The sequence below is a fragment of the Solanum verrucosum genome, unplaced genomic scaffold (genome assembly GCF_900185275.1).
Source record: "Solanum verrucosum unplaced genomic scaffold, falcon-dt-bn FXZP01000031.1, whole genome shotgun sequence".
Taxonomy (NCBI): Eukaryota; Viridiplantae; Streptophyta; class Magnoliopsida; order Solanales; family Solanaceae; genus Solanum; species Solanum verrucosum.
In genome coordinates, this window is record NW_026020194.1 from 3,108,223 (window position 1) to 3,180,311 (window position 72,089).

At 34.2% G+C, this 72,089-nt stretch overlaps 2 protein-coding genes across 4 annotated transcripts; one reads left to right on the forward strand and one right to left on the reverse strand.

Moving 5' to 3' along the window:
* Positions 1-1,769: 1,769 nt before the first annotated feature.
* Positions 1,770-16,141, forward strand: LOC125829471 (cyclin-dependent kinase C-1-like). 2 transcript variants are annotated; one of them, XM_049508683.1, is made up of 12 exons: positions 1,770-2,111; positions 5,668-5,749; positions 6,490-6,580; positions 6,676-6,705; positions 6,799-6,914; positions 7,010-7,082; positions 7,181-7,301; positions 7,406-7,523; positions 9,037-9,176; positions 9,265-9,322; positions 15,209-15,279; positions 15,512-16,141. In XM_049508683.1, the coding sequence occupies exons 1-12, from the start codon at positions 2,002-2,004 to the stop codon at positions 16,038-16,040; spliced, it is 1,539 nt and encodes a 512-aa protein (XP_049364640.1). In that variant the 5' UTR covers positions 1,770-2,001; the 3' UTR covers positions 16,041-16,141. The 2 variants fall into 2 exon arrangements, with proteins under 2 accessions (XP_049364640.1, XP_049364639.1); XM_049508682.1 differs by having other exon boundaries at positions 1,878-2,111; positions 6,676-6,914.
* Positions 16,142-16,864: 723 nt separating this feature from the next.
* LOC125829496 (ubiquitin carboxyl-terminal hydrolase 3) lies at positions 16,865-28,455 on the reverse strand. Of its 2 annotated transcripts, XM_049508710.1 has the most exons (7): positions 28,177-28,455; positions 23,621-23,737; positions 21,692-21,790; positions 20,615-20,803; positions 20,421-20,507; positions 17,691-17,872; positions 16,865-17,533 (listed from the first exon to the last, which is right to left on the reverse strand). In XM_049508710.1, exons 1-7 carry the CDS (start codon positions 28,291-28,293, stop codon positions 17,128-17,130), a joined length of 1,197 nt encoding a protein of 398 aa, XP_049364667.1. In that variant the 5' UTR covers positions 28,294-28,455; the 3' UTR covers positions 16,865-17,127. The 2 variants fall into 2 exon arrangements, with proteins under 2 accessions (XP_049364667.1, XP_049364668.1); XM_049508711.1 differs by lacking the exon at positions 20,421-20,507.
* Positions 28,456-72,089: the final 43,634 nt, after the last annotated feature.

Genomic DNA, 72,089 nt, shown 5'->3' on the forward strand with positions numbered 1-72,089 from the left:
TTGAAAAAGGGTGGGCGGCGAAAAAGCAAAAATTATGCTATTTGGCTTTATTAGCGTCAGTTGAGGCCTCTCTTTGATCATTCATGTCTTTCGGTGCTTGCCCTTTCTTTATTGAATAAAGGTTTTCATCAAAAATAAATAAATATATGTATTATCGTCAAGTGTTTATATAAAATTATTCAATACATTATATATCATTATACATGCTTATATTTATATCTTATCATACATAACACAATATTTTATGATAATTTTAGTTAGATTTCTCTCTTTAATGGCCTTCTTATTAGTAACCCTGCATAGAATAATTTGAATTAACAATTAATCCGATAATAAATAAATAAGGTGGTTAAGCAAATAAGATAATATTTTAATATTTTTTCTTATATATATTTTCCGCGTATCGCGTGAATACTATACTAATATTATTTAATACTTCAATATTTATGTAATTTACAAATAAAATTATATTAGTGGATCTAGGCGCATACTCGAACACTTCATTTGAACGGTTATTACCCATTATATTATACTATTAAGTTAGTTTAAATACATAATCTGTTCTAATTGTTACTTAATTTTATTATATTATATATCATATCATTAAATACATTATATATAACGATTAGAAAAAAAGATATAGTGAAATGATTAAGTTAGTGTGATCACATTATTATCTTAGTTTGTCTTCTCATTTTGTCTTTACTTATTATTATCACATATCTTACTTTGCTGGTAGGTTTATCCTTCAAATTATTAGTGTGTGACATTATGTAACGACAAATATTTTTCAAATTATTGATGTGTGACATTTTGTAACGACAAAGAACATACATCTTCTTTACATTTTTACAAGGGAAAAGGGTCTGATATACCCCTCAACTTTGTCATTTGGAGCTGATATGCCCCTCGTTATGAAAGTGGCTCATATATGCCCTTACCGTTATACAAACGACTCACATATACCCCTACCGTTACAAAATGAGCTCACATATACCCTTAAATTAACGGAAGTGAAAAAATAGTATTAAATTTATGTTTTTGACTTTTAAATTTTAAAAAAAATCATGTAGAGGTATATATGATCCTTCTAGCGAATTTCAAGGTATATTTTAATCTTTTTTATACATAAATTATTTTTTGACGTCTTTGATTATCATTTTTTGAGTTTCTTATTTTATTTTTTTCTTTCGTTCGTTAGTGTAAAGAGAAAATTTTAAAACTATTTTTTTTGTGGCTATATTATAATTTAAAACTATTTTTTTTACTATATTGTTATTTAGTTTTTGTATTGAAAAAAATTGGGTCATCTATAATAAAGTTTACAAGAAAATTAGTGAAACATAAATAAATTTGACAATCAAAATAATAACTTTAAATTAGTCGTTGAAACAAAAAAAGTCAAAAAAAATTATGTGTGAGGAGGATTAAATATACCCATATGGGTTTATATTTTTTTTAAAATAATAATAATTAAAATATTAAATTAAAATTAATTTTTTCACTTCCGTTAAAGAAAAATGGTATATGTGAGCCATTTATATAGCAATAGGGGCATATATGAGTCACTTTCATAATGAGGAGTATATCAACTCTAATTGATAAAGTTGAGGGGTATATCAGACCCTTTTCCCTTTTTACAATTCTCTGTCCACGAATATTAAAAATTTGAATTGTCTTATCACTTCAAACATTATATTGATCAAAACAATACAATATGATATAAGTCGACAACATTATAATACATTATGAAATAACCTATCACCTTTAAAAGAATTAGCAAAAAAACCCTTGGTAAGTTGTATTGGGCACAAACAAGGCCATTTGTTTAGTGGAAAAACCCACAACTCCATACAAACTACAAAGTAATCCGAAGCCGCCTCCATTGCGTTCCTCTCTTGTGGTTTTTGAATTGAACTTTCTTTCTCTCTCTCTATCAACTCTATACAACCCTACATCAATCGTTCTTCTTCACACAGAGGAAGAGAGATAGGTACAAACATGGCGGTGGCTACTTTTGGTCAGTTGAATCTTGATGAATCGCCACTATGGGGTTCTCGAAGTATCGAATGCTTTGAAAAGCTTGAACAAATCGGTGAAGGAACTTATGGGTCAGTCTTTTTCCTCCCCAGATAGTCAAATTCCTTTTATCCTCTATTTTGCCTCTTATTTGGATAGTTAAGGATGGGTTCCCTTGGTTTAATAACATGAGGGTTACTTTTTTTGCCTCATTGAATCAAGAAAATAGCAGCTTTTGGTACATTTGTGTTGTTGATTTTACTTTTTGTGTTTTGCTGTTGTGCTCTTTCTGGGTAATTGAGAACTTGGGTGTAGGACCCGGGTGGGATTGGGGGATATTTTATTGTAGTTTTGTCTTAGTTTGCTGTAATGCCGGTACTTCATGATCTGATGTTAGGTTTTATTGAGTTTCGGGATAGGCTATGTGAAGCCTTTTTTTTTTTCATTTGAAACTGATACTGTGAGGCCATTGAGAGAAGGGCAAAACCAGAAGATTGCTGTCCTGTTTATTAGACAAGTTTTTTTTTGGTTCTTTTCACATTAATGATTTCACTTATTATCTTTTTATGAATCAAGACAATATTATGCTACTTCTTGGGTAGCCCTTGCCCCTTCGAATGTCTATGTTGGCTATATAGACAAATCCGGTTGGCGGTAGGGGTAAGGTTTGCGTACACCCTACCCATTCTCATACCCCACTTCTGGGATAACACTGGGTATGTTGTTGTTGTAGGCAAGCCGGTGCTCATATTCCAGTTAGTGTAATATTGCAAAGGATTATATTTCCAATGTAAATATGCAAAGAGTTAGTAATTAGTTCTAGTTTTATTGGACCGAAGAAGGAGATGCTTGGAGCACGGATAGGTGGTGCATGTAGAGTTATTTTTTAACTATAGTCTATTAATATCTGATTAAATCAATTCTGAGATTTCAGCCAAAAAGCTCTTTGTAAATTTTGAAAATGCATTTGGAAGCATCAATATTTGAAGGCTGGAAAAGTTTCCATCTCTAGTGAAAAATTAGCTGCTGTTTACATGAAGAACTTTGATCTGCATTCTGGTGATAGTTGATCGCCTCCTGTAACTCCAGTACAAGTTGGTCATTCCTGGGGTTCGGAATCAAGAATGATCTATTTCTTGTGGGAAGCAATAGACTTTTGATACATTACTAAATAGTTTCTAGAGATGTATGTGTGGCCATTGATATATTCTAGAAGGATCTGATGTATGAGTGTACTTTGGAATGTAGAGTAGGCATGAGACTTTTAGTGCACATTCTTGTTGAGCCGGAATCAGCCCTTTAGAAATGTTTTGCCATTATACTTGGTTGTTTCCCATTTTATTGGTTGTGATAACATTTTTTTGATTCTTTTTATTGTTTATGATATTTTACATAAGAGTTTCGAGGATATTGTCAGTTATAACTCGCTCCGGCCCGTTTTATGTGTAGGTGTTTTGTGACATGTAGGTCAAATGTTGCAAAGTACTGGAATCCTCTTTTAAATATGTGGTGGTGAGAGTTCCACTTGTTACACTTTAAATGACTGGTGGTAAGAGCAGTGTTTAGGGGAGCGCAGAGCAGTAAAAAGAGACAAGGTCTCGCTTCACGCTTTAAGCGAAGGGCTCGCTTCATTGAAGTGAAGCACAATTTAAAAGAAAAAAGACCAAAATAAATAGAGACAAATATAAGCAAAAAATTATATTAAAAACTAAAAAAGGTTCCCCTTTAGTTTTCTTGTCACAAAACAGACATAAAATTGTTGTCCTATTGGTCTCACTAACTTTTCCCCCCATATTTTCATGCCAGCTGAAGCGCTGAGCCCTCGCTTCACTTCATAGAAATGATCTACTCTCTCTACACCAGTAATGATAAGTAGAAATAAGTATTCCAATTACGTAACTCACTTTTCTTTTTTGTTTGTCCCAAAAAGAATGACACCTTTCCTTTTTGGAAACTACATCCCCATGTTACCCTTCATGAAGACATAACTTGTTGGGTGGGGGGTGGGGAGACCGCACTCCCATCTTCAATTATCTACACAGCCCTCTGTAATGGTGCCATTTGGTTTAGAAATGTTCTATTTTTTTTTTGGTTTTGACTTTTTCCTGTCTGAATTTGGTTTTGGGAAATTAATGTTGACTTTGTAACAATGAAAAAATAATTGTCTTTGTCGGAAGAACTTGCACTATTTTTGTTTTGAAGAGAACACATATCATTTCAATCCCTAGAAACATTCTTTGAGGCTTTAATATGGATAATAATAATAGATTAGAGTGTAAGACCGAACAACATTAGATTTATACGAATTTAGTTTGTTGAGGCGAGGCGAGGCGAAGCAGACAATTATCACCTTTTTTTCTCTGAGGCGAGGAGCAATCTGAAAAGGGCAGATGAGGCGGCGAGTCAAAGCATAGCTTTTAATGGCAACTTGAGAACTAGGATTTTTTGGTCAAAGTCAGACTACCCCTGCACAGCTTCTCTCTTATTCTTTTTCTGTTTTCCGGTCAGACGAGGTGAGTTGAAGCTAGGGTTCATGTACTTTTTCTATTTTCCTCTTCTTTCTTCTTTCTCCTCTGTTTTCCGGCAGCTTCTTTCTTTCTTTGTTTGTCCACTGTTTCTGCGTTTTTTTTTTGCCAGCTTTTTTCTTCTCAGTTTTAGTTGCATAATAGTTAATAATTTAATTAGTTTTGTTTGATATGTTACTGAATTTTTAGTTATTCATATATACATATTTCTTATTTTAATTTGTTTGTATTTATTGGCGCTTCACTTGACGCCTCATTTTACCCTCCCCAGACCCACTTGTGGGATTACACTGGGTTTGTTGTTGTTGTTCACTCCTCGCCTCAGTGAAGGGGCCTCGTCGCTTTTTGTTGCCTCTCGTGTCCCAAAACACTTGTTGGAGGTTTCCTTTTTTTTTAAATGAAGCCCCCAGTTGAAGGTTTTCCCCGGAATAATCCAAGAGTCAATCCTTGCATACCAACCATAGTTGTTGAATTCTGGTAAACTTTATTAAGTGTTAAGTTGATTTTTCCTGGCCCAGCTCCTGCAAGGCAGTTGTGGGACCTGTTCCTCAACATTTTTGGGCAGGACTGGATAGTGTGACAGTCGATCAGACAATTTTTGGATAGTTGGGGGAAGGCTTCATAGATCTCTTATTATGTAGAGGAGTATCCGTGTGTGTCTGTTGGGTACGATCGATAGGGAGGAACTTTAGGTGTTCTGAGGGCAGAACTCACTCAACTCAAATAATAAAATACGGATGTTTAGGCTTGCTAGCATTGATGAAAATTGCATGATGGATTTTATCGACTCACTGCAGGAGTATTTTTTGTATTGGTGAGCAATTTCTTTTAGTTTGTGTAGGGGGCTTCTCAATTTGTAATGTCCAGCACTAGCTTTGGTGCTTGGCTACTTTTTGTTGATAAAAATCTAACTGACTAATTAAGAACGGGCCAAAGTCACGCAATAAGGATGCAATTGACACTATCACTTGGGATTCACATTGTAACTATTGTAATTGGAGACTGCAGATGACATTGATTCAATTTAGAGATGACTCAGCCAACTTTGCATTTGTTGATATTTCAATAGTATTGCTTCATTGTTTGTATGCTTAGCATGATTGGCTCTGTTGCTCTTTTCCAGGCAAGTGTACATGGCCAGAGATAAACAAACTGGGGAGATTGTTGCTTTGAAAAAGATACGTATGGACAATGAGAAGGAGGGGGTACTGTTCTTTTCCCCAATCATCATGCTGTTTTAGATTTGTACTTGTACCATTTAATTTAAATATTGGAGCTAGGGGTGCGCATCGGTCGGTTCGGTTCGGTTTTAAGGGTTATTGGTTCGGTTTATCGGTTTTCGGTTTGTAAATACTTCAAACCGATAACCAAACCAATAACACATTTCTTATCAGTTTTTGGTTAATCGGTTTATGGTACTTAACGGTTCGGTTTTCGGTTTAACCAATAAGAAAATACTCATATATATTATATACACGATAAGAAAATTTTCAAATAAACCATATGATTTTTCCAGCATTTGGCATGAAAGTACTAATCATAAAAGTAACAATCATTTTTCTTGCAAGTTTAGACACTAGACACATTCGAAGGAAAAAGTGTGAAAGTAACAATCGTTTAACCATTAACAAAAAGTGTGAAAGTAACAATCGTTTAACCATTAACAATAAGACTAGTAAATTTAGTATAGTCTTATTGGGTTATCGGTTTAACCATTAACAAAAATTATAAAACCGGAAACCGAACCAATAACCCAATAAAAAAATTTGCAAAACCGTTTAAAAACCGTTAGCCCAATAACCCAATATCAATAAACCAATAGTGTTTTTTTGGGTTCGGTTTATTGGTAAAATCGGTTTTTGCACACCCCTAATTGGAGCTTATTTTGACTATTGCATTGCTGGGCTAAAATTGATTCCCTGGTACTTCATACTTATTTCTGCAGTTCCCCATAACAGCCATCCGTGAGATTAAAATTCTAAAGAAATTGCAGCATGAAAATGTCATTAAGCTGTTGGAGATAGTAACCTCTCAAGGTACTTTCTTTGTTAATTCTTAGATGCTATAATTTTTGGAACTTTGGGTAAGTTTGAACTTTTATTGTCAGTTCTGACATGAATTTCTCATCTAGGTCCTGAAGAGGATGAGCCAGAGAAGCTAGGTAATCCAGCTAAGAAAATTTTCTTATTGGTAGTGAAGTTCCTTTCCAAATGTTTGCAGAAATTAACATCCATGAATTTCGATTTTCTTACAGGAATAGATAGTAACAAGTACAAGGGAAACATCTACATGGTTTTTGAATACATGGATCATGACTTGACTGGCCTTGCTGATCGACCAGGGTTGAGATTCACAATTCCGCAGATTAAAGTATCGTAAGCCTAACTAGCAGAAAAGATTATGTCTTTTCTTATTGTGATGACTATCTATTCGCTGCTCATTTATTGACAACACTCCTTTTCCAGTGCTACATGAAGCAACTGCTTACTGGTCTTCATTACTGCCATATTAATCAAGTTCTTCACAGAGATATCAAAGGTTACTTTGTACTTGATTCTCTGTATGTAACATGTTGATTGCAAGTGTTCCTGGAAGCTCGTGACACATTTGTTTTTTTTCCATTTTTATGTTAGCAGGCTCTAATCTTCTGATAGATAATGAAGGAAATCTGAAGCTTGCTGATTTTGGTTTAGCCCGCTCATTTTCTGGTGATCATAATGCTAATCTGACAAATCGTGTTATTACTCTGTGGTACAGGTAAATCTAAAGCCTGTTAAAGCATTCTTCTTATTACTTTGCTTGTTTCACTCTGAGGTTTTTCTGCTCTTTCTAGACTAAAAATATACAATAATCTTGGACAGACCTCCGGAATTGTTGCTTGGAGCCACAAAGTATGGACCCGCTGTTGACATGTGGTCCGTTGGTTGTATATTTGCTGAACTTTTATTCGGAAAGCCAATCTTACCTGGGAAAAATGAGGTAATATCCTTTTAAACTTTTTTCTTGCTTCTCTAGGTGCTGTAGGTGTCAGTAGCTTCGCTTTACAAGTATACCTGCTGCTAGTGTTCTAAGGAATCTCTGCTAATGTGCTATTGCCTCTATTTCTTGAGAGTATCTTATACTTATGTTAGATAGGTTGCTATACCATTTCTCTGTATAATATGCTGATAACAATGAAGCTTTTGGATTAGAAAACAACTTATGGGGTGGGGGTATGGAGGACAATCAGGAACCTATGGTCACAAATGGAAGGAAATATGTATATTAAGGTGGGTAATGGAAACAAAACTAAATTTTGGAAAGATGGCTGGATAGACCAAACCCCTCTTAGAGAACTTTTTCCAGATTTGTTTCTCATCTGTGAGAACCCTGATGCTAGAGTGAGTGATTGTTGGACAGAACAGGGATGGGACATTTCTTTAAGAAGACTACTTAATGACTGGGAGGTGGAGAGGGTGGCAGCGCTACTGGAAAAACTAGCTGGAATGATTATAACTACAACAGCAACAGACAAGATCCTGTGGAAACATAGTAAGGATGGAGTCTTCTCAGTCAACAATGCCTACAAAAGAGGACTACTGGGGATGACAGCGCCTCCCCCCCCCAAAATAAAATAAAATAAAATAATTGGAACTACTTTTGGAAGAGTGATATTCCTACAAAAATAAAGTGTTTCACCTGGTTAGTGATAAAGAGAGCATGTTTAACAGAAGAAGTTCTACAAAAGAAAGGCAGACAACTGGTCCCTAGGTGTTTTTTGTGCAACTTGACAGGGAAACAAATAACCATCTCTTCCTGCATTGTAAGTTTACTGCCCAAAATTTGGAACTTGTTTCTCAACATCACAAGCATGAACTGGACAATGCCAGAACATACATCAGATCTGTTGAGCTGCTGGATTAGGAGGGGAGGCAGTAAGAGTCAAAAGAGATGGTGGAAGCTAATACCATCATGTGTATGGTGGTCAGTCTGGAAAGAAAGAAATGGAAGATGTTTTGAAGATAGATCCAATTCCATCCACAAAGTTAAATGGAATTGTATAGTATCTCTACTTTTTTGGTGTAAACAACTTTGTATGGTTGATATAGACCAGATTATAGATTTGATAGGAAATCTGTAATTATCCCATTTTGGAGGTTGCCAGCATACCCTTAATGCTGTAGAATTCAACCTATCAAAAAAAAAAAAAAAAAACTTATTTGAACCTGATCTAACGATTGATTGAATAAAATCTGAAGAGGAAAGATTTTCTTAATTTCTTTCATTTGATCTTGTTAGCTAGGTTCGTGACTAATAATCTCCATTATATGATGACAAGCAAAATTTTACAAGAGCTTAGTCAAACATGCTCTTAGTGTGTTTCTTTTGATGTGTGCTCTCTCTACTATTTTTTTTTCTGTGTTTTTGCTTCTGCTTCATCTTTATGCTCTATTTTTAGTACAATTTTATGATTTCAGTTGGCTTTATCTCTCTTAATCTTTTCTGATTATAGCCTGAACAATTGAACAAAATATTTGAGCTTTGTGGAACCCCTGATGAGATTAACTGGCCTGGTGTATCAAAGATTCCCTGGTACAGCAAGTTCAAGCCAGCAAGGCCAATGAAAAGACGAGTTAGAGAGGTCTTTAGGCAGTTAAGGGTTCTCCATTTGAAATATGAGTAGTTTGAACTACTTGTTTTGTACAATGGCTAACATACTTGATTTTTATTCATTGTGCAGTTTTGATCGCCATGCTTTGGATTTATTAGACAAAATGCTGAATCTTGACCCATCTCAGGTTATTCCCCTTAATGTGGTTTTAGTAACTAAATCTCGAAGTGCAAAGTTTTCCTTTGTTCCATAATCAAAAGTCGTTTGAGTACAAAAAGAAGACAAGGATCAATCTCTCTTTTGCCTCAAGAATATAGGTTTTACTGGCATGTGAACTTATTTATGAAGGCAATATGTACTCTCCTTAGGAGTTCCTTTCTGTCCAAAGGCACTCACTTGGTTCATTAGTGTGTGACTATTCTTAGTATGTAGATTGTTTATTACTGCTGCAATTTGTATTCTTGATTGATTTGCTTTTGTCTGGTATTATCAGAATTTGTAGAGGGACATTGGTTGTATGTTTGTTAGTACCCGTAACGATTATAGTAGAACATAGTAGTAAAACAGTCGCCTTGCTTTAACCAACGTTCTTATTCCCACCCATATGATGTTGATGCATTTTGACCGGACAAAATGTATGAACGTTCCAATTTATGTGGTACCCTTTCCTTTTTAGTTTGTCCCAAAAGGAATGCAACCTTTCTATAATTAGAGACGACTTAACTCTCAAATTTCTCTCTAAACCCTTATTGAAATGATTTATAGCCACATAAATGTCTAAGGTTTGTTTTAGACCACAAATTTCAGAAGTTCTCCTTTTTGTCTTAAAGTTTGTGTCAAGTTAAAGGGTGCCACATAGATTGGGATGGAGGGAGTAAAGCATTTGCTATTATTTGCCACGTCTTAGCGTATATCAAATTATAAAATAATTTGATATACTTTTGGTGCCACATAAAAAGTATAATTGTTGCTAAATATGGAGAACAAAGTCTTTGGTATATTGGTATAGTTCAGACACCCCATGGCTTGTATGGAAGCATGTGTGCAGCTTTAGACCAGGCACGAGCTTTTAGAACCAGTATAGAGATTAAGGTTAGTCACAGCAAGAATACAAGGTTCTGTTTGGAGAGGACCATTATAATTTCACAACCAATATAGGAAGTTGTGTCATATTGTTGGAATTGTGGTAGCTGGTGCATAAACTATAGAAGACTCTACTTTGATTGGGAAGTACCATGAATGATGCTATTGCTAAAAGACTTGGAGCAATTGGCTCTAAATGCAGAAGAAGCTGATTGTACCATATGGAAGAGGCAATAAATGAAATATTCTTTTTAGGTTCATATTACAAGGAGATGATTTTTTTTGGATGAAGATTGTCACAAGCAGATAATAAAGAGTTAGGCAGCCTTTTCAGTTGGCCATGGAAGAAATGGAAATCTAAGGCCTCTTATAAGGTTGCCTGCTTTACACGGTTGGTTTCAGATGATGTGTGCCTCACCCGATGCAATCTATAGGGAAGGGGAATGTTGATTTGTAGCAAATGTTATGTGTAGCACAGTAGCAGGGAGGAGAACTGCATTATATTTTATTGCATTGCACTGTTGCTAGACAGATTTGGAACCTGTTTTTGATCTGTTCAAATGCCTTTTGTAATGCAATACAGTCGTCATCAGAAAACCATTGAATAATTTGAGGAAAATAGTGCCAGCTTGCATACGTTGAGTCTTGTGGGTATGAAAGGAATTACAGATGTTTCGAATGGGAAGATCTTGTACAGAAACTAAAGTGTAGATGTTTATGTTTTTTTGATACATGATATAAAGGATGATGATAGCATGTTACAGTTCATCTATTTACTACAGAATAGAACTTGTGTACATATGGGACTCCTATTTGTTTTTTTTATAGGAGGGTTCCCAACTTTGTAATGTTCTAGCATATCTTAGTGCTAGGCTGTTCATTTTAATATAATCACTACTTACCTACTCAAAACAACTTAGGGCCTATGGGACGAGCTCATCAGGTTTTTATGCAAGAGAAAAGAGAAAAATACTATTCCTTTATAGATTAAGGAAAGATGATTACTGGTTGCAAGATAAGCAGAGGATGGGGGAAAATGGCAAAGACAACTATTATTGACAGATCGGAAGCCAGAAGGTAAATAGTGGCTGAGAATTTGAGAACTTGTGCTTTTGTGTAGAAGGAAATTATTCAATGAGAAAAGATTGGATCAGTTAAAAGGAACTTTCATTTAGTTAAATGGAGTAAAGTCAATGTTAGGAGGTATGAGGACTAGAATTGAAAACCTGAGGTAGCACAATAGGGCCTTGCTCTCGAAGTAGCTATGGTTAAACTATGAAACTGAGGCTTTTTGGAGGAATGTCCTCCACACGAAGTATGAAGAAGATATTTTTTTTTGATGGAATATCACATGGAATATCAATCTTGAGAGACATTTGGGTACTTCACCCTTCTTTTATAGAAAATACGAAATATTGGTTTTGAAGTATAAGTGGGCATTGTTTGAAAATTGCCATTTTGAAATTATAATTGTATTGATCTCCCCTTTTAAGAGCACAATTCCCTAACTCATACTGAATGCTAGCCAATCTGATGCCACAATTCCTTGACTCATACCGATTGCCATCCAATCCGATGCCACATTGGCTTGCTACAAGAATAAGACACTTGGAACTTCGAATTTAGAAGAAATTTTGATGATTGGGAAGTGAGAAGAGTTACTGCTTTACTACTTATCCTACAACCATTCCAAAGTCTCAACTTAAGTGTTTGTCAAAAAAAAAGTCTCAACTTAAGTGAAAATACTTTAGTTCAGTAGATGCATGACGAAGGCTTTGGTAAAGAAATGGATCTTGGGCCTAAACTCAAGCTCAAAAGCTAGCTCAGGAGGTGAGGAATGCCGAAGCCAAGTCTCCCCTTCCTTAGCCGATGCGGGAGACTCAACACCTCTTGCATGCCCAGGCTTGCTAATGGGATTGTGAACAATATAAACGGGGGCCCAACATTAGTGAAACAAAGAATTAGGATGAGTCCGACTCTGATACCGTGTAAAGAAATGAATCTTGAGCCTGACTCTCCAAAACCTAACTCAAAAGGTGAGGATCCCACACCCCTTAGCCGATGTGGGAGACTCAACAGTGTCAAATGTCTTCATTGTTAAACTCTTGATACAAGCCTTTAGCAGAGTCGGTGACCGTGGTCTATGATCTGGATTCAATAGTCTCATTCGAAGTGCCTTGCATATCTTGTTTAATGGACCTGACATGCATGTCTGAGACTTGACAACCATCCGAAAAAGGGACATTTCTTGTGCAGTAGGTGCCACTTTTGCGGGAAGAAGTAGAAAGTATTAACCATCTTTCAATTCATTGTAGAGTGACAATAAAGCCATGACACATACCAAAACACAGTAGGCCTAGAATGGGGAATACCGTGAACCTATGTTGCTCGGACTCTTCTGAAATGTCGATGGGTGCGTGTCGAATACTCCTAGTGCATTTTGGAGAATCTGGCATAGGTACGACAATAATATTGGAGAGTCCAAGCAACATACCCAAGAACTTCCACAGGTTGTTAGAGGCAGAAAGAGGAGAAAGAGGTCACTATGGTGTAATATCACCCCGGCATCCATATGATAGATTGTTTGGAAGGAAACGAACAATTGATGTTTTGAAGACAAAGCTAATTCGGTCCAACAACTCAAGTTTAGCTGTATTTTGTTTTCTCAATGAGGAATTTGTAAATGAAGCAGAATACATAGCCTCTTAGAATCCCTGCTTCTTCTGTTGGGTTTTGCTTGCCTGTAAATATTGCAGCACTTCCTTAGTGCTACTGTTGTAATACAATTATCTTTTCTAAATAAGCTTATAGAAAGAGATCATAGATGGTTTACTATTTCTCAAATGACACAAATTCAAGTGTGATATAGCTTAGCTAGTGGAATATCGATCACATGCATTGGGAGTAGAGGTGTTAAATGGGTGGGTTGAGTTGAAATTGGAGATATTAAAATGGGTTGAAATAGAAATTGGGTTGGGTTCTTACCTGCCCAAGTTTACTTTGGGCTCAAATGGGCTAAAAATTGGGTTGGGTCATGATCCGCCAATTCGATTCGCTTAATCTCAATAGTTTTTACATATTGTTATTTAATTTGTATAACCACAATTTGAATATCAACTCAAGAAAATAAAAAAGAAGAAGCTACAAATGGATAGATAAATAATCCTAGAAGATATAAAATAGATAGTAATTCTTACTTTTTATATATAACATCAATGCAAACAAAGAGTCTTAAAACGGGTTAGAATTGGAGATTAAATTGTGCTCAATTGAGGATTCATTTAAAATGGGTTAATTCTTGAATGAGTTGAGATTGAACCCAATCCAAATTACTTGAGCCCAACCCATAAAATTCTGGGCGGGTTACATATATTTGGGTTCATTTTGACACCCCTAATTGAGAGCTTCTATAGTAATGTGTATTGCCTTGTATACGATGGTTGAAGTTGAATAACGTTACATGGTGTTTTGAGTGCTAGGAACATAGTTGTAGTGAAAGAGTAGTTCTTTACTACTGGTGTGAGACTAGTGACGTTATGTTTTTGTGAATATTGGGATTCTAACACGTAGTCCACTAGATAAAATATTGTAAAAATGTAGATGTTAAAATGGGTGCCCTATTCAACAGGTGGTGCATGTGGCACACATTAAGATAAAAAGAAAGGTTGCTTGATATGGTTGGGCCATGTCGTACACAAACTTGTCTCCATAGATGCACCAATATGACGATTAAGATATGATATAAAAGGATGAGATAACGTTGAGGGAAGGTATCTATAAAACCTACATCTCCGTCATGACCAATGCATACTTAGAAAAGAACAAAACGGGATCAAAAGATTCATAGGGGCACCAACTATTTTGGATTTAGTTGAGCGAAAGCCAAGCCAAGCCAAGCCGCCATCTATAGGCGAAGGGACGAAAGCCCAACGAAGGCCTATGCTACAGTAAGAAAAAAGTTTAGGTTGAAGACCCTAGTGTGGTATGCGCCAATAAGGCCACCAAAGGCCTTAGTGGCACTAGTGTGCCACAGAAGTCATGGGTGATCATTGGTCCCATGCTTGGGGTGGGGATTAAGCGCATCCATTTCATCATCTCAGTCTCTTTATGCGCAAACGATCAAATTGATAGGGAATATCATCATTTGTTAGGTTACATTTACACTAGTTTGGAGCAAGGGTATGCAATAAAGATCGCTGTTGTTGTAAACTGGAAACAACTTTCATCTATCATTTATGCATTTCCCTTCTGACTGTTATGTATCTGTTACTTGTTTTACCTTTATATTCATAATGGATTTAGATAATGCTTTTTCCTGAGCAAACCTGATTGTGGAGATCTATCAGTTTTATTTATCTAGATTACTCAAAAGGACTACAGATTTTTGACAATTTTATTATCTCGTGTAACCCCAATGTGGACATCTCCATTCTTACAAAAGGCATCTGAACTCTACTTAGAGGTCGTTTGGTAGAGTGTATAAAATAATGCACAATAGAGTGTATTAGTAATGCTTGTATTAGTATAAATTATTTCTTATGCATTGTTTGATTTGGTGCATTAAAAAATAGTATGTATATGTATTGTATAAAAATGTTTATTTACAAAAATATAGATGGAAAAAGATGTAAAAGTGCTTTTGAGGGGTAATTGAGTCTTTAACCAATGCTAGTGTATGTATTAAATCCCTTTGCAATTACGAATACCTAGAAATCCATGGTATTAGTAGTACACTCTTCAATACACAATAGAGTGTATAACTAATGCAAGGTGCAAGCATTAGTTATATATAGCATGAAAAAGTATACCAAACAAGGAACTACTAATACGCAAAGCTAATGCATGCATTATTTTTGCTAATACACTCTACCAAACGGCCCCTAAGTTTTATAATTAGCTGTTTGACTGCATAAAGCTTGGTTGTAACTTGTAAAACATGTTTCTGCTCCTTTACTAATTCTGGTTTTAATTGACACCTCTCTTTTTGCAGAGAATATGTGCAAAGGATGCTCTAGATGGTGAATATTTCTGGACCGACCCCTTACCTTGTGATCCTAGAAGGTGTGCACCTTATTCACATCAACGTTTCTCAGTGCTGTTTGTGCTTATTGTATTCCCTGCAATGGATCTGGAACTTCTTGGCTAATGTGCTTGCAGCTAACCACCTGTTCCAACTAATTTGAGATTTTTATATATTTAAAAGCATCAATGAAAGCATATCCTGAGATATAATATGATATGTATGCATATATTTCTCTTAACCTAACAACCTGTTTCGCACTGTATTGAACAGCCTACCTAAATACGAATCATCACATGAGTTCCAGACTAAGAAAAAGAGGCAACAGCAGAGACAGAATGAAGAAATGGCCAAAAGACACAAGCTGCAGCACCCACAGCAACATTCGCGCCTCCCTCCTATCCAACACCCTGGTCATTCCCAGCACTGGGGTGGATCTACTCATCAAATGAGCAATTCCCAGCCTGCAGTATCTGCTGGGGCTGGTCATCATCAGTTTGGAAAGCCTCGTGGTACTGGAGGATCAAATCGATATCCTCCAGGTGGAAACCCTGGTGGGGGCTATTATCAAGATCGTGGGGCACAGGGCGGAGGTTATAGTAGTGGGCCATATCCACCTCAGGGACGAGCCCCACCTTTTCCTGCCAGTGGGTTGGCTCCCAGTGGTCCCCGGGGACCGAGTGGTGGATATGGTGGTCCTCCTAATTACTCCCAAAGTGGTCAATATGGAGGTTCTGGTGCAGGGAGAGGTTCTAACCAGATGAGTGGAAACCGCAACCAGCAATATGGTTGGCAGCAATAGTCTGACATGTGTATGCAGAGTATAGAAAATCTGGCTAGACAGCATCAAAGAAAATCAATATCAATTGTAAGAAATTGGGGGATCATGCAACATCTTTTGCATATCTTAGAGAGCTGTAACGTACATGTGACTGCGTGTTTTTTGTGAAGGAAATGGTTTTGCAGATCTTTTTTGGCTTAGGTATACAAATTTTCGTGACAAGTTTTGCTGCTTGTTTCTTTTAAAAAAAATAGCAATCTATTGTTTTAAACTAGAAATTTTGGATATTGTGAATTAATTCATTGCCTGTGAATGTGATGTGCATGTAGTCGTGATGGTTGTCTATATAGTCGTGCAATTTACTTTACTGTTTTCAAAATAAATTTCAATGAAACATTAGGAATGGCTTCATATTTAAACCAATGCTTCTACGTTTGGCCTTCGGTGGTAAACACGCATCAGGGAAAAGAGTTTTAACTAGACATGCAAAGTAAATGCAGTATCTGTTGATCTTGTATAGGTTTCCTCCACCATTCTTGTTTGTGTCTGAGACATAACTACTTGTTGCAAACTGGAATTTTTAGAACCAAGAAATCAATTAACTTATTTTTGAGTTCTGATCTAGAGTAATGTAGCATCGTAAAAGTTAACCATAAGGGGGGAACTTAAAAAAAGAACAATGCACAGAGTTTGAGAAAGGGCTGTTTCCAGTTTCATCTTTTGACATAAAATTGAAAACGCCAAACTGTAAGTGTTTTGGCTTCAACATATTGTGCAATATAAAGAAAAGGTAAATATTCTAAATTAGATAATGGACCACAAAAGCAGATTAGCACTCCATAAACTGAAGAATAAAGCCTCCTATACTCCAACATCACATACACTACATATCCTTTTTCCCCTTTTATTGTTGGAAAAATAGATGGTAAAGCTTTTACCATCCACTGTACAAGGCAACAACCTAGATATGTATTCTTCACATTTCATGTCAACTCACTAGAAAATTTCTGAAGAAACTACAAGTAATGTAGCAAATGATAAAATTGATCACTAGAGGTAGAAATTGAGTTCAAAATTGGAAACAAAATAAACTAAACTCATTAAGCTACTAACTAGTGCTTCCATTGGAGACTCTCTCGTAAAATAAGATGTACCCGTGGTCTGTATTGCTGGAATACTCTTGAGCTGACCCAAAAAATGTTTGAACTGCTGACTCATCAATCATCTCAACATTCTCATCATCAAAGAACAACCAGTGGTTGTGACTCTTCACAAGGCTGACGTAGTGTCCGTGGTTTGGTCCACTCCCAACATGGACTACCACAGCGAATAAGGAATACTCAGCATCTGCATCCTCAACTGTATTGCTCAGCTTCAGCTCAAGTGGGAAGACAACGCGGTATGAGAGCTTCTTATACCTACCAAGCTGTTCAATGTACTTAAATCGCTTCAAATGGATAACTAGGATGTGAGGGGGCTTTTTAATCTTCATCCTCTTCTGAGCTTCCTGCAAGCTAAGTTCTCAAAAAATAATGAATTAGTTAATTTGCTAGAGAGAAAACAGCAAAGAGACGAATCATGTTAGTTTGCTGCAGCTACGTCAAAGAGGCATATGCCTTAAAGGAGTGTTCTTTGTAATTATCCAACAAGAAAGCAAAAAACACATTATACCTGCAACACTTGTCACAGAAGAATTTATCCTCTGCATTCAAAGTCTCTGTGGAACTAAAGTTCTTCAGGCAGCTAGTTATTGAACTGTTCTGTTCAATGTCGAGGCTCAAATCAAGAAATGTCTCATCTCTTGCAGTTACAGTCTCACAACGCAAGCACTTCGTTTCATTTGTGAGTATACCCTGGAAGTAAATACCGTTAAGATCAATTAAAGAGTCTAGAAAGTACTGGTTTCAATTGAAAAGTGTAGAGAGTACTGGTTTCAATTATAGAGGGTAGAGAGTACTGGTTTAACAGAGACATCTCAAGACCAGATAAAATACTCTTTAACTTTCTTTTTCGTACTGTCAAAGAAATGTTAAAAAACCGTAGTTCTACTTCTGAACTCTTCTTTCTTTTTCCTTCCTTTCTTTTAATTTTGACAAGAGACGTCAGACACCAGAAGCAGTACAAGGATGCAATATCAGGCACTTATTCTGACTTACCAAGTTCGTGGAGAATCTACAATAGAAGCACATCGATCCCTGAAAAATCAATCAACTATGCCTTGATTGCCGAATAGTTGGGTCGACCATAAGAATCCTTCAATTCCATTTTATTCGGCTTATTTCATTCCAATACTAAATAATTGTCATTTAAATAAATTAGAAAATTCTTTAAAACTAGAAGTTCTCTAAATCTCCTCCTTTTTTTTTAAAAAAAAAAGCAGCTCTCGAGAGACCTAACATAAATGTAATAACAACTAAACACCATCAACAACCACTATGCCCAAGTCTGAAACAAGTTGGGATCTCCATTTAAACTCATCTCTGGCCAATATTATATACAATAAAAATAAAAGTAAGAAGTACCAGCAGTTCTCTCATTTCCTAGTGGTATACAAATCTCTGATATAAGTAGAAGATACCTAGAAAATTTTAAGCTAACTAACGTGATTCAAACATATGTCCAATTAATTGGTATCGTCTATATAGAGCTTTCTCTTCGATTGTGTTCTATCTATCGCTAAGTCTACATTGATTCCAACAGATTGTAGGGCATTAGAGACAACTTCATTCTTCAATAGTACCATTTTCAAAAAAAAAAAAAAGACTACTTCATTCTATGAAATTTTAGATCTACCTTGTTCCTTTTCAAAACCTACTTCTCACCATAATTCTACTCCTATAAACCATTGTATCTAATGTTCGATATAGGACATGAACAAACCATTTCAATAGACCTTCTCTTATTTTATCCTCAATATGAGCTACTTGCACCTTTTGGTGCTATGTGATCATTTTAGATATTGTCTAATTTTATGACTGTACATTTATCTTATTATTAACATCTCTATGACACCCATCTTGTGAACGTGTTGGACTTTAGCAGCTCAATATTAACTCCTTCCATATAACATCGTTGGTCTTATAATTGTTCTGAAGAATTTAACTTTGACTATGGTAGGTAGAGTCTACATAACACCCTGATAACACTTCTTCATTTCATCCATTCAATTATCATTGAATGCGTAACATCTCCATCTATCATTCCATTCTCCAGTCTCACTCCAATCTCCAGGTGAGTGTAGGTATCTGAATTGATTGCATTTTGGTACCTCAATGTCACCTAATCTCACCTCAACTTCACTTTTCTTATGCTAACATATTTTGCAATACATCTATTCAATCTACTTCTACTTACCGTAAGCCTCACTCTCTAGAGTACTTCTCCATAGTCCAAGCTTATGGTTAACACCTCATTGGTTTCTTCAGTTAGTACAATAGTGTCAGCAAATTGCCTATACCCCAGGGACCTCATCTTATATTGTGTAGACCTAATTAGTTGATATGGCCTGTAGGAATCTTTTGCTTCCGTTGTTTCTAACTTATCTAAGTCCTCGTTAGTTTTTTATCTGTAAGGGGAAAATATGAGGACTTAACTAAGGTAAGAAACAATGGAAGCAAAGATTTTAGATCTTTTATCATGACTTCCTATGATTTTAAATCTACTTCCTTGCTTTCATATCTTCAATCATCCGCATCTATGGACTGGTGCATAAAAAATCTAAGCAGACCTAATGCCATATTATCCTCCACCTGTGCTACTCGCTCCCTATGTCAGAAGTGGTAATTTTGAATCTTGCTCAATCTTACATACATATGAATTTCTAGGACATTCATTTTGTGGATGCATCAGGTCTTAGAGGTCAAATATTAACACCTAGAAGACGTTGCTGGTCTTCACGATTTTCCATTGAATGTGCTTATCATTGTTGTTATGTATCTTCCTATCACAGAGCATTGCCGTAGCATTCTCCCATTTCAACCATCATATACATAGTTAGCCTGCAAGGTATCTTCACATCTGATTACATTCTAGCAGCACTCCAATTTGGCAATCCTATTTTTTGTTCTGTGTTATATTGTATTTATATGTCAATTTTCAGCGAAAATATCTGAATTGTTTGGAGTTGAGAACACAATATCGTCTCACTTTGCTTCCATTCTTCTTATCGAGGCTAAACTTACCATGCATATGTTGTTACTTGATAATAGACCCTTCACTTTAGAGTTCACATCTAGCTTTTGATAGACTCCTCCATTAATTTTGAAATCTAACATAGTATTATTTACAAGTAGCATGCACCATTTCAAGTATGAGTCCAAAGCAGATCCCTAGTGCACACTGGCAGTTCATTATTATCACTCAAAATATACTTTACTTCCTGATTGTAGCCAGAAACTGAACAATGTACATGGCAAGACTGAATGTAAGACCCAATTCCAAAGTGTTGAGCACCAGACAACCCAATTTAAACAGTCCTGGCAGATAAACCTAAAAAAGAAAAAGGAGAAAGAGGAATACAGTTGCTGACATTTCAGGTGATGTATAACCAGAAATGATGGCATAAGCTGATAACTGCCAAGACTAGCAAGCTTTACCTGGAAATTTTTGTGCACCCATGTAACCAGGGGCTCTTTTTTAACACCATTAGCTTGAACACTGGTTGGTCCATTTGCAATTTTTTCTGTTGGGGAAGAAGTTTCTTGATCACTTTTAGCTGCACTGGCTTCTTTCTCCAGTATGTCAACCAGTTCGTTCAGTAAATAGTTTAAAAATTCGTGTGCGTCCTAACAAAGAAGGATATCAATAAACATGAGTGGCGGGAGAGTACATCAGACTATCAGAGCATATAAGCACCAAACACATAAAGGGAAATGAAGAGTAACTGATGAATAAAAGTCAAAAGCATCATATGACGACAGTTAATTTAGCTATCAATTATTTGGAAATGTGAGTCTCTCTCTCTCTCTCCCTCCCTCTGGATCAGGTAGAATGCAAGTCTTCAATTTCTGGGACAAATTTCTTAGAACAAGTTTTAGATAAAGCTGGATCTGATGACCACATGCATGCCCTCTACATAGAGAAACAATGTAAAGCAAGTAGAATATATAACACTTTTAAATGAGCTTAACCTCCTAGTCACTAAATTAACATGAAAACAAATGTTTGCAGACTAGCACGACAATAATTAATGTTTAGTCTGGACCAACACAAAGGCAGAGAAGGATATCTTCAAAGATAACAAAGAGAAGTCCCTTAGGCAGGACAATCAACTCCAAGCAGGGATTTTTTCACTTGATCTGATCATTTGACTGGCCTAGGAACAAAATTTCCAGTTCAACACAATTACATTTCTCAATGACACTTGCCCAAGAAAAATACTACCAAATGCAGCATGAAAAAAAAGAAAAAAGAAAAAAAAGAAAAAAAGAAAAAAGAGGCAAATATAGGAAGCAACTCATTAGTTTTTAGGATTTCTAGCAATCTCACATTATATCAGTCTAGTAACACCAAAAGGGAGTAAAGCACACAATTCAGTAAATGCAAGTAAAAGGAGGGAGAGGGGTTTTTAACACCTGTACAGACAAACTTAGGGGCTATCTACCCCATATTTATAGGATAAAGGAATATTAGTTTCAAACTAGCATTTCTTAAAAGAAGTGACTATAGGAAACCTGATGCATATAACTGCGGAAAATCTCATTCTGCTTCTTCAATCTCTGTACGAAGCGCTTGGGAGCAATGACACCAGTTTTCTTCTTTTGTGAGCTTATCTACAAAATCACAAGAATAAGCCCATTAGTTCGATGATGAAGTATAATATTGATCATGGGCTCATAAAATGCAAAAAAATACAATTTCTGACAATGTTCTTTCAAATATCTGTAAATAAAGGAGGGGGATACTATTGATTCAAACTAATAATGCGCAACCTTTTAAAGAGAACAACAGATGGTAGGAAATAAATCATCTTATATGCTTAGCTAATTACAGCTTTTTCCAAGTCATAAAATATGGTCTCAAATTTATACGTGAGACAGTGAAAGCCGATGTATTACTTGAACTTCTTATTTTCTAACAATATACTCCCTCCGTCCTAGTTTATGCAGCACTTTCCTCTTCCTGAGAGTCAATTTGAATAATCTTTGAAGGAAAATTGAATAAGATCAATTCAATATTTTAAAATTAAAATTTATATATTTAAAAATTACATGGAAAGTACTATAAGTTGCAATTCTCATGTCAATATGATGAAAAAAGTACATTTTAAAATGTCGGTCAAACTTTACGCAGTTTGAATCTCGAAAACGAAGAGTGCCACATGAATTGGGACAGATGAAGTATTATTTTTCATTACTGAAGTTGATCGAAAGTTCAGTTTAAAGATCCCAAAAGATTAGCAGAACAAACATTTATGTCCCCAAATTGTCAATTGCCAACATTTAACCGGATTGGACTAAACATGTCGCTTATTTGGAGCCTAAGCTTAGAAAAATCGTGAATGCATTCACTCTTTCTACGGAAACAAAAATAACTAAGAGAATAAACTAATATTTAATAATTGAACAATCTATTCAATGACAAGAACATGACATAGATTCAAGACAAACTCTCAGCCAATGCATACTAAAGACAAGAAACTAAGAAATAAATTACTAATGGAGAGCAACATGCCTGCTGGACAGGCCATTAACAAGCACAAGAATTACTTTATGCACATCCTCTAGGAACTCATCTTCTATTTTATTTTCAGCCTTACAGAACAAGAAACAACAACAAATTCCTAGTCTCCTCTACAAATAAAATAAAACTGCCTTAAGCCAATTGATGATTCTTTTCGAGTCAAACTGAAAACACAGAACGACAAAACCCAAAAGGGTCAGATCAGGGAAGTGGTTTTTAAAACTGAGCTCACAGGTCAAAAACACAAACAGATAGTCATAACTATAAAACCAAAATCTGCATATCATCTAAATTTTTCAAATAAAGTGTGACTGGGAAACAAAATTTCAGAAAGATCACATCCACATTCATACCCTGTAAACAACTACCCTAGCCCCATCCAGGAGCTGGCAATTGGGGCTTCCCACTCTGAAGAACATTCCCTTTTCCCTTTGTGCGAGTGAGAAGTATAAAAAACAAAGAAAGAAACCTAAGAAGAACATCTCAACAAGATTCTGGTTATCTGATCCACATAATGAGCCACAAAGAGAAAAAAAACAACATTTTAGTTTTATTAAACCTGAACATGCTGATTATGCATTTAAAATGAAATTCTATCGAAAACACATAGAAATGTAATCTCCTAACTAACCTTTAAAAAGAAAAAAATAAAAAAGAAGAAGAAATTCTTCACTGACGGTGAATGTTTTGTACATGTAAATTCTAATGAACAGTTGATAACAAATTCTCTAAATAGAGAGAATGGACATTAATCCAAAGATCTATCCTGACAGCTCCGAGATAGCTGTTACATGCAGATATGGACATCATAACTGTGGGTTCTTATTAGCAGCTTAACACATGATTACTTGTGCATCATAATTAAAGGATCAAGGGAAAACAATTAGGAAAAGATAATTTCAACAATAGCCACGTAATACCTGCACAAACAGGTCAGCAAGGCATGTCAAGAGATTTTCATCTGCGTCAGCAAGATTTTTGTTATTTGAATAATAATCCAGTAGCTGTTCTCGAAATGGAACACAGAAATATAGAGCCTGTTGAATAAAACAAGAACAATATTATGCTATCAACTTCAGGATCATACATAATATAACACGTATACGACAATGTTATCAACATGGGGTTCATATATAATATTACATGTATACAAGCAGGGTGAGATCAACAGTCTCTTTTTGGTTAATTCAGCAAGCAGACAGTACATCATAGGGCTAACAATAATTAGTTTCTACATTTCACACAAAACCAATTGTTGCAATGCATTTAAACCTGCTATTTGCCATTTTCAACACTCCGAAAACTCAACCGAAACCAATCTTTTGAATTTTTCCTGGATTTTGCTTCAACCTGTATGCAAATTGCAAATAGGGTGCTGGTGGTTGAACTTTATCATATCTAAATTACTGAATTGTCTAACCACCTCATCTGAAAACTTAACCATCAAAAAGGCACACTTTTACTTAGTTATGCCTTTATGTTTCTAAAAGAGGTGGTCATAAAGTTCATAAGGTATTAGAGTAGGTAGAGGCCCAAAGTAAATGCCTTACATCCAGCCCTTCATTAAACAAATTCGCCTGCTTGGCACACTAGAAAGAATTTCGTCTGCACGCAAGGAGGCATGTTGAAGGCATAAATCACTAAATAAAATGTGCCCTCTAGCAATTTTAGCTTTAAAATGAGCTGATGACAACTCAGTAATAGAGAAAAGACTATTTTCACCTTATCTTGTTTGACATTTAACAGATGCAGGATAGAAAAAGGTAAGACTTGATAAAGGATTAATAATGTGCAAAGATAAGTAATGTAAGATTAAATGAGAAGAAAGGAGTTCAATACATATGAGAGAGGATCATATCTTATGAAATTCATCCGAATTCACATTGCTTAGTCCACCCTTATGACCTACCTTCACCGTGTTCAACTTCAAAAACATCTCAAACTTCCTCTATGTAATTTTTTGGGAAAAGGGTCTGAAATATATTCTAACTTTGACCAAAATTGTTGTTACGATACCAAACTTTATGAAGGACCTTTTACCCCCTGCACTATGTTTTAAAGGTATATATGTGCCCACATGGACACATTACTATTTAAAATGATGCAATATTTATGATGTCCACGTAGATACATATATACCTTTAAAATACACTATTAAATAGTACAGGGGGTAAACGGTCCTTTCCAAAGTTTGGTATTGTAACAACAATTTTGGCCAAAGTTGGAGTATTTTTCAGACCCTTTTCCCTAATTTTTTTGATAAGTCTTCCAGTACATAATTTTCATCAACTTAAATTTTGATTTAAGTTTCTCTCTCCATAACACTCACCACTTTGAGACTCTCCTACTATTTATGAAGACCACAAATGTACCCAACAAGCAAAAGATTTAACATGATTTCTCAAGGTCTCTACTCTCCTATGTAGTCATACAACACATATGTTCATCTTAGAGACCTCTCTAATTTTCAATCACTGGTCCCATTCCACTCAATCAATTGCTTCATCTCACTCACACCATAAATCCATCTCACTCCTTTTCACCTATTATTATTCTTCTTGTTTCTTCCTTCATAGTTCATTGAGACCGTTAATATCTTCAATTTTAAGTTATTCCCCCCTTCAATTTTGGTTATCAAACAATCATTGTGTTCTCATCCCTAAATCCCCTTTACTTACATTCATTTTCAATCCCAGTGAGTGAAAATTTGTTTCTATCCCATGGCCTGTAAAAGAAATATCCAGAAACTCACAAAGATAGCACATTTATCAATGACACAAAACAGGGTTGTCTTCATATGTTTTTTCACAATTTCACCAATCAACTCAAAGTTATCTTCCTTCTTTGTAGTGTCCAGTGGTGCAATTATTCTACTTGTGTATTACTGCTCTAGCTTTGCTCATCATCTTAGATTTATCTCACCCGCTATGTACTGTACCACAAATTGGAAGCAGCCTTCAAATAATCTTGAGGATCCCAATCATTCACTGATAGGGGAATATTGATCTTTCGAAGACAATACAGCTGTCTTATGCTTTTTCTCTCCTTTGTTCTTTTCCCCTTGGATTTTGTTTCTTCTCGTCTCCGTCGCAATAAATAGCTTTAGCCTTTTTCTTGTCTTCTTTATAGTGTTTTTGTCTCCTATCTTAAGATTTGACTCTGCAGGTTGAAACTCTTTGGTACAGACAGCTTTCAATTTGCTAACTTGTATTCCTAGTTCCGCAAATAGTGATGGAGCTTATGGGTACTGTCCAAGGTGAACAATCATTTCCATTGTCATGATGAGGCATCTTCTAAATCCAAGGATGTAGTATTACGGTTAACTATGTTGAATGAACCATGAGAGACAAACAGTTCAAATCCCAACAGAGGCAAAAGACGTAGGGTGATCCTTTCCGATCTGTTTAAGCCTGGATAGACAAAGCAATCTGGTATTGTCCTAGTGAGTGGCAGCACGTACCAAGTCAATTAGTCTAGGTGTAGACAAGCTGGCCCAGACACAATCTTTATTAAAAAGAATGGTGTGCAATCTTTGAACTTTTGGCCAAAAACATTCCTCAACTATTCTCAAACTTAACTACATCCATGTACTATCAGGTGAACATAAAACGTAACAAGTTATATTTATCTGTCAAACTCAGTTAAAAACAAACATAATGGAGGATGGATTTCTTCTCTGCAAGTGTTGGGGCATGAATGTTCTTTTTATACTGGGATTTGATTTTATAGGAAGAAAGAGGGGTCAGACTGATGGAAAATTGGTGGATAGGTGTAGACGAGCATTTTGACACAGAGAATAAATATTGGAGTCCTTAAAGTCATGACTATGCACTAGCTGCCGATGGAGTACAATATGAGCGGTGACAACATCAGGGATCACACTAGCTGATTGGTCTACTCTATACTGATCTATTCTTGAGCTTTTGAAATTGAGCTTGAGTGAACCTCCTTACTTTTCCTGTCCTGACTTTCGCTTTAGCTGAATAATACAATTCATCTATTCTCTATAGTCTACATAACGATCATGTTGTGTTGCACAAAAACATTGCAACCAAATCGTACTCAATCTCTTTGACTGGCGGTTGAATCATATCAAACCATTGTTGTGCAAATAACCAAAAGCACTTTGTGCTGGATGTTAAAGACGATTGTGTGTGTGTGGGGGGGGGGGGGGGGGAGGGGGACTAAGGAGATGGGATAGGGGAATTTTTGGGGAAGTACCTTTTTTGGTTAAAGTCGTTAGTTTATGCCAAGAAAACTTAGGAGGGACAGATCTTGTAAAATTTTTGGATAGCTTAAGGATGATTTTTGTTCAATGTGGTAGTACACATATGAATTTTAAGTTTGAGGTATAGTTAAGGGATGTTTTGGCCACAAACTCTACCATATTTTCACTTCTCTCTTATACATTCCACCAATGTTGCTTGCTCCATTGGACTTGATATCACCAGCTTCAACATTAGTCAAAACAAACTCCATCTCTATCTTGACCGAGGCTCGTACCATGCTAGGAAGGAACTTTTCATTGATTATTCCTATTCCTAAATCTTTTTGCTTCCCTTAGATGATAAGAACTTGTTTTCATCTGCTTCTGTTTAACTATAGACATTTTCGCATAGTACTTCCCTTTTAAACCTAAAAAGATGTATGCTTGGTAAACCTCTAGCTACATGAACTTGGACAGAGAATTTTGTAATTTCCCTTTTAAGAGATGCATTTATGTTATGCACTTTTCCCATTATTCTATTTTAAGAGAAACCTAGCTATGACGCACCCACTGACCCAAGGATGTGGCCTAGTGGTCGATGAAGTGGTTGAGAAAAAACACTAGATGATTCTTTCCATTTGTCCTAGACTTGATTGATAGAGTTACCAGATACCTGTTGCTGGTGGTGGAGGTGGCAGGTATCCCATGGAATTAGTCAAGGTGCGCGAAAGCTTGCCTGGACACCACAGTCATAAAAAACAAAGAGAGCAACCTAGCTATGACTTTAAACAAACAAAGTGATGAGTCCACTCTCAGATATGTTGGTTCTAATGTATGAGATAATTGGGTTAATTTCCTGAAAATTGAAATAGGACTGAAACAAAGCTTTAAAAGATGCCAACTTGCTGCTTCCAACAGGTTTCACTTGGTCTTTCCAAAATATCATACTCCTTTTTCTTCAGTAACTTTTTGCCATCACCAGCCAAAGCAAAATGCAATCCAGTACAGAACTATGTACATAACAATTGCCACTATACCACCTAGCAGAAACCATAATATATCTCAATCCCAAACTAGTTAGGCATGCCTAAATGAAACCACATCTGTTCTATCAATCAATCAATCAGTACCTACAGCACAACCACAAAAAATCCCCCAAAAAGGTCATTTCCCCCATAATTCTAAATAACACAAATTGGTAAAGTTCCAATAATCTAAGCAAACAACGTGAAAATGATGCAAATCAAAATGAATGAAAAAGAAAAATACCTGAAGAACGCTGTTACAATAGCAAGTATTGCCGAAATTCTCGAGGCCAAAGTAACGTTCTCCTTCAGGAAACTGGTCACCCAGAGCTTTCTCGAGTTTGGAACCTGCTGCACCCATCTCAGTTCATTCCTAAATCTCCTTCTACAACGTCAAATTTGATAAAATGGCAATTAGGGTTTCTTCGACTTCTCTCAGCAGCGATTTACAAACACTGATGAAAAAACTGAATCAGAAGAGGTGGAAAATGAGGGCTTTTTTTTTTCCTGATGGAGAAGAATGATGAAGAAACAAATTAAATAAATAATAATAATAATAAAAATAAATTATTTATTTATGTTATATTGAAATGAAATGAAAAGGATAAAAATTAAAATTATGGTCCACTATTTGATGCCAAGCTGTAAATATGGTTTTCAATTAATCCCATTTATGGACAAGAAGATGTGATTCATGAAGTATACCATACTTTTTAGAAAAAAATAATTGTGGTCTTCGGACCACTTTTCGCATAGAAAAGATTATCTACACTTTTTTTGGATGGTTGTTACATATTGTTTTATAATGTATTCTATTATATCGTACTATATTATTTTAATGAATACAGTGATTAGATTTCATCGTTACATAATGTCATACGTCAACAATTTGAATGATAAACTTATAAGAAAGTACGGTAAATGGTAGAGCTACTATGAAAATGTGGATGAAAGATAAAACAAAATTATTAAATAATAAGTAAAGAAAAAATGATTAGAAAATATTTAAGTAACAACATAATCATAACAAATCGATCGCTACACAAAATAAGACTTTTCGTTATTACCTAACAATGGATTGAAACGATATCATACAATAAAATTTAAGTAACAATAAAAAAACATTTAAGCTAACAACATAATATAATATAGCGGGTAACAATCATCCAAACAAGATGCTAATATTTTTGTTTCTATTGAAATTTGAACTGAAAACCTTATGATTCTCAACTCACTTTATTAACTAGATAATACCCTTAAGTGCATTACCATTAATATTTTTCTGTTTGTATTACCACCATGCATTAGAAAATATGATTGCTTACAATGGACATTGATATAGAAGGCCCAAATTACATAATTATTTTTCACTTTTATATGCTTTGATATTTCAATACTTTGTTTAGAGTTCTACGAATAAAGTTTCTCATGTCACCTTGCCTTGTTTATAGTATTTTACTAGTAAAAAGTCATTCTACTTGTAAGAAAAGAAAAAGTAGGTGCATTCAATAATATTTTGAGACGGCAAGTTCGTTCATGTGTTGTAAATATCAATAGTATTCAACAAGAATTGATGATGGAAGCTCATAATTTTAACTATTTCGTGGGTGGAGAGGCGATTTACCAACATAATTAAGCATATAATAGGCCCATAATTGACGCAACTCTTGGAGATCATTTGGTATTTTTGTTGGTGGGATAGAGATAAAGAATTTTAGAATATTCTATGAATTTGTTTGATAGACTTGACATTTCACATTTTCTTTAACACACTCTTTAAACTATCATGGCCACTGGCACAGCTGGACTGCGTTGGCCACTAGGAAGCCTCCATCAAAGAAACTATTAAGGTAATAACTATGATCACAACTCTTTAACTACTGTAACCACACCCGTATTTTTGTATGCATCGACTCTTCAACTAGTACCTATCACGTCTTAACCCTCGCCCTACAAACAGTGGCGGAGCCAGAAATTTCGCCAATGGTGTTCAACCATTAAAGAGTCGATAAATTTTTTTTAGCATAGTGGGTACACAAAACTTTTTTTTTTTACCGATCAGTAACCTGCACAAAAATTTATGTGTTTTTTTGTTTAAAAAGAGATTTGTATTAAAAAATGCAACTAGTGGGAATTGAACCCCAGACCTCCATGAGGTGGACGAGTGTGCCTACTGCTGGACCATCTGCCTTTGCTTTTTCAAAGAGTGTTCAATTAATAAATATACAGATATTAGACTATATTTTGCCTATATACCCAATATAATTTTCCGACGAAGGGTGTTCATCTGACCACCCTTACTAGGCTGTAGCTCCGCCCCTGCCTACAAACCTCTTACGTACTTTCAAAACAATCCAATACAAGTCATAGGAATGTTGAGGTTTACAAATAAAACTCAAAGAAGCTAACTAAACAACAAAAACTAATTTGAATAGCACTTGATTTCTACACTATTTTACGCTGATTGAACTTCGTTATTTGAGTAACCGAGAGAGTTAGTACCACTACTTTGCTTACTAAAGTATTCTTCTTTTTCTTTTCTTTTTTGAAAAAATGTAGTTGATTGTTCTTGTATCGTTCACTTACTTTTATACTTTAATTATAAAAATAAATAAATTATGATCTGATTTCCTCAATTATCTATAGATTCTATTTTTTGCAATATGTTACTCATCATCTTGTTAAGAAAAACGGGGCCTCAAAATGTGAAGGGCCTAAAGCCTATGTTTGAGTGGCTTGGCCCTTCTGCCGGCCCTGCACATAGCCTAATAAAATATGGAATAAAAGGGCCACTCGGCCTTTTGCTTTTTGGCCCAACTTTTAAAATTATTTCGTCATTAATGACTGTTGCTTCTTCTTCATTCTTCTTGTCTTTTTCGTTTTTTTTTTTTTTTAATTCAATGCATCGAAAATGTGAATTATTTTGAGCAAATTATATGTCAAATGACTTGAAACATCGAGAAGATTTCATATCTAAATTTTGAGACTACTTAGAGGTTATTTTGAGTTAATTGAGATTGAACTCGTCGGTGTATACTTCATGTATAGTCAATGTATATTTCATGTATAATCCATATTCAGCTCTTTGAGTGTATCATAATGTATAATCAGTGTATAACTCATGTATATGCAAGCTGTATTGTATAATAAATGTATACTTTCTATGACTTTTGACAAACTATATTGTATAATCAGTGTATACTTACTGTAACTTTTGACTATTTTTTATGTAAATAAAAACATGACTATATTTATTATAAACTAATTATTTTATTGTATATATTTGAGACTAGTCCTAAAATATATTGACTGATCTAGTATGATGGTAAAATATACTATATATGAGCTTAGTCTAATGGGTAGACATAAATACCTTATATTATTACTGAAAATCATTAGAAAATCAATTTTGGGTGGATCATTTTACAAGTCGCTTGAAAATATGAAGTTTCATATTCAATTTGAAATTCAATTTTTTATAAAACAATTTTAAATCAATCCACAATCTAAAAGTTTAAATAAGAAATCCAATAAGCTAAAACTCAATCTCACTTTAGTTTTTGTGTTAGATGTGATAGTTTCTCACAAATAGTCCAATAATTATGATTTTTTTTAAAACTAATTAAGATCTCATAATTAAGTTTTAAAATCACTAAAACTTTAACCTTGTTATTAATCCATTAAACTAAGTGGACTGTCCATTGAATTTATCCATAAACCTATACTTATCATCTATGTGTATTCCCTAGGTTCTATGAACCATTTTGGATAACAATGTATCTATTTATTATGGCACTTAATATGGTGACTTTTGGATTGATTTTTCAACCTATAAATAGGGTTGTTCAATCACCATTGTAAATATACACATGAGACATGAAGACATTTGAATAAGACGATCTCTACATTCTACTCCCCATATATCTTGTCTATATTGTTTGTAGTATGTTGCTTATATTTTACAACACGTTATCAACATGACTCTAGCCAATTGAAATTGAATTTTAGTTTTTCTTTAATTCACGTTCTGGTTTATCTTGTTATGAGTATCGTGAAGGGAAAATGATAACTACTGCAATCAAGGTATTATATGCATAAAATCAGGTATGTATTTTCTAGGATCTTTTTATGATATATAATATAATAGTGTTCGGTCACTAACATTGACCATGAACCAAAGACATATACTACTATTGCTTGAATGTGACTTGCTCTACAAAATTTCTTAAATGGAAGAAGGTATAAGTTTTAGTAGTATGAGTTTGAATATTATTTTGATTATTTTGAAAGACTCAAAGGGCGAGTCTTTTTTTTTTGTAACCAACGACCATTGGGTCAAAATTTATAACTAACAAAATCAGTAAAACATTGTTGCGGGCTAATTCTAAGCCCACTTCTTCACAAAACAAAGCATCCTAATCAACAAATTAGGAAAGTGAAAAGTCATTGTAACAAGTGACCTGCGAAATAGGAACAGAGGAATGGCGGATCCTCCTGACGACTGTCGCCTGGTCAGCTGCGCACCGATGTCTTTTGTTGACAAGGGTTGGAATCAGCTCGTGCGGTCACCTGCTTCAACCTTGCACGCTAGCGTCGTTTACTCGTTGACAAGGGGAAAATGTTGAATCCTCCCGGCGTCTGTCGATTTGAAGTAGCTCGTGCATTTAGTACCTCCACCTCGGTCGCCATCATCGGTTCCTCTTTAACTAACAAGGTATGCTTCCTGAACCCATTTTGAGTTGTTGTTGGCATGTGTTTGTGATTCAGACTACTCTTTCTTGACTTGTAGTTCTGAGAACTACTTCCCAATTAGTATCTTCTTGCATCTATTCTGCGTTAGTTTAATCAACTAGTCCTTGCCCAAATATAAGTCCAAGTGGGTTGAATCCAATCAAGGGATTAATACCATCACCCGTTCTCAAATCAGGGCAAAGTTAGTTGATTTCACTCTGTTGTATGATTAATGCTAGATGCCATCTTTAGTAAATCCTATAAAGTGTTAATAGATGTTCTACTTTATCATAGTGAAACTAACATTGCTTAACCTTCTTAGTCCTGGTTTTATGTCATATGATACACTCCAAAGCTCTCACCAGGTGCATGACATATTGACCAATCGAAGTTACTTCAGACTATAAAAGATCTGTATAATGTTAGTCTGATTTGTGTCAAGATACACCAAATGGCCTATCTGTTAAACTAGAAACCTAGCAATCTGATGCATACATGTGTATGATTCTCATGTTTGGCATATTCTGCTTATCCATATTGATAATTTTTTTGTTGTGTTTGGGACCTCTTGGTAAGTTGTGAATTCATAGTTACCTGCAAAAACAAAAACAAGGTTAGCAAAGTAATCATCAAGAGTATTACCCTCCTTTAAGGAGTGTTGTACTCTTACTGCTAGCAATTCCTCCAGCCTCTTAATAGAACTGATTTCCAAGGCCACACTCCATGGTGTATCCCATACACCATTTAACATATGTACCATTGCCAATGAATCAATTTCTATTATAATGTTATTATAATTCTTCTCCCGACAATATTATAAAGCCTCTCTAATAGCCATAACCTCAACATTTAAACTAGTAGTATCTGGTAGCTTCATTCCTTTTGCACAGACCAGATCACCATTAGTGTCTCTAATACAAAATGCTGCAACACTAGTCCCTGGATTGCCCTTTGATGCTCCATCAATATTAACCTTCCACCAGCCCTCATCAGGAAGGTACCACCTTACACACTTAGTTTTAAAACAAGGTCTGAAACCATCCAATAATGCCACCATCAGAGGCATGTACTAGGTACATCCTTGTAACCAAATCTACACATCATAAATTTTGCACCATGTTAGCAACATCCCAGATAGCCTTGCTAACAAAATATGTACCACCATGAATCACAGTGTTCCTCCTTTTCCATAAGCACCATAATATTATATTAGGAATTGCTTGAAACACTGCTTTCTGCCTAGTATTGCCAGTAGTCTCCCACCATAACTTCATAGTTTGTTTAATCTGAATTAAGGGATTAATGATCCTGGCTGCAGATGTATAGTGACTCTAGACTCTTTTGGCAGTCTCTCCTTTTATAAATAAATGCTCTAAAGTTTCTCTACTAGGCACACTGCAACATGAACATATATAATTGAGAGATATTGGGTTCCAGTTAGCCATTATAGTAGATACATGGACTCTATTTGACCATACTCTCCACCCAAAAAATAAAACCTTGAAATGGAGATCCTCACCCAGATATACTTAAATACTTCATTTACTGCCTCTTTCTTCCTTAAAAGATCCCAAGCACTCTTCACACTAAATTGTCCAGAGCTTGTTTTTGTCCACCAAGGCTTATCTCCTTGGTCTGTTAGTATGGCATGACCAATGTATAATCTTATATGGTTGATTATAGATTTTGGTAGATGATTTTACATGTTTACATAGTCCCAACCAGTTTCTTTCAAAAACACTCAACATCTATCATAGGGTGACAAGTCTGCTCTTCACTATGCTGAAGGTATAGTAGACCTAACCTGGTCCAATTGTCATACAAAACTAAAGAAGAACCCCCCCCCCCCCTTAGGCTCCCACTATGAAGATTGTTCAATACAATCTCTATTCTCCAGCATGTGCTTCCACACCTGAGTACCCCCTCTCCATTGGACAAGTGTAGGAATTTGCTTCTTGCAATATTTGTTCCATATAAAGTTTGACCATAGAGACTTTTGAGTCCTGAATCTCCACCAGAGTTTTGCATACATAGCTTTTGAGACATCAAACATAGATGTAAACCCTAAACCCCCTTCTTGTTTGGGTAAACATACTTTCTCCCAAGCAGCCCAGTGTTTAGTCCTTCATGTTACTTTATTACTCCAAAAGAATTTAGCAAAAATCCTATGGAGTTCTTTTAACACACAGTTAAGAGGAACAATAGCAGAAAGCACATGAATGGGTACACTTTGTAATACACTAGTGATCAATACCTCTTTACCTCCATATGATAGCATATTCCCTTTCCATGTTTGCAATTTTGACTTCACTCTTTGAAGAAGTTCATCATAGTGTTGTTTTCTTTTCCTGGAGTAAGTGATAGGGCAACCTAGGTATTTAAAAGAGAAATGACCCTTTTTTATACCTGTACAATCTTCCACTAGTTGTTTATCTTCTGCTGCAACCTTCTGATGTAAATAAACAAAACTTTATCCTTATTCACCTTTTGGCCAGATTGAGTCTCATAATCCTGTAATAATGACACAATTTTGTTAAAAGAATAAGCATTAACTGATGCAAATATAATAGTGTCATTTGCATAAGAAAGATGATTTATCTTAGTACTCCATTTTGGTAAACCATAACCTACATATCGATCATCATCAAATAAAGAATTTAGAGATCTAGTCAAGACTTCAGATGATAGAATGAAAAGAGCAGGTGATAGAGGGTCCCTCTGTTTTACTCCTCTAGTAGAGTGAAAGAATCTATTTGGTTGACCATTGATTAAAACTGAATATCAATTATTAGCAAGTAGTCTCCAAATAATGTCAACATAATTCTGTGAAAAACCCATCTTCCTCATCACTTTCATAAGAAAGAACCAGGAAACTCTATTATAAGCCTTGGACATATCTAATTTAATAACCACATTAGAAGGTTTACCTCTTTTTCTGATATCAGAAACAATCTCTTGTGTTAGTAAGACATTTTCTACGATACTTCTCCCTTTAACAAAATCAGACTGATTGTGTGAATTCAGTTTAGGCAGCAAAATAGCCAACCTATCATGCACCACCCTGGAAATGATTTTGTTGATGAAATTGCTCAAGCTAATTGATCTTAAGTCTGAAAAGGATTGAATAATCTCTTTCTAGGGTAATAAGACCAAGTTATTATGAGTAATTGATTTAGGGAGAGTATTACCATTGAAAAAAAAATCTATAACCATCCTTAAGATATCATTGCCTACAATTTCCCAGTATGTTTGGTTAAATCTACCAGTTAAACCATCTGGGCCACTTGCACTGTCCCCATTTAGATTGAAAACAACTTGTTTGACCTAATCCAAAGAAGGATGTTTGCAAAGATCAACATTTTCCGCCTCATTGATAATAGAAGAGATGTTTCTGAATAATGAGAAATCAGTGGAATCCCTTTCTTGTAAGAATTGATTCTGGTAAAATTTCACAGCCTCATCCTTTATATCTCCTGCCTCATCTAACCATGCACCCTGAGCATTTTGAATCCTCTGTATCTGAAGCTTTTTTCTCCTACCCTTCACAATACTATGAAAGAACCTAGTATTTTTATCACCACTTTCAAACTAGTCATACCCAGCCTTTTGTTGCCAAAAAATCTCTTCAAAGTGCAAAAATTTCTTATATTCCGCATGTGCTCTTTGTAATACTTCTATGTTTTTAGCATTTGGGGATTCGTCAAATAACTTCTCCTTAATCTTAACAATGTCCTCTCTGATGGTGATCTGCTTGAAAATATCTCCATAAGTGTCTCTGCTCCATTTTGTTAATGCAACTTTAACTCTTTTGATGTTCTCTTTAAAATAAAGCCAAGGGTTTTGGGAACCATTAATAGACCAATTCTGTTTAACAACATCAAGAAATGTTGGATTGTCAACCCATAATTTGAGGAACCTAAATGGTTTCCTGTAATTAATCACTCCTGTCTTGCATGCTAACAACAAAGGGGTATGATCTGATCCTGTCCTTGCTAAGTGTTCTACTTCCATATAACTAAACCATTCTTGCATATGCTGGTTTATTGGAATTCTGTCCAATCATTCAAAAATGCAATCATGTCCAGCCCTTCCATTCCACAATGTGAAAGGGCTTTCTTTGAATTGAATTTCTGTAAGTTCACAATTTGCAATGCAACTATCCATGTCTTCATGCTTTGCCTCCAGCACCAGTAGACCTCCTATTTTTTCTTCAGCATTCAACACCACATTGAAATCACCCCCACTAGCCAGGGACTAGTCATCAAGGCTCCTACGTGAAATATGTTTTCCCATAAAACCAACCTCTCTGCAATAGTGCATTTGGCATAGACGAAAGTTACAAAGTAACATTGTGAGGTTATTTGATTATGAAGCTTAATGGTAAGTTGTTGATCTGAACTTTTCACAATTGTAGGATCAAATCCCTCATTTGCAAAAAACCAAATTTTACTATTAGAGTTATAAGTAGCAAATGACATCCTCATTCTTCTCCTATATCGGTTGATGTGCCTATCATTCTGAAAATGTTCCAATAGTCCCACAAATGAGAACTTATGGTATTTATGCAACATTTGTACTCTTTGAAAAATATGTTGGGATTTGACAAATCTAATATTCCAAATTAGAGCATTCATTATTTATTAGACTTTGATTTGACCCTCTTAGGTTGAACCCTGATAGGTAAACTATTCTCACCATTTCTTTCTTTCTTCTCTTTTCTAGCACTTTTTAACAGTCATGGTGAAATATCAACTTCAAGTTGAACCTCCCACAAATCCCCATTACTGTCCACCTCCATTAAACCCTCCGCTATTAGAGTAGAATCTATGTCACTATTACAATTGTGATTTACATCTATATTGTGAGAAACAATATTGTGTAAAACTCTGTTAGGAGATTCCACCTTTACCACTTGGTTCTTAGCCAATAGGGCCACCTCTAGACCCTCAACTATAGCTTGTGTATAAGTCTCAACCACCTCCACACCACCTTTTTGCTCCTCTTCTATTAAATCACACCTTTTGGAATATAATTGCTGACTACTGATTTGTTTTGCAGGGCTCACCATGGTAATTGGTATTGTATCAACCTCTTGAAGTGGTAATGCAATGAGTGCATTTGAATTATCTCCAATTGCTTCAGCAGAGTTACTTGCTGTACACAAATTTAAAGAAGCAACAATACTAGTATCAACACAGGTAGCATCACACCTTATATGCATAACCTCACGTCTTACCACCTCTCCTTCATTTTCATTTTTATCCTTGTCAACTAGAATCTGAGTCTGCTCATTCGTTGGAATAACCTCATCCCTTTGAGTAGGAATTTCTTGTCTGCCAAAAGTTTGTAACACCCAACCCTTACTAGTCTCCACATGCTCACACTGCTTTGTAGTTGCCTCTCTTTGACAGTGTATAACTTCATGATCTAAAGTATTTGCATAAATGCTTTGTGGATCCGCATCCAATGCTGCAAAACTGTTAGTAGTATGAGTAGGATTCTCAACTACATGTTTAACTTTGCCAGTCCCAACCACCTTCCAAGTTTTTGGATCACCCATAACTTTTCCACTGGATAGTATTTTTGCTTTCCCCTTTTGAATTTTATGAACATGTTGATATGCCCTAGTTTTTTTGATGAACTTCACTCTCATTTTCTGCCTTATCTGTTTCTGGAGCATAGTATCCTTCCCTCCTTGAATTGTGATGTCTGCACTCTTGAGTACTATGTCCTTGCATTTTACATACATCACAATAAAAAGGAACATAATCATATCTGATGTGTATCTCCTCCATCTTTACTTCCCTAGTAACCTCATTTTCTATATCCATAGTAACTGATTTGGGGAAGTCGCCTTTAAGTCCACCAAAACTTTTACCCTAGCAAAACTTGGTCTAGTTTTATTAATCGTGGCTAAGTCAAGTTGCATTGGTTTACCTACTGCCGATGCTAAATAAAATAGACATTCTTTAACAAAGTAGGTAGGTAAAAGATTGGGAAAAGATATCCATGCTAGAGCTTTTGTTGTTTCTTCATTAACTTTGAACCTTGTGTCATACATGAGAGTGCACATAAGATACAAATATCCATCTTTGCACGTGATGTAAGGCTCCTTTAGATATAAGATTAATGTAATCTACTTGTTCAGATAGCCTTATCAGGATATGTTTATTTCGAAATAAACCAATTTGACTATCACCCTTAAGATTACACTATTAAGGAATAAGCTTTCTCAATTCCTCCATGTTTGTGATATCATAAGTGAATTTACCAATCACTTGAAGGTTTTTTATCCTATTCATGATTGCTACTTCTTTCTCGGTCCATTTAACATGTGGAACACCTTCCACTATGAAGGCCTCTTTGTACTGAATTGATTCGAATTTTGGTGCTATCGATCCTACTAAATCATGATTAGATTTGTCATTATGCAAGCTAGGTCGTACAATTTTGTCAATAGGCCCGCTGATATTGTAATTTCTAGTATCTACCCTTGAATCTACTAGCAATTCAGGGAAATCTAAAATGGTAAAGAGCTGACCAACCACTGTGGATGGTTGGCCGGCGGCCGCAATATTCATCACAAGTTAGGGTTGTAGGAGAGAGAAGAGAGAATCAAATATTTTAACTAACTAGTCAAAGGGTGAGTGATGTTGTACTTTGGTCTATTATACCATTGGTTGAAGGTCGAGAATGTGACTTGTGATAAGTATCGTGAATGCTCGATCATTCTGAAAGAGAATGAGTCAAGATATGATAAAATCATTATGAGTTGGATATATATCACAACTCACCTCTATGAGAGGTTTGAGAAAAATGATATATGCCATAGCTCACCTCTACGGGAGGTTTGAGAAAGAATAAAGATCAGTTGACATGATCGGTTGACCATTCCGGTTCAAATGTGATGCAAAAGTAACTGAGAATTCACGTGACTTATATGATACAAGAATTCTCTTGTGTTGCTTGTTCTCATGATAAAATGATCATTGTATCGTTATACCAACTAAGGTTGAGATTGTATTCCCTGAGGTTTTTGAAACATATAAAAAGGTGAATATGAACCCGTTCACCTGCCATGTGGACTATTTGCAACTATATGATATATAGTTGCAATCTATGAGATGGTTACATGTGCTTTGTTGTCAACTTACAAATTGGTTTTTGTAAGGTTGTTTGCTTGAATTTTCAAATTAAGAGCACAGTTTCAAACTATGAAATTATATTGAAAACGCTGGTTGGTTTAACAGAAATTGTATGCCTCCAATTATAGCTAAACCACGGGTAAGAGAACAAAAACTCCCAAATAAAATTTGGTATGAGATGAGTTTATTTAACATGTAGTAACACATGTATGCATCAAGCCAACAAGATTTCCCCATCATAATTGGTTTTGGGTCAGGAACCAAATAATTTTCATCTAAAGTTTGAATGTGTTGTATCTGATTTAATTGTTCCACCACACACAAGATGGATCCCCAAATGAGGTTGGAGTGAATGTTAGATTTTCTAACATAAGGGGAAGAGACGATTGGCAACTGGAAATTATAAGATGAATTATCTAGATCCTCATTAAAAAATGTGAACTTGAAGTTCAAGAGATAATTCATTTGCATAATGTTGCAATTTAATTGCCAGATGAATTTGTCAACCCTATGTTATAATTCAGCTGCAAATGCTCCAATAGAAATTCCTTAAAGGACAGAGTCTATGGTACGCCTGAAGCATGATAGACCAATCGACTCCATATGAAAAACTCCTTAAGGAAGGAGAGGAGCAACTGATCAAGATGAGCATGATAATGGGGCAAGTGCTTTAAATAAGCACGATGACATAACACTTCATAAAATCTTGGTAAATGTTCAGGTACCTAAAATGATGAAATATGATGAAATATGAAGAGATCTCGATAAGTTATATCGTATTGGAAAATCGAGTCAAAAGACCATCGATCTCTACATTCTATTCCCCATATCTTTTGTCTATATTGTTTGTAGTATATTGCTTATAATTTACAACAAACCAACTAATACAAAAATCACAATTGTTAGAAAATCCAACATATATATATATATATAATAAAGTAAAAAATATTATCACTCAAGAAAAGGTTGGATTTTCTGACCTATTTTTTCAACCTCTAGATGAGTGACAATTCACCATTTTTTCCCCAAGAAATTTCTTAAATAGCCACTAAAAATAACTTAATTGTGATTCATAGCTATAATTTGCTAATTACAATTCATAGCTACATGTTTGAGGGAGGAGAGAGGCGAGCGAGATTGAGAGAGGGAGGAGAGAGGCAAGTGAGAGAGGGCAAAGAGTGGAGAGAGACAAATTGTATTTATATATCTGTCATATAATTGTATGTGTATATATATAATTTGTATTTGTATGTATATAAGAGAGGAGAGACACACTTAATTATAGCTAATTATAAGAGGTTGTGCGATAATTTATTTAAGTTATAGCTATGTTGACTAATTAACTAGTATATATTTGCTTATCTCCGTAATTCCGCCCTTCCTTTTTTTTTTTACCATCTTCAAATATATTCAAATGGCGTATCCTTACATCCTTTGAAAATTACCGTCACAATTATGTCTTTATTTTGCATCGCCATTTTAAAGATTTTTATCCAAATTAATAATGATTGTTGGCCTTTAAGCTTTTTAATTAATGAGTATTTACATGTTTATACATACTGTTTTTCATCCTCAAAATCTCATGCAAAATACTCCAAGAAAATAGCTCAATTAATATTTAAACAAAAAGGGTCATTGAATATTGTAAAGAATTCAAAACAAGATAACTATTTTCGAATCAACTAGTAGTTGTAACTATTATTCCACACAATTCAATTTCTTATTATCCAACAAATTATAACGCTTTTCGATATTTATTAACTACACTTTTTAAATATTGGATCGAGTCGAGTTGGTCCTTTTTAAGATAAAAAGTAAAAAAAAGTTAAAATATGGAGTAAAAAATTACCGCTTGATGAAATTAAAGGTTAATTTTTTTGACAATTGTCACTTTTATTTTAGTAAGACGAAAGTTTTATAAATTTCTATTAGAAAATATAATTATGTGACTTTAGTGAAATAAAATTATAATCACGTAACTATATCCAATATATAATTTTATCATTTTATGTGTAGCTAGTGATCAATGAAATAGATGAAATTTATGGGAAACAAGAGTTTGAAATCTCAAGAGAGACTAAATGCATTAGGTAATATTTTTTTTCTTTGTATTTTTTTTAAAAAAGTTTTGATGAATATAGTTACTCGATATTTATTCTATTATCTGCTGAAAAGAAAATGATTAAAGACCACACAAACTATAGTAATGATGAAAGGAAAAAAATACCTAATTATACAAACATTCCTAATATATTTACTAATTCTTCTGTGTAGTTTGAAAAATAATTACATATTGTCTCGCTAATTAATAATTTCATATCATATACATCTTGATACATGTATTTTTGCAACGAGATATACTTAAACAGGGAGAGAGACGAGTGAGATAAGGAGAGAGGCGAGCGAAATAGGAGGAATGCGAGCGAGAAAGTCTATGTATTCCTGATACATGTGAATCACACTAGATACATGTATCTGGGATACCAGATACATTCGAGATACATTGTGAAATACATATACATAGGGAGAGAGGCAAGCGAGAGAGTAAGATACATGCAAATCCACTTGAATACACTGTATCTGGAACAAATTACACCTATTTTGACCCTATATGTATCTGGGATACATGTATCTAGACGCGCCAGATACGAAGTCCAAATTCTGGTAAGATTTATAATATTGAAAACTCAAGTGAAGGAAAATAATTTACTCCTAAACTAATGAGATTTGCATTGTTTGCCCAAATTTAAACTATTACGACGTGAACTTATATCCATTTAAATATTTATGAGAACCACTAAATTGATAGTAATTAAGTTTGCGTGTCCTCTTTAAAATGAAAAATATATAGGTAGTGATTAACTGTCAAAGTCACCATATTTCAACGTCAATTAGCTATTATTATGATGTCACTGCTTACAGAAATTCAGCCAATGTAGAATACGTTTTTTTTTTAATTATGTTGAAACAGAAATAATTATTCACAAACTATAATCTAATTAATTATGCATCAATTAATATTCGTACATTTTGCTTCTAAAATATTTCTACTCCAAATATGCTGGACATAACGGTTGGGAAAACAAGATTAAGAGTTGTATTTTAATATGAAAAGTAACGTACAAGATTTGAGTATTAATTAGTTCTTTTGTTAAATTTTTTATTATTGACTGCAGAGTCCTGTCATACCACAATAATTAATAAATAAGAGTTAATTAAGTGCAGATGTCTCCTTTGTATTAATAACCATGAGGTAATGATTAATTAGAGAAGATGCACGGTTTAGTTATTCATTTATTAGTTGTTTCATCTTCTATCATACATGTATAAAATTATACATAAATTTCCTTATAACTTATACATATATTAGTTATGTAGATTTTTAAATTACAAGTCAAACACCATATTAATTTGACCTTAATTTTATATATAATCCTAATCAGCTACTAAACATAATTATGGAAAATCTACTATATGCATAATATTTCTCCTAACCAGCTAACAAACAACATTGTGCCAAAGTCTAATTCTATAAGGTAAAGATATGATGAAATTAGCATAGATTTTATTTGACCTCACTTAAAATTAATAATTTGTTCTTAGAAATATACATTTCACGTGTATCATACGTAATTGTATCTTTATAATTGCCAACATATTGTACCTATATATTATTTCAGATTTGCTGTCTGCATTCATTAATTAATGCACATTACATTTATAGTATAGTCTAGATATTCTATTACCTAACCACCTCTAGACTAGTATATGTTAGTGTCATTGTCTCACATATTAACTTTATTATAATTATAATTATATGGAGTAATGAAACCTAGCTCATTTGCTTAATGTTGATTTTTGTTTCTTCTTTTCTTAATTTTATTCTAGCTATTATTGAATTAAATAAAACTAATTAATGTCTTGTTTTGTTCTTATGCTATATTTTGTTCTTCCCAACTTTGCATAAAGAAGGCAATGGTTGTCTCTATGCTCTCAAAAGATCTAAAGGATTTGAGATAATCGTGATATTTGGACTAGCTTACACACATTTTAACTAATTTCACATGATATATGTTATCTCTTGCTAACATAGATACCGAGTAACTCTAAGAGATCCAAAGGATTATGTACAAAGTTCTCATAACTCACATGTCAAATAGGTAATTATTAGGTCTGAAAATCAGTTAATCAGCAAAGCTTGTTTAACCACCAAGGTATATGAAACATATTCATCTAGTTGGTTCATGATTTATGCTGATAACCTTTTATTTGGTGTAAATCTCCAAAATATTAAATTTGAACTATAAAAACAAGTGCTGAGTCAGTTCCTTCTGATGTTGATGTCTCTAGGTGTATTATTTTGAATTTAAAATACTAGTTTTTCTATACAGAGGAAGTGGATCTACAACCATCATTGATTCGTATTATCGATTGTCGGAAATTCTCACAAAGCGGATGAACTTTCTTTATCCATAGTATAGGTATTTTTTTAGATGAAAAGCGTTTCACTAATACTAACCGTTATTTAAGTTGTTTTTTTTTTCTATATCTATAATGATGTATTTATTTATAAGGGTTAGGGTTAAGAAGTACAAAAACATAATTGGCTAACGGTATAATAATTAGCACCCCTTATAAGTAAATCTGATTCAATAGTTATTTCTAACATCTCTCACTCACACAAAGAGAGTTTGAGATCCATCAAACAAACCAACAAGGGCTATGGTGGAGTGGTAAGTACTCCTTCATCCTTAACCAAGAGGTTTCGGGTTCGAGTCCCCTTGGGTACAGAGTCACCTTTGTTATGAAACGCTTTACCCCCGGACTTCCTGGCGCGAATCCAAATTTAGTCGAGCTTCAATGTGTGTACCGGACACCGGGTGAGAAACCAAAAAAAAAAAATCCATCAAACAAAGGAAAACATTTTCTTTAATGTCTTTGGCATCATTTCATACTTGATAAATATGTCATGCGATCGACATATTATGAAGGCACTTTTTTTTATATCTATTAGGAATATATAGCCTCTTGTCATCGTCATAAAAATCACCAAGTACATCATAAGAAGTATACTTAATGCCCTAGATCATTTGAATCACATCGATACATCACACTTTGATCTTATATATCATAATTTTTGTGTTCACAATTATGATCCATATATAAGTCACAATTATACATATCATATTTGCACATATGATATGACAATGTGCCATTTTATCCTTACATGAATCATATGTCTTTATCTAATAAGATAATATTGTACATATGTTATTATTTACATATGCATCTTAATTGAGTTCCTTAATCTACTTAATAAAATGTGAACTCACATCTGACCTCTTAAGATAGATCTAGTGAAACTTATTTTCACCAGAAAATACCGAACGACCTTTGTTATTTTTTGTATGATGCTAAGGATCTTAAGTCATGTGCTCTCAAATTATCCATATGTTAATTTGCTTAAAATCTCATCTTATTTTCCATCAACATTAAATTAATGGAGTGTGTTAGAAAACTGATTTTTGTCCACCCGATATATTTTAATATCAAAGAATTCACTTGAATCATTCCATAATATGAATACTTTAAATTGTACAAATATTTATGATTATTTTTTCTAGTAGAGTATAACTTTAAAGTGTACAAATATATTTGTTTTGATTCTTTATATATAGTTAAGAAGTTAAAATCATGTTAATAATATAGAATCAATTATTGTTGAAAAATATGTAACTGAAGTGAAACCCACGGTGATGAAATAGTGCCGGTAATATCAACAACATATATGATTTTTTTTAAAACAAAAGATTATTACAATTAATTGATCTATTAAACTTGAATTTTTTTGTTAGAATTGTTTACTGTGATTATTGTAGGTATTAAAACGGTAAAATAATACAAAAAAAAAAAAATTAAAAAATTAATAAGTACTATATAAAACTTTTTTCTTTCAACGACTAAAATTTTAAATTGTGCGAAAATATTTGTCGTGATGCTACATATAGATAAGAAGTTTAAATGTTATACGATGTAAGTACTGATAAATTCAACAAAGCACACATATTCATCTTAATTGAATAATAATCCCTTCATGTGGGCATTCTCCTGCAATTAATTTCTTTACTTTTTTCCTTCATCAACTCTTTGGAGAGAAAAAAATATAAATCAAAGTAAAAGTCAAAGAATGATGTGCTTAAGGAAAAGAAGTGAAGAATGAAGTGAGTAAATAAGTCAATTTAAACACTATTTATAGAAAAAAATTTAAACACTAATTAAAATTGTAATTTATGTTAGATTCGTTTACCATGAATAATATCGAATTCAAACAGTAACATAAAATACAAATAAAAATTTGATCAATCTAAATTATTTATCCATTATTTATGATTACTTATTTCTAATAGAGTAAAACATTAAATTGTGCGAAAACATTTTTTATGATTCTCCATATATAGTTAATAAGTTAAAATCATGTTAAAAATAAGACAAATTATTGTAAAAAAAATGCAACCAAAGTAAAACCAAGGTGAAGTAAGAGTACCATATATGAACAACATATATGGAATTTTTTAAAAACAAATAATTATTAATATTAATTGATCTACTAAAATTGCAATATTGTGTTAGAATCATTTACTATGATTATTGTTAGTGTTCAAATGGTAAAATTTTCAAAAAAAATAATTTGTGTTATATATGACTATTCTTTTTCAATAACTAAAATTTTAAATTATGTGAAAATATTCATTGTGATACTGCATATAGATAAGATGTTAAAATCATGTTATAATATTAAAATATTGATAAATTTATGAAAGTACGATATATTTAGCGAGGATTTTTGTCATCTTAATTAAATAATAATTACTTTATATATTATAATTTATCCATTGGAATTATTTTACTTGTACTAAATTATGGTACCTCATATTTCGTTTTAACTATATATGTTTGTGATGTTTCCAGTCAATTGGAATTTAAATTTATTTACCAGTCAATTGCAAAATAGATATCAAATCTAGCAAATGTCTCTTGCATAAGACTGACAATTGTACACGATATAAGAAACTTATTTATTTGTCTTAGGATACAATCTAGCATACAAAGCATTGTCTTTGCTAACAAATTAATTCCTCCTTCTTGGTTATACACAAAATTCTTAAAACTATTTTTTCTGCACTTTTGTTTTAATAACTAAATGAGATCTGAATATCAAAATGTAATACACATATATAATAACACCTCATTAGAATAATCATAAAATTTCCTGACAAACACTGTCACTATAACAAAGTTTGACTGTAATATTTTACAATGATCTCATCATATAATTATAAGATGCTTCTCGAACCTATATACACTTCATATTGTGTTTTCTCTCTTCCTTAGCCTAACAATTGTGGTATATACAGTGGCGGACCCAGAATTTTCGATCAGGGGTTCAAAAAAAAAAGTATAAACGTGTAAATAAGCCTTTAGAAATGAAAACCTTGAATTCTTTTGAGTTTAAAACCAAACTTTTAGCACATTTTTTAAAGTAAAAAAAAAACTAAAAAAAAACTTGAAAAACAGAACTGAAAATTTTTAAAAAAAACCTAAAAACACTGAAACTGAATAAGAAAAAATATAAAATGCTTTCATTGGGATTCGAACCGGTGGCATACAACTTAATTTCGGGATAATTGCCACTGCGCCATCAATTTCTCTTTGTTATTGAAGGGGTTCAAAATTTATATATCTACAGAAATACAGAAAATTTACCTTATATATACTGTGTAATTTTTTGTGAACCCCCTGAATACCACGTGGGTCCACCCCTGGGTATATACTATTCGTATACATACAATTTTGTGTATTATTCAAGTTCTCCAAATAGTATCTTCTTGGTATAAACATATGGTAAGTCACAGTTTAGATGCAGTGTTGGGTGGAAAACCCAACCCAACAAGCAAAGCAGTTGTTTAGCTGAACACTTACACAATCATTATATCTTTATTAATCCATTCGTATTAATTTAAGTGTCTTACTTTTTTTTATCGGTCCTAAAAAAAATCTTTTTTTAGAACGTTCACAAGATTTTTAAAACTACATACATATATGTTTTTAATTAAAACACTACTAAAAAAATTATTTTCCCATTGAATTTTCCATCGGAAAATGTTTAATGGTTATTACCACAAATATTTTGATTGAATCAGTGTGAAAAGGAAAAATAGTACTCCCTTGGTCCCATTTATATGAGTTAGTTTGACTTGGCACGAAGTTTATGAAAGAACCAAATACTTTTGAAACTTGTGGTCTAAAATAAGCGATAAGTATTTGTGTGACTATAAATCATTTCATTAAGGTAAAATGAACATTTAAAAGTTAAATTATTACTTAATATAGAAATGTATCATCCTCTAAGACCGACTAAAAATGAAAGTAAGTCATCTAAAGTGAGAAAGAGGGAGTAATTGTTTCATATGGATAAATTAGGACTCTTCTCACTATTTCAATGATAATCTGTTTTCTAGCATGCATTTTTCTGATGAACTGGTTCAGAGGAGTAAAAAAGTCATGTTCTATAGCACAAATTTTTCCATTGATTCGCGGCAGAAAACGTCTTTGTTTCTAGAGGTGAAATCATCATATTACCATATATTTCAAACGAATCACTATTCTTTCTTTGTTTTTATATATAGGTTTTCCATTATTAAGGTGGTCCACCCGACAAGGAACCTTTGTTGAAGAAGCAAGATCTCTATGTGGATGAAAATGAAAAATTTATTAACTAACTAACTTTCTTGTTAAGCTATGGTGAAAATTCTTGTTGTTTCTTTTAAGAGTAAAACTTATGCCGACAGCAAAAGGAAATTAAAGAAAAATATATGGATTGTTTTGACAAGTTAATGGTGGTGTCGTTAGTAGTTTGACTCTATGTGGGATGGTGATTGATGGTGATACTTTAATTAATAAGTTGAGTTTAGGTTTGAAAGATGGAGCTAATGAAGTAAGATGTTGGAATTTTCTATATTTACAAGATAGATCCCTCATTTGAATTTTTTCATACATAAATTAAAGATCAACATAAAATAATACATACATGCATGGATAAATTGTACGTTTGTAAAAAGAAATGCATAATTGTGTCTAACTTTGTCACGCCCTGAACCTACATCCTGGACGTGGCCGGAATTTGAAAATCATTGCTAGTCCCAAAGAGAACCTTGACCTAGATGACTACTCAGCGGAAAACTAATCCAAGTATACATGAGCTTAATACTGATGATCATTTAAAGAAGTAAACTAAAAGTACTAAGTATAAATAATAAAGTTTATTAAAATGTTTGAAAACCAAAACTGAATGACTCTCTAACTCCGTCTATCCATGAAGCCTCTACTATCTAAAGATAGGTGACGGTACATGACTCACGACAACCTCAAAATACTACAACTACTAAGAAATAAAACTTGAGTCCCCCCAAAAGCAAGGGGGCCTCACCAAAAACAGATGAGTGGATGATGTAATCTCAACGAAACTCCTATTGATGATCCTGAATACATGTATCTGCATCATAAATCGATGCAACACCGAATAACGTCAGTACATGAAATGTACATTATGTAATAAAGCTGAAGGAAACATATAGCTGGACTAAATGAAAGACTAAAAATAATTCAATTGAAGTAAAACATGAATAAATAAAATAAAAAAGCTTTACAATAGACATGGAATGATAGCAAATACTGAAGTAATATACTTTATTTTTGTGGGAGTTTCTCTAACTGACAACTATCTCTATGAGCCTCGTGATGATACAACGTCTCGCCCATGTTGTCAGAACTGTCCTATACTTTCTGGGGTATAGAACATAACTCAACTTATGGATCCACTAAAAAACCTTCTTGAGGTAGGTGAGGAGTCGTCCGAATTCCTGTATGATCTTATCTATGTTGACGGCGTAAGGTATGGAGTTTGAGTTGTCTCAACTCTTATACAAATCAGTGCTCAATACTATGAAATAATGCTCATTAAATAATAGTCAATGGTTGAGTTAATACTCAAAAGACCTTCTTTAAGGGATAACTGATCTTTACTTTAATTGACTGAAATGCTTTCGAAAATTATTTGTGCTCTTCTTGGAATAGTGCTTTCTTTATTAATGCAAAATAATACATTTGGGACCATTAATGTTCTCTTAAAACTCTTCATCAATGATGATTTATAAATATGTTTGGACTTACTTTAAATTCCAAAATCTGCATGGAAATAATTACACAATAGCTTTAACAAAATCCCATCAGCTAGGGTTCATGTGATAATATAAGCATGAACAACAACTCAAGGATCTCAATCCATAAAGTATCATATTCTCAAAATTAAGAAATCAGAACTCAGAATAAGATTACGAACCAAATTTAAAATTTAATGGGACTTTGAGTAGAACTCTAGATTTAATTCTTTGCTGACTGAATTTAAATGTAGGGCGTGAGGATGAAATTAGTCCATCACTATGATGGTTTCTGAATTTAAGGGATTTAAGAGTGTAGGAAATAAGTGTTGAGTGAAAATCCTTTTAGGATATGTGTAAGGTTGTGGCTTCGACTTAGGAAAAACAGAAAAACAAAAAAGATATCCCAATACAAATATTATCAAAAACCTTCCACGAGGTCTTCTACGGTTCGTGGTTAGATCTACGGTCCGTAGATCCCATAAATAGAAGTCATACTAAAATTATGAGATTTATAACTTCATTCTACGACCTAAACTACGACCCGTAGATGCTTATTAGACCCGTAACTGAGTTCGTAGGAATTGAACCCAAAAAATGACTTTCAATACTTTTTTCCACGAGTGAACATTACGGGTTGCACTTCAATCTACGACCCATATATGAGGTTCATAGGTCACTAACTCAAAAAACTTTGTTATGGCAGTCTCTGGTAAAACGGTCATTACTTTTTTCTCCAAACTCTAAATTAGACAAACTTGGTAGCGTTGGAAAGAAGGCTCATATACCTTTAATTTTATAGGTCATAAGACAATAATTAATTATATGGTGAGAGATATGATCATTTGAGATTGACCCTTGCATGAATTAATGTGAAACTCTTGGCCGGTAGTAAGGTTTTGAACTCGAGTAAGTACTAGATGTCTCTTTTGACTCTGAACCACTTTCAATACACTTCTCACACATAGGAATGACCCTTACCACATAAGAACAAGCAAAATATCACCCAATTCAAGCTCATATGCTTATGATGAAAGATTCAGATTCTAAGAATATAATTGTGAGGTGTTACAAACTTAATCTCAAAATATAGTTCATAAGGAGAAGATTATACATGACATATAAGGAGACCAACTAATCTTTAACCTATGCTTTGACGTGGAACCAAATAATGATAGGAAATTCTATCCTAAGTCATTAGAATCCAAAATTGTTGAGATTCTTTCATGGTAAAAGAGCAAATATAAGTTTTAGGTTTGAGATTTATCGTCACTTATTATTATAAAAATAATTTTATGTGTTTTTCTCAAGAAAAGTGTAACGACCACTTTCAATCGTTATGGGTAGACTAAAGGTGGAAGATTTGAGTTAGATTTTTTTTTGGATAGTGACTTGAAAATTGTAAGTTAGGTCAGTCTCAAACGAAATTTGAGCGAGGTGAGGTCTAGAAAAATTCAAGAAGAGATTGGATATAATGTCTAGGCTGAGATACAATTTTCTAGTAGCTTAGACGTTAAGGAGTCCGTAAGACTTTTCAAAAGTAAATTTGGGTGAGTAGAACTCCCTATATCAATCCTGAAATGTATGGATTAGTTTGAACGTCAAGGTTCGAAGGTTTCTATCCTGTGCAAGCCGATATAGAGGGTGTTACGCTGCTAAAGCTGGGAAATTACTTCCCTCTATAAGGGGTTGTCCCGCTATGGCGGAGCCACTATAGTGGGTTGGACCGTTAGAGCGGGGTTTGTCAGATTTTTGTGTAGAAAAGTCCCAAAACCTCTCATTATTCAGCAACTTCGTTCTTAGAAAATAATAATTTGTGGCAACTTTTCTCAGGTTTTTCACCAATTTTTTCAATAAAGGTAAGTTAATTACTCCCTGATTTGTATTTTGATTCTTAAGCCTTAGAGTCTAGGGTACTACTTTTGGAGAAAGGGTTTGACTTGAATTAATGGTGGGAAAACTTGATTTTCGTAGAATGATCATAAAATTGGCCTAGGATTAAGATTAAGTAATAATCCACATTTAATTAGGACATTGTTAAATAATTATTGTGCGTTTTTATTGTTTGAGATCAAGAACAAGTCAAAGCATTACAATAGGGGAAAACTCATGTTTTTTAGAGCATTCAGACTTGTTTCGAGATAGATGGTGAATAATTTTTTTTTCAATTTATCCTATATGTTCTTGTCAACTATTTCGCTAGTACTGCATGTAACGATACATGATTAGGGAGAAAGGAAAGAACGTAATGTGAAATGAATGATGTTGTCAATTGCATGCAATGTATGTGTTTACTTGGGTGTACAAGTGAAATCTATATTCATTGTAGTTGTGATTGTGTTGTGTGTTTGATTATTGGATTGGGTATCACGCCGGTACATACTGTTGTTGGATCGGGTACCACACCAATACATACTATTATAGGATAAGGTACCACATCGATACATACTATTATTGGATTGGATACCACACCGACACACTAATAATGGGAACGAGTACCACGTCGGTACACTAGCAGTTGTTTGTATGAGTTCCATGAGAGAACTAAAATGGATTGTTGTGCTGTGGTGATTCATGTTTATTTGTGCATATTAATTCGGGTCGAGGACTGGGAGTCCGTGTTATATTGTACTTGTGTTTAAAATTGTGTACTGTATACTTTACTAATGTTGTGGTTTGCCTGTTCATATCTCATATAATTGGAATTAGCCGATGATCCTAAGAGTACACTGTGATTGTGTACTAATACTGCACTTAATCTTTCTTTTATTGAGTACAAGATAAATTAGGCGGCTGCTTTGCGACCTCAACTGTGAGACTTCCTGAATCCAAGGGTGAGCCACTTCCACCAGGCTGCTATGGATTTCTCTTTATCTTCTTAGTCCATTTGTTTGGACTTAGAATCTTTAAGCATATGTTTTCCTTGTTTGAGGTCTTGTATCCCCTTATTCTAGACAATTAGAATTTTGGTATTGCAACTTTCAGTTTTAGGGGGTTACTTCCGCATTATTGACAATTATGATTTTCTCATTTATAAATCTGATTTAATTTATTGAAAGACCTTATAGAAATCTTTGGGATAAGAAAACATAAAAGAAAACATAATTTAACCGTATATACAAAATGAGTTGAGGAAGAGTAGATCTGAGTTCATTTTCTTTAAAATGATATATGAGAACTAAGTATTTCCAAGAGTAAATGTTTTTACATTTAAGATGAGAGGAAACTGAGATTTCCAAAAGAATTTTGTGCAGTTTGAGTACCGTCTCTTTTAAGAGAAAGTTTTTTGAATAATAATCTCAAAACACAGAAAGAGTTATGTTTTTAAACATATGAGCTAGTATATTTTGGGAGTAGAATTGAGCATTGATATGTGGGAGAGTTCATACAACTCACAACCCCCATAAACCATGTAGCCAACGTGGGTAGAAAGGGTCATACTTTTTAGATGATTCCTTAATGCTTTTTAGCATAGACTAGTGGATCCACTTAGTAGTAGGTTTTGTACCCCGACAAAGTATAGGACAGTTCTGGCAGCGTGGGCTAGACGTTGTATCATCACAGAGCTCATAGTGATGGTTGTCGGTTAGAGAATCTCCTACAGAGTTATATTGTATTTTTATATACAAATTGAGTTGTTATTGTATTCTTCAATACACTGAGTTGCTATCTCCTGTTTTAAAAAGCTATCCATATATTGCATCTTTTATTGTTGCTTCATCCTTGAGTATCCAGAGTTGAGTATCTTATTATCGAGTTGAGCCCTATTTTCTCTGAGTTGAGTTGAACTATGTTTCATTGAGTTGAGAAGAGGTAAGTATGTTTCTTTTCCATCAGTTCAAGCTTATGTTTATGCTTTAGAATTCCCCTTTCATGCTCGTACATTCCATGTACTGAGTCATTTGGCTTGCATCGTTTCATGATGCAGATACATGTATTCAGGATCATCAACAAATGTTTCATTGAGGTCATGTGATATTCCAGTCAGCTTTGGTGATCCATCTTATATTTCAGAGGACTTCACATTTATCTTACAGTTATTAGTTTTGAGATGTCGTGAATCTTGTCCCGATATCCTTCTATAATAGTAGAGGCTTCATAGATAGACAGAGTTGAGAAATTTTCTATATTTACTTTCTTTTGAGTATTTTCCAGACTTTCTTAAAGTTCAGTCTTGGAATTCAATGAAGTTAATTTAGTTTTAAGCTTATGTATGCTTAGGTTAGTCTTTTGCTTGTAGCTAGCCAATATGAAGGTTCACTTGGGGACCAACAATAGTTCTCGAGTGCCGACCACGTCTAGGGTATAGGCTCGAGTTGTGACAATATCAATTCAGGGCGAGGACTGGGAGTCCATATTATATTTTACTTGTGTTTAAAATTGTGTAATGTATACTTTACTAATGTTGTGGTTTGCCTGTACATATCTCATATAATTGGAATTAGCCGATGGTGCTAAAAGTGCACTGTGATTGTTTACTAATACTGCACTTGGTGTTTCTTTGTTGAGTACAAAATAAATTAGGCGGCTGCTTCCGGCCTCAACTATGAGACCTCCGTTATCTGAATTCAAGGGTCAGTCATTTCCTCCAGGTTGCTATGGATTCCTCTTTATCTTCTTAGTCCATTTGTTTGGACTTTAGACTCTTTAAGGTTATGTTTTCCTTGTTTGAGGTATTGTATCCCCTTATTCTAGACAATTAGAATTTTGGTATTGCAACTTTCAGTTCTAGGGGGTTACTTTCACATTGTTGACAGTTATGATTTTCTCATTTATAAACCTGGTTTGATTTATTGAAAGACCGCTTAGAAATCTTTGGAATTGCTTATTAGATCATGTGAAGTTAGTCCGCTGGTTCTTCCATCAGGGATTAGAGTGAATGCTACTCACGACGGATCAAATTCATGAAAAAAAGTAAGTTACGCTAATAAGTGAGGAGACGGTGTCAATGCGGACAAATTTAAGAAATTCAAAACGTTCTCTTTGATTGTTTAAGCTTTTAGAAAAAATATCCCACATTTTTGGTTTCATCCCTCTTAGCCAAGCAAAATTTTGGGTTATTTTTTAATGTTTAACGAAGTTTATTGAGAATGCATGATACACTATGGAACACAATCATACTTTTCTAATAACTTGTACTACATCTTTTTATAAGCATAAATGATTAATATGTTTAATTTATTTTCATATTGTGTATGAATCCATTCCCTTTTTAGGATGATATTAAGTGAGGGGACAAAGATTTGACGACATGAAGAAATAATTTTAGTGTTTATAATTAACGTGTAGCTAGGCTCCTTTAGAATGATTTGTCTTTTAAGTTATAATTCTGCATATTAACAAAAAAAAGTATTGTTTGTCTAGAATCGTGATCTTCCAGCTAGCTAGGGATTGGAAATGTCATTTTTTTTAAAAAAAGTTTCCTATTCGGTATTCGTATCCATATTGGAGGCAACTCCCTATCAAAGATTATTCCATACAAAGGACTCGAAGTCCATACACAGAACTCGAAATTGAAACCTCTAGTTAAAAGAGAATCCTGATTTTTCTTTCTTGTATACGCAATACAGGACAATAATGAATTAAAAATGGGATAAAAAAAAACATAAAAGAATTAGACTTTATCTTAGGGTGAAAGAAATGTTTTCTCTTCAAAGAGTTTGCTGCAACAACTTCTTCTCTAACATGATCCCTTTAGTTAGGGTCAAATAAGTAACATCAGCTTTTCATTCATATATAGGCATGTCACTATCTTAATAATTAGTTCTTAAACTTAATTTTCTTTAATTATTTCCCTTGATCATAACGGAGATCGAAAATAGTGTTGTTCAATTAGGGGACATATCTTAGAATTAATTTGGATCAACGATATGTAGGTTTGATTATCAACTAATCTTCCTGCTAGACAAACCATATATAATATATATAGATGTGATGAGATTTTAATTATGTGAATTTTGTACGTGTCTCTTCATCCTCATTTTCAGATCTGTGTAGTCCCTTAATTAGTTAATTACATTTATTTATCAACTCTATAGCCACTCGAAAGAGAGTGCTTGATCATGAAATTTTTTCAGTTTTTCTGCTTTTGAACTCCGGACAATTTTCAAATATCATTTTTCTTTAAAAGTAAAAATTACTTCAACTTTTTTCTATTTCACTTTATGAAACATGATCAAACGCGATATGCACAACTTCTTTCTTTCCTCCTTGAGCAATCCATGGTTATAAAAAATATCAAGAAAAGGTTATAGAAAATTGATTTAACTTATAGTTATATATACACTGATATTAATTATGTAAAAAATAAATCTATTGTCAATGTATATTAATATATATGTTTAGCAATCTAATATTCAAGTTACTATTTCATATTATTATTTTTTAGGTGATTCGATAGTACGAAAAATATGTTCAATTCTAATATAGAAGTTAAACTCAAAAGAAAAATTTGGCCAGCACAGTGCACAACCCATTGCAATTCCTAGCATTAAAGCCTTTGCATTAATATCGAGGCTAATAACCTTATGTATGATGTATCTAACTATTTTAACTTTATGTCCTTGAACCATGATGTTTTGGATATTATGGAAGAGTGTCACGATCCAAAATCTGAAAGGTTATTATGGTATCTATACTAAATCTTCGATATTGGTTGATCCACCGATGTGTTCGAGAAGACAGAAAGGTAACCTATGACACCGAAGAGTAATATCTGAGTGTATGTGCGCAAGAATGAAACTCAAAGAAGTTGATGGGGTTCCACACAAGTGATGCAATATGTGGTTTAATTTGATACAAAGTAGAGAATTTTACCAGGGCTTGACATGTCATGAATCCTATTGAAAGAGAGGGGTGTCTTCAAGAACACGACGCATGTGGTGAAATGTCAGAGCCAAAAATGCAATTAAAATTTTTTCCACTCCTTGTAGGTCTTTTTCACTTTGTTTGAGCTTCCTTTTCAACCCTCTTACAAAAATCTTTTTATTTATAATACGTAAGAGAGTACCAAAATAATTTAAACTTCTTTCCTCATAGCAATAACTAAAAGAGAAAATACTAATCACCTGCTAGACACAAGTCATTCCCATATTGTGTCACATACGTAGGTTCAGTGCTCCTTTGTTCCATAGTCCTGGGGCTATTTACAATTAGCCAATTAAAAAGTCTCATATGTATTAGAATTTCATTTTTAATGCAGGTATCAATTATCCGGAGAGATCATAATTGTCGCGAGCAAAAATATTAATGACAAGGAAGACTTTTTTGTTATGTTACTAATACTTGCTCTGCTATTCTGCTTAAGCCTGAGGAAAAAGTTACAGTGCGAAAAACAAAAAAAATACGCCGATCAGGCATACTATGTGATACATTTTATATGAAGAAGCATATGTAATTCTTGAGTTACCTAGTTACCTGTCTCCTAAATATATTGCATACTATAATGATATTGTACTTCCTTATATCATGTAGGTCCTTTTGGGAGAGGGGTTAGATAAATAAGCCTATTATACAAACCTTTTCCTCTCAATAGGGTTATTTATTAAAATGTAATGAGTCCGATAATACCTATACCATTACCTATTATATGTATCTAGAACTAAGACACAAAACAATATATGTATTTCAAGTTTTTTCATGATGGTAGAAAAATGTAATTGGAGAGCCTATAGGCAACGTAGTTGGCAAACTTGTCAAAAAAAGTCAAACAAGAACTAACCAATTATCTCCAAAGTTTATTTCTACCACGACTTTTATCCCCTTTATTATTACAGGGTCGTTTGGTACAAAGATTAATAACGCATGGATTAGTAACGCAGGGATTAGCAATGCAGGGATTAGTAGTGCAGATATTAGTAATGCAGGGTTTATTTTTATCAAGTGTTTGGTTCATTATTTCTCACCTCATCTTGTGTTTGGATTAAAACTCTATAAAAAGCTTCTTTCCAATTATACCCTTGAATTATTAGGTAATTGGGTCAAGGTAGATAATTGCCAGACAAAATTATTTTTTATGGCCTTCTAACTAGCTATGAGAAGAACAATTTTGTTATCATGTTTGCTATTTTTTCACTTGAATTATTTGAGGATAAATAATTGTCATCTTAATAAGTTGATCATTCACAAAATGTCATTTTTCAATTTAAAAAAGATAAACCATCTACTATTAACATCGAAAAGACGGCCAACAATGGTAAAATTGAATAAACTATCTACATTTACACATAAAAATTGTAAGTTTAGTTTTAATATGTATGTATGTTTTAAATTCTTCAAAATACGAATAATTAGAAAACCACACAAAGATATATATATACAGACACATTCAATTAAGATCACAAACGTCATATACAAATAAACAACTCACATTTCAAATTTGTATTGAATTTATTTAGTAACAAACAACTCTCTCCAAATAATTTGTAAGCTAATTTATTTAAATAAATTTACTAGTACAAATATAAATCATGAAATCAAGAAAATAAACAAAATAATTAAAATGATTTGAGGGATATTTTTGTCTTTACATAGGCTTATCCCATGGTATTATATCCTATGTATTACTAATACCTCCAAATGGAAGGTATTAGTAATACATCCTGTAATACCATGTAGAAGGTATAACTAATCCATGGATTAGTTATACATATGCCCAAATTCCTACCAAACATAGTAATAAATAATACCTTACCTAATACATGGACTATTTCTTCTAATGCGGTCTACCTAACGACCCTTAGTACCATATTTTGTAAAGCCCATCATATAGTTGGATGTGTATATAACTATTTATAAAGGACTTGAATTGACTTTGTTCTACTTTGAGGACAATTTGTATGGTACTATTGAATAATGGAGGATTAAAAAAAATAAATAAGAAACAACTTTTAGCGGCAATAAATAGACTTACTAATAAAAAATGCTAAAACTTTTACGGATATTAGTTAATTGTCATGAGATTCAATGTCACTATAGACTTTAGCGACGTTTATGAAGAGTGCTAAAATAGAATTGTCACAAGTAATTGTCTCTAAAAAAACATATTAATAGCAATTAAGCTATTACCATTAGTTAATTGCCGCTAAAAATTATTTTTGGTGTAGTTAGATGGTTTTTATAACAACTAACAAATCAAAGGATGTATTTGGCTAAGCTTATAAACTTGTCAATTCAGCTTATAAACACTTTTTGACTAATTATATAAACATTTGTAAACCTAAAAAAAGTTTATAAGCTAAAATCAGCCAACAGTCATAGTTGATCACTCATAACTTGTGGTTTTATAGCTCACAAACACTTTGGTTTGACTAATCCGTTTATGATTTGAATTTCCCCAAGATATCTAATTCAAGTTAAGTATATTCTAAGTTATTAGAAGGTGTTGATTTTATAATCACTCTACTTTGCTTAAGAAATAAATTTTACCCCTTTATAAATAATGTGTTGTTTATATTATATTATTATTCATGATCTACTTTTATAATCTTCTCGAATCATTTAACTAATACTGATGAATAATCCAAATTGAGTTTCTTTTTAGTATGAAATGGAGAATATCTTACATATGTGTCATCTGATTTGGTATGATATATATATTCTAAGCCAACTACAGTGTATTTAAAAAAAAAGTGTGTGTGACAACTAGAAGTATTAATAATTCATATCTTAACTATTAATTAGTAAGGAAAGATTAGATAAGGGGAAGGTGCATTAGATACTTAATTAAAGGGCTTAGCTCCCCTTATTCCAAAATCCAAAGATTTTCTAATTATATTGACCACCCTTAGAATTGACATAGTTATAGTACATGAACTAATTTGGTTAGTTGAAAATGATGAATATCACATTTGGAAGAGTACCCCAGTGCTCTTGCCTTTTTAACTCTTAATCTAATGTTAATTGTATCATATAATCCAAGTTTTGTTTGAATATACAATGAAGGCCTAGGCAGCTCATTACCTATGTCTTGATAGGAAAATTATGCGAAATGACAAATATCTAGAGTGTATTATGAAATTTAGTTATAGTTTTGATTATTTTTATTTCGTGGCTACAATTTCGCGAAATTTGATAATCGGTTTCCTAATTGTATAAATCTAGAATTTGTATAATTTGGTTCCTGAATGTATAATTCTAGAATTTGTATAATTCGCTTCCTGATTGTATAAATCCATAATTTGTATATACTTATCCTAGCTATTTGTATATGATTTATGAAAGATTCATAATAATTTACAATGTTTGTATATTGGCAAGAGAATTATACAAACGGAGTTCTGAAAATTCCTAAATGTATAAATATAGAATTTGTATATACTTACCCTACCTGTATAGTTGCAAGCAAAATATACAAATTGCAGCCTCCATAGCAAACAAAAATATAGCTATAAAGCGCAATTACCAAAACTATAGTTATAAAGCCTTATTATGTCTATTATCTATTCTATTTCTAAAATTTTCTCTTTCTTAATTACTTAAAAAAAACTATACATATTTAAGGATACTATAAATTCTCTTCCTACAATCCTGGGATAATGTCACGCCCCGAGCCTACACCCTGGGTGGGACTAATACTCGAGAACCATTGCTGGCCCCAAGCGAACCCTTGGCCTGGATAGACTCTAAGCGGAAGACTTTACACATTAATAAAGAAATCAAATGTACTTAAATCAACTATCTCAAAATAACTTAGAATGTTTTAGAAATAAACATTCAACTTAGCGAGAGTGGCAAACCAAGTTTTAACATAAACATCTGAAAATGGAAAGACTAGAGAACTATAACTATCCATCTATGAAGCCTCTAAAAATAATGAGGGATGTCGGGACAAGACCCCCGATAATCCTAACAACTGACATACTAAAACAATGAAAAAGGGATCCTCCGGAAAGCAATGAGGCTCACCAACTGACTCTGAGTGCTCAATTGGATCAACGGGGAAGTGGATGCTGATCCTGGTTTCCTGTATCTGCATCATAAAATGATGCATGCCAAATAGCATCAACACATTGAATGTACGAGCATGCGAGGGAAAACTAGACATGTCATAAGCTTGAAATGAATTCTTAAAGAACACTTACCTGTGGGGAGTGCTAGAAAAGCCAAAAAAAAGTCCATAATGAAGAATCTCAGCTTTACTCAACTCATGGATACTCAACTCAAATGCAAAATTAAACGACAGTAAAGGTATAGTTTATATAAAGCATTTACAACAGTAAGAAACAACTCAATATACATATATAATAAAGTAATATCACTCTATGAGAGTTTCTCTAACCGACAACCATCATTATGAGCTATGTGATGATACAACGTCTCGCCCACACTGCCAGAACTGTCCTATAACTTGCCAGGATATAGAACGCCTCAACTAAGTGGATCCACTAGTCTATGCTAAAATGCACTAAGGAATCATCTGAAAAGTATGACCCTTTCTATCCACAATGGCTACATGGTTTATGGAGACTTGAGTTATTATGAACTCATCCCCATATCGATGCTCAATACTACTCCCAAAATATAGTCAGTTCATATGTTTTAAAACAAAACACTTTCTGTGATTTGAGGTAATTACTCAAAAAGCTTATCTCTTAAAAGAGATGGAACTCAAAACTACTCATGAAAACTCACTTGGAAATCAGTGTTTCCTCTTATCTTAAATGTGAAAACATTTGTTCTTTGGGATTACTTAGTTCCCATATATCATTTAAAGAAATGAACTTGGCTCTACTCTTTCTCAAACTCAAGGCTTAAGTCTTTAAAACAAGTTTAAAATGATTGCATAAGACTTTTGAAAGACTCTAAGAACTCTCTTGGCTTGACTCTTAGCTCACCTTGAATTTGATTTATGGATTCAAGGGTCATGATCTCGTGTTATAGATGATATTATGATGTTTAAACGTACCTTAGAATGTAGAAATCAATGAGGAAACATAGGTACAATTTAAGAAAACTCAAACGGAAAAAAGTGGGAAAGGGTAGAAGACCTGGTGTCCCTAACGCTTTGAGTGGCGCATGGAGCCAAGCTGGGTTAGGGCGCACTGGCTGGCGCGGCGCCCCAGAGCCCAACTACAGAAGTTCCTTTGGGGCACTCTGAGTGGCGCAGTGCCCTAGCCCCCTTACCCTGGTTTTTGACGAATTTTCTTGTTCGTTTTTCAACTCTAAACTGCCTAGATTCGAATGGTTCCTTCCCCAAATGTTTAGATTCGAATACTTAACCAAAGTATGCAAGAATCAACTCAAAACAATATCAAATTTCATGAATTTAACTCAAGAACTTCTCAACAACTTCAACAATCAAGAACCCAATAGAAACTTCAACAAAATCCATCAAGAACACAAATTCGTGGAATTGAATCATGATTGACGCGTGAGTGAACTAACCCAACGCTATGTGATCTCACATACCTCGTAGGGATCAACCCTTGGCGATATCGATGAGCTTAACTTCAAGAACGCGACGAATCCTTGCTTCTTCTCCTCCTTTCTCATCTTCTTTTCTCTTCTCTCAAAACCCTAACTTAATTTTTTAAACTGTAAACTAAATCCAATCAGTTTAGACCCCAACTTAATTACCAAAAACGAATTTAATTAATTGGGTAGTGAAAAGACCATAATACCCTTCTAAAATCCGGTTTTGACTTTCCTTATCTAGACAACCCAACTTTGAATGGCCATATCTCCCTCATACGAACTCGAAATCGAGTAAATTTGGTGGCGTTGGAAAGATAATTCAAAGATATTTCCTACGGTATCTAGTAGCACACCTAAATTATCCTGAGCTGGGAGTTATGATCATTTGAAGTTGACCCAAAACTCATCCTTAGCTTAATTTTATCATAACTTTCCAAATATGATTATTTCCAAAAATGGTTTCTTCCAAATTCTAGTTCTTTCAAATAGCGAGGTGTTACATATAAAGCTCTATTTCCTTAGAATTCGCGAGATTAAAGCTCTATTTGTCCTTTTCTTATCTTAATTTGTTATATAATTTAATAAGATTGTAGAAGTAGGTAGAGGTTCTGAGTTCAAATCTCACTGTTATGCATTATTAATATTTTTTTGACTATATGTTTGATGCATGAAAAGAAACCAGTCTCACTTAAACATTATTTGAAATTTTCAATTGACTCGTTGTATGGGTAAAATCCAGGCTTAGTAGATGGATTGTTTGGAATCTAATACGTAGAAGTACTGGTTCATCAATACTGGACTTATGATGGTGTTTATGGGCATGGCCCAGGAGCATCCTAAAACCATTATCCTCGATATAACTTGGATCGGTGTTACCCCAGTGTAACACAAGCTTCTTTGTTACCGGACGACTAACAGTACGGTCTAGTTGGAGCGTACTCACAAATACTACCTGTCTGACACGAATCAATATTCAACAAAGCGCCAGAACTCATACTCCAGCTTAGAATGAGCCTTTAGGCCCATAAGTAAGCCCTTTCACAAAATAGAAATGACACCTTCTGAATTCATTGGTATTTTGAGGATTCTAGGTTTGGGGCACATTAACACACATCAACGTGAATATGAACATGAACATGAACATGAGGATGATTAGGCCTTCTTTGCATAAATATGGCAGGATCATACCTGCAAGAGGAAAAATGAACTCTAAAAAATGAACTCGTCCCCATATCGTTGCACAATACTACTACCAAAATATACTTAGCTCATATGTTTAAAAACATAACTCTTTCTGTGGTTTGAGATTATTACTCAAACATCTTTCTCTTAAAAGAGATGGCACTCAAGCTGCTCAAAACTCTTTTGGAAATCTCAGTTTCCTCCTCTTTTAAATGTGAAAACATTTACTCTTGGGAATTCTTAGTTCCCATATATCATTTTAAAGAAAATGAACTCAACTCTACTCTTTCTCAACTCAAGTGCTCAAGTCTTAAAACAAGTTTAGAAAAATTTGTAACAAGACTTCTCAAAATACGGTTCATGCCAAATTATGGACGTGAACGACTCAATTCAAGGTTTTCAATAACCATACATAGAACTCAATACTCGGAACTCGACAACCCAGAACTCAAGAACTTCAATGATACTACTTATTTCAAGAATGCTCAACTTAGAGGGGTTCATGCGGAATTATGAGCATGAACTACTTAACTCAAGGACTCAAGGACAATTCTCATCTCAAGACTGCTCGACTTATAGGGTTCATGCGGAGTTATGGGTATGAACTCAACTCAAGGAGTTCATGGGTAACATGTAATAGTCCCACGATTAGGAATATAATATCAAATTGGTTAGAAACTCAATACTCAAGACTTAGAACTTGAAGGTACTACTCCTATCAAAGATACTCAACTTATGGAGTTTCATGCGGAATTATGGGCATGAATGACTCGACTCAAGGGTCTACATAATGATATGGAACTTGTGTATACGACTCTTCTCGTTCTCATACTTACTTCCTCGAAACTTAGCTCGAATTAATAATTGATCTCAAAGGATTCACAATTGAACTCAAAGACTTTCTTGATCTCTACTCTTAACTCTCTTGAATGTGAATTATGAATTCAAGAGTTATGGTTCATGATATGAAGGGTCTCGCGATGAAAAATTAGACTCATGAATACATTTTCCTCACTCTTATACTCACTTGCTCGAGTCTTGAAACAAGTTATTAGAAATTGTAGAAGACTCCTCAAAAAGACTCAAATGGACTTTGTCAAAAATGTTCGAAAGAACTCTCAAGACTTGACTCTCAACTCTACCTTGAATTTGATTTATGAATTAAAGGTTGTGATTTGTGATAGGAAAGATCTCGTGATGTTTAAGAGTGTTTTTAGATAGTTAAACATGAGAAACGATAAAAAAATCACTATCTCGAGCAAGTCCGCGATGCGGAGATGCATTTTAATATTTAGTCGTGAAATAAATTTGAGGCAAATGGGTCCGTGACCTCTCAGCGAAGCGAAGAAAAAATTTATGAAATGGGGAAGCAGGTCCACGACATGGATTGGGTTGCCAAATTCGCCAGACTTTTTCCTTCTTCGTTTTCTAACCCCAATTCGCCTAAATTCGATTCTTTTGCTCAACTCCTCTTTAGATTCAAATACCCAGCACACATCCACTAGAGTCTAAATCAAAACAACTGTATAAATCGATCCAATAATCTTAAGAACTCCTAAAAAATCAGCCCAATTCAAGAATGAAAGTAAATTCAAGAACACATATCAAGAACATCAAACCTTCAACTTTCTAGAACGAATTTAATGCTGAAATTAACATGATTGGGTTGTGGGTGAACAAACCCAACACCATGGAAGCTTACATAACTGAAAGAACCATTTTCTTGAAGATCTTGAAGGAAAATCTTGGAAGAAGAACCCTATTCTTAGCGTTTCTTGAATTCCTTGAGCGTAGAATTTTTGGAGTGAATGAGAGGGTTTGATTTATGAAAATTGATTTTTCTACACGTTTATGGCAATTTAGATGACCTCCGAAGGGTTTTTAGGACTAAAATACCCCTAAAGAAAAAAATAAAATGAACTAGGAGTCGGAATAATTTTTCAGCTGGCAGTGACGTCCATATTGGCTTCGTAACGCGGAGCCATCGCGGAACTGCTGCCAGGTTTGAGCATCGTTAGTAAATAATTCATAACTTTTTACTTAGAGCTCAAAATTTAGCAAACTCGGTGGCGTTAGAAATATAATTCAAAGAACTTTCATTAGCTATCTTGTAGCCCGCCTAAATCATACTATAGTGAGAGTTATGGTTGTTTGAGCGTCATTAGTAAATAAGTCATAGCTTTTTTCTTAGAACTTGAACTTTAGCAAACTCGGTGGTGTTGGAAATATAACTCAAAGGCCTTTTATTAGCTATCTTGTAGCCCGCCTAAATCATCCTGTACTGAGAGTTATGGTCATTTAAAATTGACCCAAAACTCATAACTTAAGCATAATTTGCAAAATTTCAGATTTTTCTTTTTCCAATTTAGTTCTTTTTGGAACTCAAGGTTCTACATTTAGTGACTTGGCCTTAATACTTAAGAAATTTTAAATTCCTTGGTAAAATCTTACTCACAACGAAGGATTGTTCAAGTCTTAGTTCAAAATTTTTTTGGGGTGTTACAATATCTCCCTCTTGGGTCATTTGTCCTCGAATGATGACCGGACTGGGTATGAAATAGGGTTACTCTTACTAAGGTCTGAGTCTAATGGTATGCTCTTACTATATTCAAGCTTAACCCAAATCCTAGGTTCGGGTTCTATAACTCTCTATAGGGAATCTCATCCCAAAACTATTACTCTTTACCACCACATTGGGCTCATAGCAAGAATCACCTAATGTTTAACAACACCACATTCAAGCTTAGTACTCTAACAACTCCATGGACTCCTACTAATCAGCTCCTTAAGAAATTCTGAATGCTTGACTTCATTTCTCATCTTATCATCTCCCAATTAGGTCTAAAGCTAGCACTTGAAAGCTATGGACCTATTCCATTATCTCTAACTGGTCTACATTCTCTTTTACTCTAACACTCGGGAGAAGCTTATCTCATGACTACCGAACTCTCAATAAGCAGGTACTAAGAGCTCTTTCTAAGGAGTTGCTCATAACCTCTTAATGATCTAGTTACTCTTGTGACTTAGCCACACTTCACTGCCCTTATCTAAAGGTTAGGGTCTCTCACTTGTACCACTCATATTTATTGCAGCGTGTCAACTCAATTCCTCACCTACTCTATGTCAAGTCTTCTAGATCAAATCTCAAGACTAACATCATCACCCTCATGTTGCCATTCTTTTGATCATGACACTCATCTCGAATTCAAGCTTAATATTTATGACTAAACCCGAATATCAATATAATTACTCGCTTACTATACTAACTTACAACTACTAGATACAATTTCAAAAACATTCGTCCACTAGGACCTTATGGCAAATAGTCAATTCTCACCTCTTAGTATTTATACTTACAATTTACTATCACATTTCCAATCACAACTTGAGTACTATTTACTCATTCACTATACATCAATGCCTAATTAGTTCTATAACACATTGAATATTATGGGTTCTCGCTCAAAACATAAGCCTAGCTTTAGATCTATCACCTTATGAATACTCCTACTCTTCTATTCAACATTTACACTTGGTCATTTTCTCCACAGTGACACTTCATCACCAACTTCTTTCTAGCTACAACACACTCTACCTCCTATGATGGAATCTTCACAACTCATCACTTCTTAGTCTACCCATAAGAGAAAAACTCTTCATTAATAACTTACTAGGTGCATGACTATAGTAACATAGCTTGTGAAAACAACAGCTCCCTTACTTTGATTACTAAACCTCTACATACTTTCCTCTAACTCTGGGCTCTTTCACTACTACTACTTATGATCTCGTCATTCATACTATCTTTTAGGGTGAAAATAAAATACTACCCAAGCTCTAAACATACCTCCTCATAAGGATCTCAACTGAAACAAGGCTTAAGGAAAATAGTACAACTCGTTTTTAGCTCGAACGCACGATTCATACAATTATGGGTGCATTTCTCTGAAACTCAACACTTAACTCACTTATGGGCTTCTCTCAAACTCCTCTGGAATTTCATGACTTCCTAAAGATTCTTGCTAAGAACAACTCATCGATAAATGATGGACTTTTTCTTTTCAACCACCTCTAGTATGACGGGTAGTCGAATGGATACGAGAATGCATGAGTTAGAATAAATCTCTATGACATAGCTTTATTGCACGATTAAAAGTATGAAAGAAGGGAAACTTCTCTTAAATATCTGTTGTCCCTCATTTATATAAGTGGCCCCTTACAACAATAAATAAGATTCTACTTGACACAACTTCATATACACCCTAGGACACTTGAACTCTTTGCTCTGCTACCAAGTTTATCACGACCCGAGCCTATACCATGGACGTGGCCGACACTCGAGAACCATTGTTGGTCCCCAAGCGAACCCTCATCCTGGCTGACTACAAGCGGAAGACTAACTCAAGCATACAAAAGCTTAAAAACTGAATAAAATTCATGAAACTCAAATACAAAGCTTTAACCCAAATGATTTACTCTGAATATAAATAGAATATTCAGCTAGCCAACAATAGGCAACTCAAGTCTTTGAAACATTTAATAAGATAAATGAACAGACTTCTGAAACTTTACTGTTTATCTATGAAGCCTCTAACTGACAAAGATGGAAGTCGGGACAAGACCCATAACATCCTGACAAAACTGAAAAGTAAATGAAATCCTTCGGAAGCAAGGTGGCTCACTATAGCTAACTCAAACTCCATGTGATATCAACGAAACTCCTGTTGATGACCCCGAATACTTGTATCTGCATCATGAAATGATGCAGGCCAAATGGCTCAGTACGTGGAATGCACGAGCATGTAAGGGGAATTCTAAAGCATAAACATAAGCTTGAACGTAATAAAAATGAAACATACTTACCTCTTCTCAACTCACTTACTTGACTCAACTCAAGAATAAGATACTCAAATCAAAGATCTGATACTCAACTCAAAGGATAAGATATTCAACTTAGTGAAATAAGGCTCAACTCAACAATAAGGTACTCAACTCAATGAAGCATAATTAAACTCAAGATACTCAAGAATAATTAACAATAAAAGATGCAATATATGAAAAACTTTTAAAACAGTCGATAGCATCTCAATGTATTGAAAAATACAATAACAACTCAATTTGTATATAATAAAGTAATAAAATTTAGTGGGAGTTTCTCTAACCGACAACCATCACTATGAGCTATGTTATGATACAACGTCTCGCCCATGCTGCCAGAACTTTCCTATACTTTGCCAGGATATAGAACGCCTCAACTAAGTGGATCCACTAGTCTATGCTAAAAAGCACTAAGGAATCATCTAAAAGTATGACCCTTTCTACCTACATTATCTACATGGTTTATGGAGACTTGAGTTATCTGAACTCGCCCCCATATCGGTGCTCAATACTACTCCCAAAATATACTCAACTCATATGTTTAAAAACATAACTCTTTCTGTGGTTTAAGATTATTACTCAAAAATCTTTCTCTTAAAAACGATGGTACTCAAGTTGCACAAAACTCTTTTGGAAATCTTAGTTTCCTCGTCTTTTAAATGTAAAAAAATTTACTCTTGGGAATACTTATGTAACATCTTGCAAATTGAAAGAACTAGAAAGAAGTTAAAAATTGGAATTAGTCATTTTTGGAAAGAATATATAAATCATGAAAATTTGTTAAGTTTGTTAAGATGAATTTTTTGTCAACTTCAAACAACCACAACTCCTAGATCAGGATGAATTAGGTGTGTTTCAAGATATCGTAGGAAATATCTTGGAATAATCTTTCCAATGCCGCCAAGTTTGCATGATTCCGAGTTTGTATGATTGAGATATGGCCATATGAAGTTGGGTTGTTTAAATAAGGAAAGTCTAATTCGGATTTTAGAAGGGCATTACGGTCTTTTCCATACCCCATGACTTAATTTCGTTTTTAGGTAATTAATTGGGGGTCTAAACTTATAGTATTCAGTTTACACTTTTAGGATATCGAGTTAGGGTTTTAGAGAAGAGAAAATGAGAAGAGAAAAGAGGAGAAGGAGCAAGAATCGTCAAGTTCTTCAAGAATCGCTTGTGGATTTCGTCAAGGGGTGATCCCTACGAGGTATGTGAGATCACATAGCGATGGGTTAGTTCACCCACGCACCAATCATGATTTATTTCAGCGAATTTAAGTTCTTGAAAGCTTAGAAATTGAGTTCTTGATGGGTTTGTTGAAGTTCTATTGAATTCTTGATTCGTTGAAATTGTTGAAGAGTTGCTTGATTTGAATCCATGATTTTTGGTGTGAATTCAATTAGAATATTTCATGTATTGATGGTATAGTTGATTCTAAGTATTTGAAAAAGAAACAAGTCGAATTAGGGGGTTTAGAGTTGAAAAATGAAAGAGAAAAGTCGGAATGCACCTGGGCAGGGGCTTGGGGAGCCGCCCCTCTCAGAGCCCCAAAAGGGAACCTCTGAAGTTTTGGTCTTAGGAAACCGCGCCAACCAGAGCGCCCACCTAGCTCTCTGAAATTTTAAGGCTGGCTCCCCGCGCCTCTAAGAGTGCCAGGGATGCCAGTTCTTCCCATTTCTTCCATATCTTTCCGTACTAGTTCCTTAGCAATGTACCTATGTTTTCTAGTTGATTCCAACACTCTAAGGTACGTCTAAACATCATGAAATCATCTATAAACATGAGATCATGAACCTTGAATCCATAATCCATTTCAAGGAAAGTTAAGATCAAAGTCAAGAGAAGTTCTTAGAGTTTTCCAAAAGTCTTTTTCAAATGTTTTAACTTTGTTTTAAGACTTAAAGTTCAAGTTGAGTAAAGAGTAAAGAGTAAAGGTTGAAGTTCATTTCTTCAAGGAAATATATGGGGACTATGTATTCCCAAAGAGTTTAAAATGTTTTCATATTTAAACAAGAAAGGAAATCTTGATTTCTAAAGAGCCTTTGAGCTAGTTTTCAGTAAAGAGTAAACGCTTTCACAATTAAGCAAGAGAGGAAACTTTGATTTCCAAGGTAGCCTTTGAGCTAAGTTTTGATTAATTATTTGAAATCACAGAAAGAAGTATGATTTTAAACATAAGAGCTAGTATTATATTTAGGGAGTAGTATTGAGCACCGATATAGGGGAGAGTTCAGACAACTCACAACCCCCATAAACCATGTAGCCATCATGGGTAGAAAAGGGTCATACTTTTTATATGATTCGTTAGTGCTTTTTAGCATAGAATAGTGGATCCACTTAGTAGTTCAGGTTCTATACCCTCAGCAAGGTATAGGACGGCCCTGGCAGCGCGAGTCAAAATGCTATATCATCACAATAGCTCTTTGGTAATAATTGTCAGTTAGAGAAACTCCCACAACAATATTATTTTGTATTTTTATATAGATCTCAGAGTTTTATTGTATCTTTGCATACACATCCGAGTTACTATTGTATTTCCAAATACACAGAGTTGATATCCATGTTTTAAATGCTTTTCTTTATATTGCACCTGTTTTATACTGCTTTATATTGAAATTAGTTCAGTTAAGTTTGAGTTGAGTTGAGCTATGTAAGTTCTTCAGTTCCTTTCAAGCTTATGTCTTGTTTTAGAATTCCCCACGCATACTCGTACATTTAATGTACTGATGCCATTTGGCATGCATCTTTGTATGATATAGACACATGTAACCAGGATCAGCATCCAACGCATCGTTGATCCAGTTGAGCACTCAGAGTCTTGTAGTGGGACTCTTTGCTTTCTGAAGTATCCCTTTTATTGATTTTAGTATTATTATTAGTTCATTAGAATGTCGTGGGTCTTGTCTCGACATCCATCTCATTTGTTTAGAGGCTTCATAGACAGTCAGATGTTAGTTCTTTAGTCTTTTCGTTTCATTATCTTATGTTGAGACTTGAATTTTACTTATTGGCTAGTTGGATGTGTTCTTTATAACATTCTAAGTTTTGTTTGGGTTATCTTGTTGAGTTAAGTCTTCCGCTGAGTAAGTAAGCCAGGCCAAGGGTTTGCTTGGGGCCACCAATGGTTCTCGAGTGCTAGTTCCGCTCAGGGTGTAGGCTCGGGGCGCGACAAACTTGATATCAGAGCACAAAGTTCAAGAGTCCTAGGGAGTCTATGAAGCCGTATCTGTACAGTCCTAGTTATCGGTATGAAACGCGCCACATCTATAATTAGGAGGCTGCAACACTTAGGAAATGACCTCACTTCTTTCACACTCATTTCGTGCGTTAGAGTTTGATCTCTAAAAAGTTTTTTCTAACTCGTGCTTGGGCGTGTATTTTAGATCATGCCTCCATGAAGAGCTGTGCGAGGTCATCCGGCTAGGAGAAATGTTGAACCATAGGAACAAGGGGTACCTAATGCACTAGAAGTGCAACCCCAATGAGAGGTCACTAATGCTGAGTTCTGTGAGGCTATCCGGATGTTGAACAAAGTTGTGACAAACCAAGCTGGGCAACATAGAGAGAATCGACATGAAGTAGCTGACACT

Excerpts from the sequence above, each read along its gene's own strand:
- LOC125829471 (XM_049508682.1), top strand. The coding sequence starts at position 2,002 with ATGGCGGTGGCTACTTTTGGTCAGTTGAATCTTGATGAATCGCCACTA. Across the intron at positions 6,581-6,675 it reads GGAGATAGTAACCTCTCAAG|GTCCTGAAGAGGATGAGCCA; the intron begins GTACTTTCTTTG and ends TTTCTCATCTAG. Across the intron at positions 9,177-9,264 it reads GTTAGAGAGGTCTTTAGGCA|TTTTGATCGCCATGCTTTGG; the intron begins GTTAAGGGTTCT and ends TTCATTGTGCAG.
- LOC125829496 (XM_049508710.1), bottom strand. The coding sequence starts at position 28,293 with ATGGGTGCAGCAGGTTCCAAACTCGAGAAAGCTCTGGGTGACCAGTTT. Across the intron at positions 20,508-20,614 it reads GGGTGCACAAAAATTTCCAG|GTTTATCTGCCAGGACTGTT; the intron begins GTAAAGCTTGCT and ends TTTCTTTTTTAG. Across the intron at positions 17,873-20,420 it reads TCAGTCTTGCCATGTACATT|GGTATACTCACAAATGAAAC; the intron begins GTTCAGTTTCTG and ends ATTTACTTCCAG.